Source organism: Microcaecilia unicolor, chromosome 3 (assembly GCF_901765095.1).
Source record: "Microcaecilia unicolor chromosome 3, aMicUni1.1, whole genome shotgun sequence".
Lineage (NCBI taxonomy): Eukaryota > Metazoa > Chordata > Amphibia > Gymnophiona > Siphonopidae > Microcaecilia > Microcaecilia unicolor.
In genome coordinates, this window is record NC_044033.1 from 445,166,509 (window position 1) to 445,238,597 (window position 72,089).

The following is a 72,089-nucleotide window of genomic DNA, read 5'->3' on the forward strand; positions in this document are numbered from 1 at the left end:
TTAAATAAACTGGCTGGCTTTGTGCATTAAGAATCAGAATCCTAAAATCATTTCACAGACATGGAATAATACATTGGAGGACAACTCGCCACAACATTAACAGTCAAATGCAATCAACAGATTTCCAGATGCTGAGCATGGTGCTGAATAGGAATAATTTAGATAAATAGATTTAAAAATAGTAAGTTGCTCATCTAGCTGGAAGAAAAAAATCTTCAGCAAGATCTTTTGTTCAATTCCCCCTTCTCATAGTGTATCAGAGTCAGTCATAATAACATTTATACCGTCAAATATCCTAAACAGTCTGTACCCCCTGGATGTTTGTTTTTAGCAATGGCAACCATCAGCTAAAGTTCTGTTTCTGAAATCAGTTGTTAAAGTCACAAAACCTTGAACCAAAACAGTTTAAGTCCTAGAAAAATGTATGAATTATATCAATATTGCAGATAAAGGTTTGTTAAGCTAGGGAGAACAGGCTGTCTTTTCAGTTCTAAGTCTGTTCTTATGTTCTTATGAAAATGAATGTTCTACAAACAAATTTGTTATGATGACAATAAATCAAATGATAATGTGGGATTCCTAAACAAACATGACTGTTAGACAAAAGATTGAGGAGAATGCTCGGGAAAGGTCACTAAATGGAATTAATAAAAGAATAATACTCTCTAAGGCATCAACAAACAAACCTTTAGCTTTATTTTGGTGGCATTCTAAGCATGGATGATTTATCGATATCCAGCTATGAATCACAAAAATCCTTTGCAGTGCCAAGAAGAAAATATTAATTTGCAAAGAAAATTAAATACTATTCACTCATCAACTGGTGATACAGCAACACTGAAGGCTTCTCACATGCAAGCCTCATTGGTAGTTCTGTTGTGTTTCACTATTGATACACAGACTACACCAATGTTCAAACATTACATTATGCTGGTGCATTTTGAAACAATTTTGGATCTTTGTCTGAGCCTAAAATCCTGACAACAGTGATTGTTTTACACATCTGAAGAGGGGCTCTATGTGGGAATATACTTATATAGTTTCAAAAGGTTACATAAAACAATAGGCTTCTTCTTTGTACTTGCTAGAACAGCCCAGATGAATGGGGTTTATCCCTCCTTCCAGCAGATGGAAACAGAGCAAAACTGCTTACCGTCTGAATATATAAGCTGGGGTGTCACAGAAATGCAGCCAACAAGAAGGACACAGCTACAGTAAACTGGTGGTGCAAGGAACTTCTCTGTTGAGACTGACCTGTGTGTCTCTTTCACTATTGAGTGAGGCTGGGCTAGAGGTGCTAAAAGAATCTATAGAGACCTTCCCCCTCCAGTTGCTTTGCAGATACCTTTGCTTTTGGACTGGCCTGCTACATAAATATTTCTTTTATTGAGAAACAGAAATATGGGAAGATCAGTACATACTTGGGCCCCAACAGCATTCATTCACCAATATTGTGTACCAGTTCTGCAGAAACCCCAGCTGTAGTGGCAGAATATTTTGAGCACTGCTGGTTGGGATTTTATAATTTGCCATATCACTAAAATAAATACATAACAGTTGCAAGGAGAACCCTAGCATTCTTTCTGGCATGGCACAGATCTCAGGAAGAGGATGTCAGTTTGGTTATAGACGCAAGAGATGCATAATAAGCGAGAACATGACACATGTGGCAGGATCTTTCTAAATCCAATGTGATGCCTCCCCTCAAAAGCAGAGTACACATAGCCCAAAACTTTCCCTGGCTTAGCAATGAAAGCACCACAAAAAGGAAAGTAAAGCTGGGCTGGACAGTATGAAGGAAGAGGAGGAGCCAGTACTTATCTGTGTTGTAAGGGGTTCCCTGTAAAACTGACGCATCTAGGGCTCATCTCCTACCATTTGAGCTGCCTCGAGTCTCATCTTGGGAAAGAGCCTGGAGAATGTCCAGCACAGTTTATCCTGGAGTTTATCATTAATATGTATAAGGCCTATCAGGCCTTGGAACAGCATATAGACCTTCACTCTATAGCACCAATAACTAAAAATCTAAAAGCCGCTGTGCTGGGGAGGCAGCCATTGACTCACTTGACCTCACGTATCTCCAGCCATAGGAGCAAACTTTTCAGAATGATTGGAGTGCTAAATATATTACATATAATTCCTGTTTTTAATAAAGTGAAGGCATTCTGCTCAATTTTTGGGGTGCTCAAGCACCCATAGCACCCACAGATCTGGTACCTATGGTTCCAGCAATGGGTCTCTGATGGAGGTCTTCAGTGATACCAATGGAAGTAAAAGGGAATAAAGAGAATGAGGGATGGGAGACAGAAGAACGGGAATAGGAAAAAGACTGTCATCAAATTGTTTAGAAAGGAAGAGATAGCCTTAATCTTTCATGTGATGAAGACACTGAAAATTTCAGTAGAATTGGAAGAGAAGTCTAAAGTGGTAAGAGATTTGATATTAGGATTTGGAGATGGTCTAAGAATTTTCCCATTTACCGGGCAACAAAAAAGATGGTAGGGGAAGAATGGCAGATGCCTAAAGCAAGGATAAAGATAGTGAATGCTTTAATTATGCTCTATCCTTTATCCAATTTGAAATGTCCACATGTAATGCTGCAGGGTTATGGATACTCAGATTGTAAGCTCTTTGAGCAGGGACTGTCTTTCTTCTATGTTTGTGCAGCGCTGCGTATGCCTTGTAGCGCTATAGAAATGCTAAATAGTAGTAGTAGTAGCAGTCAACCAGATATACCCAGCAGTTTAAATTACTTTTATAAATTCTTAATTCATACACTCTAGTCATCAAAAAGTTGATAGCTTCTCAATTCAGTAATATCATGTTATAATTGATAGGAGACCCTCTAAAATGGCAAATTTCAATTGAGTGGCGGTATTTTAACTTAGGTATTTTAACTCACTACTGTTTGTATCATCAACAGTCTCCCCAATTTCATTTTCAATTTTTTCAAAAATCATTCTAATATTTTTTATTTGAAATACTCATAAGTGATAACTATATCTGTGCCAAATCTGTTATCAAAGTGAATCACTTAACTTAGGAAAATATTCAATTCAACATTCATCAGACCAGCCGCCAACGTGGCCAATGTTTTGTAATCTGCATCAGGGAGTTGGTCCATTCTTAACTCCAAACTTTTTCTCGAAAGTTTGATTCTGACTGCAGCTCCTTGTGACCATGAACAAGTCACTTAACCCTACATTGCCCCAGGTAGAAAATAAATGCCTGTATATAATATGTAAACTGCTTTGATTGCAATGACAGAAAGGCAGTATATCAAATTCCATCCCGTTAATAACTTCTTTAAAAGGAGAAATATGTATCTTGGTACATCTTTAACCTACATCTCAGAGATGACAGGGCTAAAATTTGCAACATATGTATGATTATTCTAATTCATTTGTTAATCTGAGAAAATATGTGTATCATATTTTCCATAAAAAATATATTTGTAAAATAACATATGCTAACCTATTTAAATATTGACTATTGCAAATTAACACCCATAGATAAAACCAATTGTTTTTGTTAGACTTGATGCATTCAAATCCAGGAACTATAACATTCTAGTAAAGAAATATTCACATAGCATGTTAAATGAGGTTCATGCATATTGTATCGAAGCAGATATGTCTTATATGACTCAGAGTGGGACTGTAAAAAAAAACTCAACTGAAAGACACAAAACATTTTGAGAAGTTGTGAGAACACCATTTAACTGTCTTCTTTAGAATGACTCTTGCTCCAGATTGCATAATACTATTACTACCTTTGCAAGACTTACCAGGTTGGTATAAAATTTTGAACAACAAATTATTCTCAGATGTTACAAATGGATAAGTCATTACACTGCAAGTCGGACACATGTTAGTCCTATGTTGGGGTGTGAGCGTTTGTTTCATAGGGAACAATTTTTAAAGCATGCATAGATATGCCAATTTTAAGGGAAAGTTACACACATGCTATTTGTTTGGGTATTTTTCTGTTTAACCTAGCAGCCAAATTAGCCAGTTTCAGGGAAGAGACTTTATGGCTAGTCCTGATTTTGGTGGTATTCGTGTAGGTCCCATAATGCATCAAGATTGGGTTGCATGAAATCCAGGAATGGCTAAAAAATATTTTCATAGAACTGATGCTAACCACACCTTCCATATCATCAAGCTGATCAATCCATAGACTGGTGGGTTGTGTCCATCTACCAGCAGGTGGAGATAGAGAGCAAACTTTTGCCTCCCTATATGTGGTCATGTGCTGCCGGAAACTCCTCAGTATGTTCTCTATCTCAGCAGGTGGTGGTCACACACAGCAGCAGCTCTGGCTAGGCCTCCAAGCCTAATCCTTAGGTTTTGTTGAGGCCTGGGGTTGAGGGCTCTTTTGAGCAAGTGCAAACCTGGTGGTGCCAGGTCCCTCCTTTTCTCCCCCCTCCCGCTGGCTCCGTTTAAAAAAAAAAAAAAAAAATTTTAAACGTCTTTAAAGGCGTTTAATTCGACGTTTCTTTAAACGTTCATTGCAGCTACTCACTGGGACACCAGTTCGTTACAGCTCGGAGCGGCAAGCAGGTAATTTTACCTTTTTATAGCGGGCAGGGGGTTCCCCGATTCTTCTCCTCGTGGCATATGGCGTCGGAGGGCGAGGGCGCAAAGGGTCGCTCCCCAGATCGCTGGAGCGCTTCTAGAGGGGATGCGGGGGTTTTACAACCTGATTCGCCCTTGATGGGTGACAGTTTAGTGACCGATGAATGTCCCGGTCGTTCCTCCGGCGTGGCGGTTTTTTCCCGCCATAAACGCCCATCCCCCGCTCCTCGCCTCCGCCATCTTGGCCGGCCACGCGGCTCGGACGGCTTCTTCGTGGGCCGCCCTTGAGGTTGGAGACATTAATGCCATGAACGCCCTTAATTTGGGCGACGGCACAAGCGGCTAAAGTTAAGCGCCGTTCTTCCCGCGCGGCTCCTTCGCGGAGTTTCGCGCCGGACGCCATTTTGGATGCGCAGCATGTCTCTCCCCCGCTATTGCGAGCGCCGGTTGAGAGTGCGTCTAGGGCTGTTGCCCAGGCTGCGGAAGTGCACAGTCTGGGGGGTTTCTCCCCCGAGTTTGTTTTGCTGCTGCATCAGGCTTTCCTCATGCAAAACGCTGCCCCTGCTCCCTCTTCTGATAAAGAGGTTGAGGTTCCCAGAGGTAAACGCCCTCGGGTTGATTTCCAGGCCTTGGAGGACTTTGTCTCCTCCGATGTAGATGAGGGCAGCGTGTCTGAGGTCTCCCAACGGTCCTTTGCGGATTCCTTGGAGGAGATAGATCCCCGCTCGGATGGAGCGGATGACCCCTCTGCAGCGCGGCTTTTTAGCCCAGAGGATTTGCCCAACCTGTTTTTACAGGCCATGGACACTTTGAAGATTTCCTCTCCGGAGGACGTCTCTCCCTCAGCCCCTGTTGGCTCTGCCATTATGCTGGGGACGAAGCGCCCGCCTAGATCCTTCCACGTGCTGATGCCATGCACACCTTAATTGCGGCTCAATGGGATGTCCCGGAAACGAGCCTTAAAGTGGCTAGGGCTATGTCCCGCCTCTATCCTTTGGCTGTGAGTGAACGTGAGGCCTATCTGTGGCCTACCGTGGATTCTTTAATCACTGCGGTGACTAAGAAAACGGCGTTGCCGGTGGAAGGTGGCACGGCCCTAAAGGACGCCCAAGACAGAAGATTGGAGGCGGCCTTAAGGTCGTCCTTTGAGGCAGCTGCTTTAAGTTTGCAGGCCTCAGTTTGCGGCTCCTATGTGGCCAGGGCGTGCCTGACTATGGTGCAGCGGGCTTCCCCCTCGGATCTTTCCTTGAGGGCTGATTGGCCGGCCCTGGAATCGGGCTTAGCCTATTTGGCAGACTTGCTGTATGATGTCTTGAGAGCCTCAGCTAAAGGCATGGCTCAGACAGTCTCTGCGCGGCGGTGGCTTTGGCTGAAACATTGGTCTGCTGACCACGCCTCTAAATCCCGCCTGGCTAGATTGCCTTTTAAAGGCAAGCTGCTCTTTGGGGTCGAGCTGGACAAAATCGTGACCGATCTCGGCACGTCTAAGGGCAAGAAATTACCAGAGGTCAGGGCTCGGGCTAGTACTCGTCCCGGTACCTCCAGAGGACGGTTGCTGGAAGCCCGTCGGTACCGCCCGGGCAAGTCGGGTTCCTCTGCCCCCTCTTCCTTCAAGAGGAATTTCTCCCCCAAGCAGCATTCCTTTCGCAGAGACCGCCGTCCCGGAGGTGCTCCCTCCGGTCCTCCCCCAGGGTCTCGTACCCAATGACGGGGCCTTGGTCCACGCCCCAGTGCAGATTGGAGGACGGCTGTCCTCGTTTCTGGGCGAGTGGACCACTATAACTTCAGACGCGTGGGTGCTGGAAGTCATCAGAGACGGCTACAAGCTAGAGTTCTGCCAACCCTTAAGAGACTGGTTTGTACTCTCTCCCTGCAAGTCTCCGGTCAAGCTGTGGCAGTGCAGCAGACCTTGGACAACCTGATCCGCCTGGGTGCGGTCGTTCCGGTGCCAAAAAATCAGATTGGCAAGGGACGTTACTCCATTTACTTTGTGGTTCCAAAGAAAGGAGGTTCTGTCCGGCCTATCCTCGACCTCAAAGGGGTCAATCGGGCCTGGAAAGTGAGGCACTTTCGCATGGAGACTCTCCGCTCTGTTATAGCGGCAGTGAAGGCAGGAGAGTTCTTGGCTTCCTTGGACATCAAGGAAGCGTACCTGCATATTCCCATCTGGCCTCCTCTCCAACGCTTTCTGCGTTTTACAGTCCTGAGACGACACTTCCAGTTCAGAGCCCTCCCTTTCGGGTTGGCTACTGCTCCGCGGACCTTTTCCAAAGTAATGGGGGTCATAGCGGCCTTCCTGCTAAAGGAAGGAGTACAAGTCCATCCTTATCTGGACGACTGGTTGATCCGAGCCCCCTCTTATGCAGAGTGCAGCAAAGCTAGGGACCGGGTAGTTGCTCTTGTGAGCTCCCTGGGATGGATCATCAACTGGAAGAAGAGCCAGCTGCGCCCGACTCAGTCCCTGGAGTATCTGGGAGTTCGATTCGACACCCAAGTGGGCAGAGTGTTCCTGCCAGACAATCGGATTGTCAAGCTTCAGGCTCAGGTGGACTAGTTCCTAGTAGCCTCTCCTATTCGGGCTTGGGACTACGTGCAGCTGTTGGGCTCTATGACGGCCACGATGGAAGTAGTGCCCTGGGCCAGGGCTCATATGAGACCACTACAGCTATCTCTGCTGCTGCGCTGGACTCCGATGTCGGAGGATTATGCTGTGCGCCTTCCCGTGGACCCAGCAGTGCGCAAGGCGCTGAGCTGGTGGACGCAGACAGACAAGTTGTCTGCAGGATTGCCTCTGGTGACCCCGGAGTGGATTGTCGTCACGACAGACGCCTCTTTGATGGGCTGGGGAGCCCACTGCTTGGGAAGGACAGCGCAGGGGCTCTAGTCTCCTGCAGAGGCAAGTGGTCTATCAACCTCCTGGAACTCAGAGCCATTCGGTTGGTGTTATTGGAGTTCATCCCGGTACTGGTGTTGTAGCCTGTACGGGTCCTGTCGGACAATGCCACGGCTGTGGCCTATATCAACCGCCAGGGAGGTACCAAGAGCGCCCCTCTAGCCAAGGAGGCTATGAGTCTTTGCCAGTGGGCGGAAGCGAACCTGGAGCAGCTTTCAGCGGCCCACATTGCCGGAGTCATGAATGTCAAGGCGGACTTTCTCAGTCGCCATACCTTGGAGCCCGGAGAGTGGCAACTATCTGCTCAGGCGTTCTTGGACATCACGAAGCGCTGGGGCCAGCCGAGCCTAGATCTGATGGCGTCATCGGCCAATTGCCAAGTGCCGCGCTTTTTCAGCAGAGGACGGGACCCTCGATCCCTGGGAGTAGATGCTCTTCTCCAACAGTGGCCGACACAAGAGCTCCTCTATGTGTTCCCGCCCTGGCCCATGTTGGGCAGGGTGCTAGACCGGGTGGCAAAGCATCCCGGCAGGGTAATCCTGGTGGGTCCGGATTGGCCCAGACGTCCCTGGTATGCGGACTTGATCAGGCTCTCAGTCGACGATCCTCTGCGGCTGTCAGTGGAGCAGGGCCGGTTACATCAGGGTCCCGTGGTGATGGAGGATCCCTCTCCCTTTGGTCTTACGGCCTGGCTATTGAGCGGCAGCGTCTGAGGAAGAAGGGCTTCTCAGACAAGGTCATCGCCACTATGCTGAGAGCGAGGAAACGCTCTACTTCTACTGCTTATGCCAGGGTTTGGCGTATCTTTGCAGCATGGTGTGAAGCAGGCTCACTTTCTCCCTTCACTGCTCCAATTTCTTCAGTGTTGGCGTTCCTGCAAGAAGGTCTGGAGAAAGGCCTGTCGCTCAGTTCCCTTAAAGTCCAGGTAGCGGCTCTGGCTTGCTTCAGGGGCCGCCTGAAGGGTGCTTCCCTGGCTTCGCAGTCAGATGTGGTGCGCTTTCTCAAGGGAGTTAATCACCTGCGCCCTCCTCTGCACTCAGTGGTGCCTGCGTGGAATCTCAACCTGGTGCTAAGAGCATTGCAGAAGCCGCCTTTTGAACCCTTGTCGAGGGCATCTCTGAAAGACCTGACGTTGAAAGCAGTCTTTTTGGTGGCTATCACTTCAGCCAGAAGAGTTTCCGAGCTCCAGGCGCTCTCATGTCGAGAGCCTTTTCTGCAGTTCACTGAGGCAGGAGTGACTATTCGCACAGTGCCTTCCTTCCTGCCCAAGATTGTTTCTCGCTTCCATGTGAATCAGCAGCTCTGTCTCCCTTCCTTTCGTAGGGAGGACTACCCAGAGGAGTACTCTGCTCTTAAATATCTGGATGTGAGACGAGTCATCTTCAGATACTTGGAAGTGACCAATGATTTCCGGAAATCGGATCATCTGTTTGTCCTGTTTGCAGGTCCTCGTAAGGGTCTGCAGGCTGCTAAGCCTACAGTGGCAAGATGGGTCAAGGAAGCCATTGCAGCGGCTTATGTGGCCGCGGGGAAGGTGCCGCCTATCCAGCTGAAGGCTCACTCCACGAGAGCTCAGGCGGCCTCGATGGCAGAGGCCGGATCCGTCTCCTTGGAAGAGATATGCAAGGCGGCAACTTGGGCTTCGGCTCATACATTCTCCAAGCATTACCGTTTGACTGTGGCTGCACAGGCGGAGGCCCGGTTTGGAGCTTCAGTGTTGAGGTCAGGGATTTCAATGTCCCGCCCTGGGTGAGTACTGCTTCGGTACATCCCACCAGTCTATGGATTGATCAGCTTGATGATATGGAAGGTAAAATTATGTATAATCATACCTGATAATTTTCTTTCCATTAATCATAGCTGATCAATCCATAGCCCCTCCCAGATATCTGTTCTGTTTTTATTCTGGTTGCATTTCAGGTTCAAGTTTAGTCTTCAGTTATTTCAGAAAGACTTCGTGTTCAAGTTCTTTCACTTGGATTCTTCAAGAGTTGAGACGAGTTTGTGTTACAGTGAGCTGCTGCATTCCTCTCCCCTCCGTTTTACGGGGCTGGATTGAGACATAAATTCTGCCGGCACTCCCTCCCGCTTCGTGCGGCTGTAGGGCAGCTTTGTACCCCTCCCGCTTCGGCGGTGTTAGGGTCAGTCAGCTCCTCCCACGGTTGCGGTTGCAGGATAAGCCAGATCCCCCCGCATCGGCGGGTGTGGTGTCCCTCCCCCGCTCCGCGGGGATGAGCTGGACGGATTCCCCTCCCCCACTTGTGTGGGGATGAGCTGGGTTAATTCCCCTCCCCCGTTTCGGCGGTGGTGAGCTGGGCAGAGTGTCCCTTCGTGGGTGTAATTCTCTAAGTGCTGAGTCCTGCGGATGGAGCTTTGATATCGACATACTGAGGAGTTTCCGGCAGCACATGACCACATATAGGGAGGCAAAAGTTTGCTCTCTATCTCCACCTGCTGGTAGATGGACACAACCCACCAGTCTATGGATTGATCAGCTATGATTAATGGAAAGAAAATTATCAGGTATGATTATACATAATTTTACCATAGGTCTAACCCTCCTGGAAAACCTCATCTGTTTGCATGTAAATTGTGCATGTGGTGGTGTTATGCTTATAGTTTTATATGCAGATGGGGTAGGAGATTTTCAGAAAACCCATTTCCTTGCATAAACTCCTCTTTTACACATGGAAATGCATTTGAAAATTGCTTGTAAAATGTGTTAATCAGTCAAATGTTCAAGATGTTAACTCTCTCAGACACTCTAATACATAGGGCACAGTATTAAAATAAAATGAGCTCTTAAATTTATGTTCCTAACTTAAGGTTCCTTTTACAAAACTTCAGTACACCCAAGAAGGTTTGATAACAGAAGATGGCGTGAGCCGATCCCACCCATTATATGGGCTGAAGCCAATAGGCGGAGCTTGTCACCCTATCAATTTCATTGTTTTGGGTGTACTGAGTTGACAGTGGCTGCATTGGAGAGAGTTAAAACTCCTTGGGTGAAGTGGGTGGAGACCAGCTTGAGCCTTGCGACATCATTCCATCTCCTGTTTATCAAACCTCCTTGGCACACCCTTACACGGGTCTTTCCCATGTGCTGACATTTTTACACCAGCCATAAAAATGCATTTTTTCTATTTTTTGTACTCATTGCCATGCATTAATATTGCCATTACCATGTGGCCATTTTTTTTTTAATTGCCACTTGAGCACTTACCATTATCCATTTTGTAGGCAGTAAGGGCTCACATGGAGGGGCATAATCGAATGCGAATGCCCATCTCCATGGGTGTCTATGTCCGAGAACGGGTACGTTAAGGGGCAGGACAGACCGTATTTTCAAAAAAATAGCCACCCATCTTTTTTTTCGATAATACGGTTTGTGCCCGGCAAATGCATCGGATTTGTGCGGATTTGAGCTGGGCGGTTTAGTTTTTCAGCGATAATGGCAACCGAAGGCACCCAGCTCAAAAATGAACAAATCCAAGGCATTTGGTCATGGGAGGGACCAGGATTCGTAGTGCGCTGGTCCCCCTCACATGCTAGGACACCAACCGGGCACCCTAGGGGACACTTGTAACAATTTTAAAAAAAGTTAAATACCTCGCAAGTCCATAGCTCCCATCCCTTGTGTGCTGAGCCCCTCAAATCCCTCCCAAAACTCACTGCCCACAACTCTACACCATTACCATAGCCCTTATGGCTGTAGGGGGGCACCTACATGTGGGTACAGTGGGTTTTGGGGGCGGTTTGGAGGGCTCCCATTTACCACCACAAGTGTAACAGGTAGGAGGGGGATGGGCCTGGGTCCACCTGCCTGAAGTCCACTGCACCCACTAACAACTGCTCCAGGGACCTGTATACTGCTGTGATGGAGCTGGGTATGGCATTTGAGGCTGGCATACAGGCTGGAAAAAAAAGTTCTTAAAGTTCTTTTTTTTTGGTAGGAGGAGGTTAGTGACCACTGGGGGAGTCAGGGGTGGTCATCCCTGATTCCCTCCGGTAGTCATTTGGTCATTTAGGGCACTTTTTTGGGACTTGTTCGTGAAAAAAAGGGTTCAACAATGACCCAAATTCACGCTAAAAATGCATTTCTGTTTTCGATTATCGACCGAAGGCACCCATCTCTCCTCGGCCGATAAACACTCCCCAGTCCCGCCTTCACCACGCCTCCGACATGCCCCGTCAACTTTGACCGTTTCCGCGACAGATTGCAGTTGAAGACGCCCAAAATCGGCTTTCGATTATACCGATTTGGGTGTCTTTGCGAGATGGGCGCCCATCTCCCGATTTGGGTCGAAATATGGGCGCCCAACACTTTCGAAAATAAGGCTGATGGTATCCCTACAGTAACCAGTTAGCACAAAGCAATGTAGATGCACCAACTGGTTAGCTCAGACATACCCACTCTCCATGCACACATTTTGAAGTTACCACAGGATGCCTGAGCACATAATGCAGTACTGCATTTTTAGCTGTGTTAGGCATGTATTAGCTCCTAACTCAGTTTACTAAAAGAATCCATTAGGTCCCTAAATGTGCAACCCATTTTCAACCAAACTTAGGAGCCTAAGTTTTCAGCTCAAAGTCATCTTAATTTAGGAGCTTCTGCTTCTGCTTATAAATTTAGGCCTGCCATTCATTTGAGGTACTCAAGCTCTGCTGACTGAAGTAGGAGACCCACATGGCAGGCAGAGGAAATGACAGTGCTGGTGGGGTTTCTAGGCCTTGTCAGTTAGATTAGGAAACCTGTGTGGTGGTCAGAGGGGTTCCTAACTCTACTGGATAAAGCAGGAGATCTATAGAGAGGGTAGCAAAGGAGGAGAGTAGATAATGGTATTCCGTATGTACGGAAGGGTGTGCATGGTATTTGGCTATATAAACCATACTCTCTCTACCCCTTCTTCTTCTCCCTCTCCCTGGCCCTTATTTTTCCCCAAAACCTACTATCTACTCTCCTCCTTTCCCACCCTCTCTATAGATCTCCTGCTTTATCCAGCAGAGTTAGGAACCCCTCTGACCACCACACAGGTTTCCTAATTTAACTGACAAGGCCCGGGAACCCCACCAGCATAGTCATTTCCTCTGCCTGCCATGTGGGTCTACTTAGGAACATTTACCCCTGGATTTTATATATGGCACTCAGATTTTGGTGCCCAAATTTGGACGTGGTCCCTGGATGTGCACACAACTACCATCAATAATTGGTTGCTAACAACTAAATATTGATGTTAATTGGCACTGGTTAGGATTTGTATGCGCATCTGGCTGTGTGCTATTCTAAGTCCAATAGCGTGCAATTCAAAAGGGGTGTGGTCATAGGAAGGGCATGGGCGGTACAGGGGAGTTCCAAAAATTTGTGCATGGTGTTACAGGATAATGGGTCAATGTGCCCAACCTGGGCACCATGATTTATACCAGGTTTCTGTGGCGCAAAGAGAATCGGTGCTAACTGTTGTTCTATAAAGAGCACATATATTTTCTAGAACAGCGTTTAGCCTCGATTTTTTCTGGTACCCATCGTTGAGCACCATTGATAGAATTCCCCCCCCCCCCCCCCTTAAAGACAGATGTCACACTTTATCGTAAGTATCCTTTTGTTATTATTGATATATGGCTTGAAAACAGTGGTGTATTGTTTATATCACTCAAACATCAATTTGTTAAAGCAGTTCTTTTCCTCTTTGGCATTAATTCAAACCTAAGAAGGGCTATTGATTCATCAAAGGTTTATTAAAACAGGAATGTACTCTATTGAAGAGTGAATGGGCTCTATATAAATGTTTTCAAAATAGGTTTCAAACTACAAGTGTAGTAAACTGTTGAATTTGCAGTCTCATAAGTGGGGGCCTAGCTTTCTTTTCGTGCCACAGCTGACTATGTTTTGTAGAGCTTGTGTTATGATAGGTAATGTGATAGCAAAAGATAGAGAGATGATAAGGTGCATAGGGAGAGGAATTTCCAGCAGGTAAAAGGAGGTGATAATAACTCTGTATAACTCTCTGGTGAGACCTCATTTAGGGGCACTTTTATAACGCCATGGTAGAGCTACTGTGGCATTGGCATGCACATATCCAGCACTACCACCAGCCCACCACGGGAGCCAGTGGTAGTACCGCCCCACCATATTCCATTTCCAGCATGACCGGAAATATTTATTTTTACCACCAGGTAACCACGGGAGACCCCAGGAAATGGCCATGCAGCAACTTTGTACTTACCACACAGCCATTTCCTTTTATTTTAAAAAAACCCTTTGCAGTAAAAGGGGCCTCGACACATGACAAATCCATACGCTGATGCCATCACAGGACTCCTTTTACTGTCAAAAAGATATAAACAGGATGGAGTCAATCCAGAAGGTGGCTATTAAAATAATCAAGTCTTCATCATGCAGTATAAAATGTATACTTTAAAATGATATACAATACATAAACTCACTCACAAAGCCAAAAATGAAGAGCCGAACTTATGGATCCTTGTATTAAAGGCCATTAAACCTATTTCCAGTTTTTTGCCTGGTTTTGTTCATTAAGGGCCCGATTCTATATATGGCACCTAAAATTAACACATGCTAGGTAATTATGCCTAAGCGTATTCTAAATACCTTATGTAAATCTATGCACGGTATTTAGAAAACGCATGTCCAATTACATCAACGAAAAGCAGGTGTGAATCCCTGCAAGTAGATTTACACACACAGGCCCATATTTTATAACAACGCATGTAGATTTTGGAACGCCCATAAAACACTCATTTCCATGCCCCTAACCATGTCCATTTTTGCCTGCAAGTGTTAGAATTTAGGCACAGTACATTATGGAATACGTTTAGCATTGTGCCCATGTAAGTTCTAATTTTTGCCAATTAGTGCTTGTTATTGCTTGTTAAGAGCTGTTAACAACGCTTAACAGCTTGTTAAAATAATCTATGCATGTAGTTATAAAATATACTTAGATTTATGCGCAGAATCACATGTAACTCTAGGGGCATTATATAGAATCCAGGGGTAAGCACACGTTAACTATTTTTCCAATATTTTTGTAAGGGGCTGTGTGGAGTGTGGCATTCCTGTGCTATCTGGTTAGCATGTTCTGATTAGTGTACACTAACTGCATAACGTAGACTTGATGTGGGAGTACTTAGTACCTCCTAAATAGGAGGCGATGAGTGCTCCCGTGTTAATCTTTTGTAGGTATCGCATGCTGATGGTAACTTTAGTGAATGACCTATAAATAAAAAACAAGTTAAAAACCTTAAAAAATGATGTGGTAAATCTGGGATTAGCGTGTGAGGAAGTCCCACATTAGAACATATTAAGCCCAGATTTAAATGCACTTTAGTAAAAGGGCCCCTTAATCTCAGAAAACCTAAGAACAAAATCAGGGTCTATCCAACCCATAGCCATAAATGGCTTACTACAGCTTAAAAGGGCTTACCATGGGGGTGTTAAGGCATCCTGTGGCAAAATCCTAAAATGCACGTGCTACCGACGAGCTAAAAAATACATTTTATTTTTTGGACTAAGGGGTGCGTCTGGGAGGTGGAGAGTGGGTGTGTCTGCATTAATCAGTTAACACAGCCACATTGCCACATACTGATTAGCATGTAATCCTTACCGCCTGCAAAATGGGTGGCTGTAACAGCCCACGCACTAATAGCCATGCACTATTAAAGCCAAAAATAGAAAATCGGCCATTTTATGGCCGCAGATAAAAGTGGCCTTACCTTACAGGAAAGATCCATGTAAGGGCGCATTAAGGCTATGTTTTACAGCAGCTTTGTAAAAGGACACCTAAGCAATCCATTCCACAAAAGAGGGGCAGTAAAAAGTACATGCTGTATTTCTAGTCTCTCTAAATCAATAAGTCCTAGCAGATAGAATATCTAATAATAGTTGTATTCCATGGCACAGGGATCAGAGGGGTAATGAATAGGCAAAGCTGAACAAATGCCAAAAGGAACTTTTTTTCTGCAGTGCTTTAAACACCAGGAATATAATTTTAAACTTCACCCACATAATAACTGTTAACCAATGAAGAGAAATAAATGGGAGAAATGTGGTCTTAACAACTAGCCCTAGGCAAGCAGAGAAGGATCACAAGTTTGTGGGCCCCTGGGCCAACTAGCATATAGCATCCCCCCTCTCCCTTCCTGGCCACAACTGTCATTTAATATAAATAGTTAATGTCAGAGTTTCAGCAGAGTTTATAAATAGATTTATCAAATTCATGAAAAACACAACCACCAAATTGTACAGGCAGGCTTCTATGTAAAGCCCACCTTGATAATGAGAAGGCCCCCTCCCCCAGACCTTTCAGCCCAGCAGGCCTATGCAGGGATCCGTCCCTGCCAGTAAGAGCCTGTACCACCATGTTCTGTACAGATTGCAAGGCAAGCAAAGATGACTGAGGCAATCCCAAATATAAGCCATTGCAGTAATCAAGGTGTGATAACACCAAGGGTTATATAATAAACGTTTTCAAGAGATAATTTTAGATGCAATTGATGAGCAAGTCAAAGTTTTAAAAAAGATTTCTTCAATACAGCAGAGATTTTTGGCTTAATAGACAATTTTGTATCCGACCAAGCTCCTAATATCTGGTTGAAGGATAGGAAACAGAGAGTGGGGTTAAATGGGCAGTATTCACAATGGAGAAGGGTAGTTAGTGGGGTTCCTCAGGGGTCTGTGCTGGGACCGCTGCTTTTTAATATATTTATAAATGATTTAGAGGTGGGAGTAACTAGCGAGGTAATTAAATTTGCTGATGACACAAAGTTATTCAAAGTTGTTAACTCGCGACAGGATTGTGAAAAATTACAGAAGGACCTTACGAGTGTCTTGTCTGGGAAGAAGGTGAGCCCTTAGGTCCCGCAAGGCCCCGAAGGACCTCAGAGGACAGCTGTGCAACCCCAAGTCATCACCCGCGGCGACCGCCATTCACCGGGGATTGAGCCCCCAGCTGCAGGCGGCCAACGGGACTTCCAGAACCGTGGGGTTGACGGACTGACCCAGCACTGGAACCGGGAGCGGGGAGGGCAGGTGGAAAATCAGAGAAGTCCAGGAACAGGCAACAAGTCAGGGCAGGCAGCTATCAGGGTAGTCCAGTAACAGTCCAAAGGTCAAACCAGGAGAACAAGGGAACGCACAGAGAACAGGAGCACACGAAGACTGGCCTCGGGAAACAGAACCTGAAGCAACGTCCTGTTTCAGCCCCGCTCCTTAAATACTGTCAGCATTCAACCACCCAACCCCAGCCGACATGGCCAGCTAATCGAAACCCGGCTACTGAAGAAATCCCTCTGGTTGGTTCCGTCCGGCTTCCCAGGCGGGGCGACAGCACCGGCATCCCAATCGGGTTCCTCTGAGGTGGAGCTTCGAGTTCCCGCGCCTGAATGTGGAGAAGACGCCGGCCATCGCGTCTCGGCGCCATCCTCCCCACTGGTGCAAGCACGGATCCCATAGCCGGCGACCGAGAGCCCGGAAGCCGCGATTGCCGGCCCACTGGCTCGGCCCGGACAGAGCGGCCATCGCCGCAGCGAGCCCCAGCTTTCGGCCGCGGCCTCAAAAAGGCCGGCCATTGCCGCACCGGACACCGGCTCAGCCCCGACTGTGCCCGGAACAGGCGCCCATCCGGGAAACCACCGGGTAAGCCCTCTCTGTCTGCGGGTCTGCCGGAGAGAGCGACGGATGTGACAACGAGACTGGGAGACTGGGCGGCTAGATGGCGGATGACATTTAATATGAGCAAGTGCAAGGTGATGCATGTGGGAAAAAAGAACCCGAAATATAGCTACGTCATGCAAGGTTCCGCGTTAGGAGTTACGGACCAAGAAAGGGATCTAGGTGTCGTCGTTGATAATACACTGAAACCTTCTGCTCAGTGTGCTGCTGCAGCTCGGAAAGCGAATAGAATGTTGGGTATTATAAGGAAAGGTATGGAAAACAGGTGTGAGGATGTTATAATGCTGTTATATCGCTCCATGGTGCGACCGCACCTTGAGTATTGTGTTCAATTCTGGTCGCCGCATCTCAAGAAAGATATAGTAGAATTGGAAAAGGTGCAGCAAAGGGCGACTAAAATGATAGCGGGGATGGGACGACTTCCCTATGAAGAAAGACTAAAGAGGCTAGGGCTTTTCAGCTTGGAGAAGAGACGGGTGAGGGGAGACATGATAGAGGTATACAAAATAATGAGTGGAGTGGAACAGGTGGATGTGAAGTGTCTGTTCACACTTTCTAAAAATACTAGGACTAGGGGGCATGCGATGAAACTACAATGTAGTAAATTTAAAACAAATCAGAGAAACGTTTTCTTCACCCAACATGTAATTAAACTCTGGAATTCGTTGCCAGAGAACGTGGTGAAGGCGGTTAGCTTGGCAGAGTTTAAAAAGGGGTTAGACGGTTTCCTAAAGGACAAGTCCATAAACCACTACTAAATGGACTTGGGAAAAATCCACAATTTCGGGAATAACATGTAGTATAAAATGTTTGTACGTTTGGGAAGCTTGCCAGGTGCCCTTGGCCTGGATTGGCTGCTGTCGTGGACAGGATGCTGGGCTCGATGGATCCTTGGTCTTTTCCCAGTGTGGCATTACTTATGTACTTATGTACTTAATGTAAGGACTGGATCCACTGGCTGACTGCAAAAAATGATGTCATGTCAGATGGAAGAAATCTGGCCATTTTATTAATATTTAAATATAGTTTGTGTTGCCATATCCATGAATTCACTATATTAGCACACGGTGGAGTGGATATTGTGTATCTGGATTTTCAAAAGTCATTTGACAAAGTGCCTCATGAAAGACTCCTGAGGAAACTGGAGAGTCATGGGATCGGAGGTAGGGTATTACTATGGATTAAGAGCTGGTTGAAAGATAGGAAGCAAAGAGTAGGGTTGAATGGTCAGTATTCTCAGCGGAGAAGGGTAGTTAGTGGGGTCACGCAGGGGTCTGTGTTGGGACCGCTGCTTTTTAACATATTTATAAATGACCTAGAGATGGGAGTAACTAGTGAGGTAATTAAATTCGCAGATGACACAAAATTATTCAGGGTCGTCAAGTCGCAGGAAGAGTGTGAAAGATTACAGGAGGACTTCGCGAGACTGGGGGATTGGGCGTCCAAGTGGCAGATGAAGTTCAATGTTGACAAGTGCAAAGTGATGCATGTGGGTAAGAGGAACCCAAATTACAGCTATGTCATGCAAGGTTCCGCTTTAGGAGTTACGGACCTAGAAAGGGATCTTGGAGTCATCGTTGATAAGACGTTAAAAACGTCTGCCCAGTGTGCTGCGGTGGCCAAGAAAGCGCACAGAATGTTGAGTATTATTAGGAAAGGGATGGAAAACAAACATGAGGATGTTATAATGCTGTTGTATCGCTCCATGGTGTGACTGCTCCTCGAGTATTGTGTCCAATTCTGGTCACAGCATCTCAAAAAAGATATAAAGGAATTAGAAAAGGTGCAGAGAAGGGCAACAAAAATGATAAAGGGAATGGAACGACTTCCCTATGAAGAAAGGCTAAGAAGGTTAGGGCTCTTCAGCTTGGAGAAAAGGCAGCTGAAGGGTGATATCATAGAAGTCTACAAGATAATAAGCGGAGTAGAGTGGACAGATGTGAAGCGTTTGTTTACACTTTCAAAAACAACAAAACCAAGGGACACAAGATGAAGCTAGAATATGGTAGATTTAAAACAAATAGGAGAAAGGTTTTCTTTACTCAGTGTGTAGTTAGACTCTGGAACTCGTTGCCGGAGAATGTAGTGACAGCAGCTGGCCTTACGGAATTTAAAAGGGGTTTGGTCAGATTCCTGAGGGAAAAGTCCATTGAACATTATTAATTTTTTTTTTTTGGGGGGGGTTGCCGGGTTCTTGAAGCCTGGATTGGCCACTGTCGGAGACAGGATGCTGGGCTTGATGGACCGCTTTCCTGTTGCTTCGCCGGCGAATGTTCAAGGGGGTGTGTCGGTAGATTAGCGAAGGCGAGACATGGGCAGGCATGGGCGTGGCTACCAGATGGCCGGCTTTCGCCGATAATGGAAAAAAAAAAGCGGCGTTAAGCAGTATTTCGCCGGCTTTACTTGGTCCTTTTATTTTCACGACCAAGCCTCAAAAAGGTGCCCCAACTGACCAGATGACCACTGGAGGGAATGGGGGATGACCTCCCCATACTCCCCCAGTGGTCAGCAATCCCCTTCCAAACTAAAAAAATAAAACTAAAGACTTTTTTTGCCAGCCTGTATGCCAGCCTCAAATGCCGTACCCACCTCCATGACAACAGAATGTGTTGTATCCTCCGACAGCCTTTCCCTGTTGCGATGTGGCTCTTGGGTGAGTGTGACACCTTTTCTGTTAGGTGCCCTGCAGAGTCACATTACCAATGCATTGTGTTGGGTGTAGGGTACTGGGCTCTACTCCCATGGTGCTTTTCCCCCCTGCTAACTGGGTCAGAGTGTGCCCTGTTTTGTTTCCTGTTGTAGTCCATGGGTAGTGGCTATTTTTGTAAGCCAGTTTTAGTTCCCTTTCCTGTGTTACCCAAGTTAGAGAACGTAGTTCTTACCTTGAATGGTGCTGAAAGAGGGCATTGTACACCATTGTGCCAGCTCTGACCTACTGCTAATCTTAGTACCAGGGGACTCTTTGCCAGTGGGGCACAACCTCTGATCTGCAGTTAACTGTGAGTAAACGTGGTTATTTCAAGAAAGGACGTTTTCAGAGAGATTAGTCTTCAGGTGTGAACTGGTGTGCCAATGTTATACAGCAGCAATAAGTCCTAGAGGCTGTATGGAGGTCCCTGGAGCAATTTTAGTGGGTGCAGTACATTTGTGGGTAGTGGGTTTGGGGGGGGGGGGTTGGGGGGCTCAGCTCCCAAAGTAAGGTAGCTCTGCATGAGGGAGCTTTTCTGAAGTCCACCGCAGTGACCCCTAGGGTGGCTGGTTGGGGCCAGTGCACTAAAAATGCTGGCTCCTCCCACGGCCAAATGCCTTGGATTTGGCCGGGGTTTGAGTTGGCCGACATAACTTTCCATTATCGCTAAACAATGAAGCCGGCCATCTCAAACCCCGGCCAGATCCAAGGCATTTGGCTGACCGGAACCGTATTGTCGAAACAAAAGATGGCCGGCCATCTTTTTTGAAAATACGAGTCTGGCTAGCTGTTTGCGGCGCCGCCAAAATACATCGCCGGCCATGTATTTCGCCGGCACCATTCGATTATGCCCCTCATAGTAACATAGTAGATGACGGCAGAAAAAGACCTGCACGGTCCATCCAGTCTGCCCAACAAGATAACTCATATGTGCTACTTTTTGTTTATACCCTACTTTGATTTGTACCTGTGCTCTTCAAGGCACAGACCGTATAAGTCTGCCCAGCACTATCCCCGCCTCCCAACCACCAGCCCCACCTCCCGATCTCGACTAAGCTCCTGAGGATCCATTCCTTCTGCACAGGATTCCTTTATGCTTATCCCACGCATGTTTGAATTCCGTTACCGTTTTCATTTCCACCACCTCCCGCGGGAGGGCATTCCAAGCATCCACTACTCTCTCCATGAAAAAATACTTCCTAACATTTGTCTTGAGTCTGCCCCCCTTCAATCTCATTTCATGTCCTCTCGTTCTACGACCTTCCCATCTCCGGAAAAGGTTCGTTTGCGGATTAATACCTTTCAAATATTTGAACGTCTGTATCATATCACCCCTATTTCTCCTTTCCTCCAGAGTATACATGTTTAGTTCAGCAAGTCTCTCCTCATACGTATTGTAACGCAAATCCAATACCATTCTTGTAGCTTTTCTTTGCACCGCTTCGATTCTTTTTACATCCTTAGCAAGATACGGCCTCCAAAACTGAACACAATACTCCAGATGGGGCCTCACCAACGACTTATACAGGGGCATCAACACTTCCTTTCTTCTGCTGGTCACACCTCTCTCTATACAGCCTAACAACCTTCTAGCTACGGCCACCGCCTTGTCACACTGTTTCGTCGCCTTCAAATCCTCAGATACTATCACCCTAAGATCCCTCTCTCCGCCCGTACCTATCAGACTCTCCCCGCCTAACACATACGTCTCCCGTGGATTTCTGCTCCCTAAGTGCATCACTTTGCATTTCTTCGCATTGAATGTTAATTGCCAAACCTTAGACCATTCTTCTAGCTTCGTCTTTGGTAGAAAAAGAACCACTTTGGAGTATTCTTCATAAGTAGGCCTCCCTCAAAGAGGATGATGCTTTCTTAAACCACTTTTTGATTTATATGCTATCTTTAGAACACAAAAAATGTTATTAAAACATTCTTTCAATGGTTTATTTACTTTTATGTTCTCTGAAGTAAGGATAGGGAGGAGAAATGAGGGAGATTAATAGAGAGCACAGCGAAGTGGGAGTGAGAGTCAGCAGGGAGCAAGATTTATAGAAATAGAGGGAATGAAGTGAAAGTTATGAAAAGGCTAAGATATAAAGGAAGAGGAGAGAGACAGAAATAAATGAAAGATGTCTCATGCTGCTGGCTGTCCAATCTCCAATACTTGTCCTTGCAAGCAAGAAAATATTTTTGGTAAAGGGAGACAGTTTGTTTTAAAATCTGCAGTGAGGAAATGTGATATTCTTATGCATAGGAGAAGAGAGATTGCGAGGCATCAGCAGTGAATGACGCCTTCTCCCTCCCAATATTGATTACTCACACCCTCTCCAGTGCAGCAGATTTATTGATTTGTGTTGTGAACCGCTTTGATGGTTCTCTCTAAAGTGGTATATCAAGCCTAATAATAACTTGAAAACTTAAACTTGTGTTTTTTCATGCAACACTCTATCATGGACTGCCATGCTACTTCTTCAGCATATGTGCAATATGGCAATATCCCATCCTCCTGCCACACAAGCATGATTCAGCTATAACAAAGCAAAGTAACTTTGCCTTTTTCTGGTTCTCTCTACGTAGAGGTTCTTCTCTCCTTTTGATTGGTACCATGATCCGGCCATGCCTTGCTGCATGCTTTAAGTAGCAAAGAGGAGGATATGGGACAGCGCTGAGGCCAAATTGTTTCACTAGTATGTGAACTGCTAAATTTGAATTGGCTTATCTGCATCTGTCCTTTCTCCATAATAACTTAAATGAAACACAGGCAAACAAATGTAGAAGTAAATAGTGTTTCCCCCTATTGCTCTGAACTGTAATACAGTAGGTTGAAATGGACAAACTTAAAAATAACTTGTCTGCACTGAAATCTCAGGATGTCGCAGCAAAATATGGGGTCCTTTTACTAAGACACACTTTTGGATTTAGCACTCACTGAATGCTGCACAGTCCACTGTATACCTATGGGCTATATGGCACTCTCAAAGGAAGAGGGTGAACAGTGGAGTGCCACAGGGATCTGTACTGGGACTGGTAGTATTTAACATATTTACAAATGATATGGAAATAGGAATGACGAGTGAGGTGATCAAATTTGCAGATGATACAAAACTATTCAAGGTTGTTAAAACACGTGCAGACTGTGAAATATTGCAGGAAGACTGGACGTCCAAAAGGAAGATGAAATTTAATGTGGACAAGGTGATGCACATTGGAAAGAATAATCCAAATCCTAGTTACCTGATGCTGTGGTCCGCCCTGGGGGTCAGTGCTCAAGAAAAAGATCTGGGTGTCGTTGTAGATAATACGCTAAAATCTTCTGCTCAGTGTGCGGTAGCGGCCAAAAAAGCAAATAGGATGCTAGGAAATGTTAGGAAAGGGATGGTGAATAAGACCAAAAACACTATAATGCCTTTGTATCGCTCCATGGTGCATCCGCACCTTGAGCATTGCATTCAATTCTGGTTGCCGTATCTCAAAAAAGATATAGTGAAATTAGAAAAGGTTCAAAGAAGAGTGACCAAAATGATAAAGTGGATGGAGCTCCTCTCCTTTGAGGAAAGGCTCAAGAGGTTAGGGCTTTTCAGCTTGGAAAAGAGACAGATGAGGGGAGATATGATTAAGGTCTACAAAATCCTGAGTGGTGTAGAACAAGTAGAAGTAAATCGATTTTTTACTCATTCCAAAAGTACAAAGACTAGTGGACACTCCAGGAAGTTACATGGAAAAACTTTTAAAACAAATAGGAGGAAATACTTTTTCACTCAACAAATAGTTAAGTTCTTGAACTCTTTGCCGGAGGATGTGGTAACAGCGGTTAGATTATCTGGGTTTAAAAAAGGGTTGGACAAATTCCAGGAGGAAAAGTCCATAGTCGGCTATTGAGACAGACATGGGAAGCAACTGCTTGCCCTGGGATTTGTAGTATGGAGTGTTGCCACGATTTGGGTTTCTGCCAGGTACTTGTGACCTGGCTTGTCCACTGTTTGGAAAACAGGATACTGAGGTAGATGGATCATTGATCTGACCCAGTATGGCTACTCTTATGTTCTTAAGACACAGTAATTTGTTAGCGTACCTTAGTAAACAGGCCCTTCCATAAGCTATGCTTCCAGGCTTTTAGCTTTAACTATAGAAAAGTAGGGCTGACTAAACAGGAAGAGCATTTAAAAAAAAATCCTCCACAGTTGTTCTAAAATGAGAAATAATAATGGGTGTGTTTATTCTTAAATCTAAAAGAACTGTGGGAAAAGGAAGTGAGAACAATATGCATTTTTAAATGCTTTCTTCTTAGCCCATCTCCCCTCCCCAACAAAAGCCTTTTAAAATGCATATATTTTATAGTGAATTTAGTGATCCTGAAGGATACCAGACTAATAGCACTTGAAATAAAAGTCCTTCATCTATTAATAGAACAGATGCAACATGGGAAATGGTAGTGCAAGTTTTCCCAGCTCTGCTCTGCAGAGTGGCTCTACATACCCTGTAAAGGATAATGAGGATTTCACACACTGTACTGAAACTGGTAATGTACTGTGTGTTTCAGCATGTGTAAAGGAGGTTTACATGAAAGTTATTTCAGCCTTCACACTTACCTTGCACAGTTGCTGAAACTCCCCTTGGAGTTTCACCTTCCAAAATCCACTGGTTGGTGGTGTCATAGAAATTTTGTATCGTTCATACTGTATTCTTTGTATTTTGCAGCTGCAAAGTGCATGGGATAAAAAAAAACCACCCAAGATATAAAAGTGCATGCAAATCTGCCTCATATACAGTGGGGGAAATAAGTATTTGATCCCTTGCTGATTTTGTAAGTTTGCCCACTGACAAAGACATGAGCAGCCCATAATTGAAGGGTAGGTTATTGGTAACAGTGAGAGATAGCACATCACAAATTAAATCCGGAAAATCACATTGTGGAAAGTATATGAATTTATTTGCATTCTGCAGAGGGAAATAAGTATTTGATCCCTCTGGCAAACAAGACCTAATACTTGGTGGCAAAACCCTTGTTGGCAAGCACAGCGGTCAGACGTCTTCTGTAGTTGATGATGAGGTTTGCACACATGTCAGGAGGAATTTTGGTCCACTCCTCTTTGCAGATCATCTCTAAATCATTAAGAGTTCTGGGCTGTTGCTTGGCAACTCGCAGCTTCAGCTCCCTCCATAAGTTTTCAATGGGATTAAGGTCTGGTGACTGGCTAGGCCACTCCATGACCCTAATGTGCTTCTTCCTGAGCCACTCCTTTGTTGCCTTGGCTGTATGTTTTGGGTCATTGTCGTGCTGGAAGACCCAGCCACGACCCATTTTTAAGGCCCTGGCGGAGGGAAGGAGGTTGTCACTCAGAATTGTACGGTACATGGCCCCATCCATTCTCCCATTGATGCGGTGAAGTAGTCCTGTGCCCTTAGCAGAGAAACACCCCCAAAACATAACATTTCCGCCTCCATGCTTGACAGTGGGGACGGTGTTCTTTGGGTCATAGGCAGCATTTCTCTTCCTCCAAACACGACGAGTTGAGTTCATGCCAAAGAGCTCAATTTTTGTCTCATCTGACCACAGCACCTTCTCCCAATCACTCTCGGCATCATCCAGGTGTTCACTGGCAAACTTCAGACGGGCCGTCACATGTGCCTTCCGGAGCAGGGGGACCTTGCGGGCACTGCAGGATTGCAATCCGTTATGTCGTAATGTGTTACCAATGGTTTTCGTGGTGACAGTGGTCCCAGCTGCCTTGAGATCATTGACAAGTTCCCCCCTTGTAGTTGTAGGCTGATTTCTAACCTTCCTCATGATCAAGGATACCCCACGAGGTGAGATTTTGCGTGGAGCCCCAGATCTTTGTCGATTGACAGTCATTTTGTACTTCTTCCATTTTCTTACTATGGCACCAACAGTTGTCTCCTTCTTGCCCAGCGTCTTACTGATGGTTTTGTAGCCCATTCCAGCCTTGTGCAGGTGTATGATCTTGTCCCTGACATCCTTAGACAGCTCCTTGCTCTTGGCCATTTTGTAGAGGTTAGAGTCTGACTGATTCACTGAGTCTGTGGACAGGTGTCTTTCATACAGGTGACCATTGCCGACAGCTGTCTGTCATGCAGGTAACGAGTTGATTTGGAGCATCTACCTGGTCTGTAGGGGCCAGATCTCTTACTGGTTGGTGGGGGATCAAATACTTATTTCCCTCTGCAGAATGCAAATAAATTCATATACTTTCCACAATGTGATTTTCCGGATTTAATTTGTGATGTGCTATCTCTCACTGTTACCAATAACCTACCCTTCAATTATGGGCTGCTCATGTCTTTGTCAGTGGGCAAACTTACAAAATCAGCAAGGGATCAAATACTTATTTCCCCCACTGTATATTCATTCTATCTTGATGTCCTGAAAACCTGGCTGGCTGGACACCCTCTAGAACAGATTTGGGAACCACTGATCTAAGGTCTTTTTCTTTTCAAATTAAGGAGTAAAAGAAAAATGGGCAGATAAAGAGACAGGACAGGTATACCAGAAACAGCGGGGGGGGGGGGGGGGGGGGTTAAGAGATATTAAATAGGAAAGTGTTAAGGGGGTGCATTTTAGCTGTAACCTTTAGTATTAGGTCAATTGGCCAAATTCTAGAATATTTGTAAGGAATTGTCATAGCTCATGGACTGCAAGAACCGTGGGTACTCAGGCACTAAAATTATAGAGGTGCAATGGTATGTCCACCATTGATCAAGCCCAGCAAAAAGTTGTGCTGTTTTGCCAGATGAGTGTGGCAGGCGCTCTACTTATTTTAGATAGATTTGCAATGCTCCTTTTAATCATCTCCCTCCTCCTATCTCCTCTTCCCAAGTGGATCCAGGTAGTAGCGTATGCATATCCTCCATCTTGCTGCCATAGAGTTATATTTCCTGATAAAATTAACAAGACCTTACAGCTTCTATCTTAAGACTTTGCTCCATGCAGCAGAGAGAGGAAGGATGCATTTAAGTTACTGCCTAGCTCCACTGGTAGAGACAGAAGGAGGGAAAGGATAAGAGGCAGCATTGCAACACTTCTCGAGTAGAGTACACTGTCTGCTGCACTGACCTGCCAGCACACCATAATGGGTTTATCTGCTGAACCTCCCCCAATTTTGAGTCAGACCCCCCCTCAAAAAAAAAATTGATGGTCTGTCCACTGGTTTAGCTAGAAGGGGTTCCCAAGCCCCACCAGTAGAAGCCCTCCTCCAGCTTATGCTTGATTGATGCTTGATTTCCTGAGCCGCCATGCTGCCTGCCATGCCCTCCCTCTCCCTCATATACATGCTTGGTTTTAGTGACATTGAGCATGCATGAAGGAGGCTTGCCTCCTGTGCATGCATGAAAACTGAGCATGTACAAAGGACGGACCTCCCTCATGCGTAGTGCTGGGCAGACTTATACAGTCTGTGCCCTGAAAAGGACAGGTACAAATCAAGGTAAGGTATACACAAAAAGTGGCACATATGAGTTTATCTTGTTGGGCAGACTGGATGGACTGTGCAGGTCTTTTTCTGCCGTCATCTACTATGTTACTATGTTACTATGCTCAGTTTCACTAAAATCAAGCATGCACTGGGGGGGGGGGGGAGCAGGACAGGCAGTGCAGTGGCTCAGGAAAACAAACATTGGCTGAAGGAGGGCTTCTGGTGGGGCTTGGGGACCCCCACCAGCCCAAATATATTGGGTTGTGGTAGGGCGGAGAGTGAAGGGGAGGCAGGGCAAAATTGTGTCATCCCCCCCCCCCCCCCCCCCACACACACACTTTGGGCTCAGCCTCCCCTAAAACCTGAGGTCTGGCTATGCGCCTGTATCCACTGATAAGAGGAGGGCAGTTATCCCTCTTAAGCTGAGTTGAAGCCCTCAAACTGCATTGCTGCCAGTGGGAGGTGATGCTTCAATATCATATTTTCAATTGTAGGGTCAGACAGATTCCTTCAATTTTATGTTTGTTTATTAAGATGCTTATATACTGCCTTTCAGGGTACAGTCAAAGCAGTTTACAATAAAATAGAGGTAGAAAGGAACTACAAATAGCACAGAGGGAAAAACAGTACAGTAAGAATAAAAGAAACTTAAAGACCATAAAAAAACACAAGGTCCACAAAGTGCCACAGCTGCCAACAATGACCCGAAACCCAGGAGTCCACAAGTCCAGTATACATAATTAGGGAATGCTTTACAAGATTCCAGAACTGGAGATAAGAAGATTCTGAGCAAGTATCAGGGGAAGGTAATTCCAGCAAAAAGGTACAACAGAGAAGAAAGCTGAGTGACACATAGATTCAAGTCTACTTATATACAGGTGGGGGTGACATCTTGGTGGCCCGATGAATATCAGAGAACATGTGAATGTCTATAAGGAGTAATAAAACAAGCAAAATAATGGGGAGGGGGTACCATGATGGAGGATCTTGAAAGCCTATGTAAGCATCTTATGGTCTATGTGGAACTTAATAGGAAGCTAATGATGTTGTTTCAGAAGAGGGGATATTTGGTTGTAGTGATGAGCATGGGTAAGCAAGTGTACCACAGTATTCTGGACCATTTGGAGTTTAAGAATAATTGATGGAAGACTTGCATATACATCATTACAATAGTCTAATTTATGTTAGATTTATCCACTGCCTTCACTACAGTGAATTATGACATTTTATTACAAAGATTGAGGGCATGTGGTATTGTTCTTAATTGGTTTGTGTCCTTTTTGAGTAATCAAAATTTAGAGACAAGAAGAGTGGGGGATCAATTTTCACAAAAACGGAATTTAGTGACAGGGGTTCCACAAGGGTCATCTCTCTTCCCAGTACTGTTAACATTTATTTGATTCTGCTTTGTGATTTAATGAGCTCTCTTAATATTCACTACAGAGTTTATGCGGATGATATCCAGTTTTTCTTTCCTTTCAATACACCAATTGAATAAGCAGTGGTTAGATTACAATTGTTCTTTAATACAATTGCAAAGTAGCTAAAAGAGAGAGCAAATTGGCTTTAAACAGATAAAACTGAAGTGGTGGTTTTTTTTTTTTTTGGTAATTGTGATAAAGAGCAGGTTTCTGAGTCGATTAAATTGGGTGAAAATCATATACAATTGACATCAGATGCTCGGAATTTAGGAGTCATCTTAAATATCTCATTGAATTTTAAACCACATATTAGAAAATTGGTGCAGAGTTCCTTTTTAAACTTGGGATGTTATCCAGGTTGAAGGGCTGTATTCCAGTGGAAGATTTTAGATTGATTGTCCAGAGTTTGGTGATGAGTGGTCTGGACTACTGCAATGCCCTATACGTGGGTCTAGCAAAGTCTATTATTAGGACATTGCAAGTCATTCAGAATATAGCAGCCAGGTTGACATTGAGTCAGTCATGTTTTTAGCATATTTCCCCAATTTTGAGAGATTTCCACTGGATCCATTGGAAATGACAATTCAGTTTTATTGTTAATTCAGAAAGCATTGAAGTTGGAATCTGACTAGTACCTGAGAACAGTTCTCAAGATTTATCAACTAGTTACATCTTTGAGATTGATGGATGCTAGTTTACTATCTATTCCAGCACTGTGAAAAGTTCATTTTGAAGAAACAAGGCAAAAAACATCTTCTATTGCTGGTCCATGGTTGTGAAACTCTTTGCCAGAGCAGATTAGGCTGGTGACAGATATTAAACAATTTTTTAAAATTACTTGAAACACATTTATTCTGTTTAGCAATTTGGAATTGAGTATTAGCAGTTTATGAATTCAATTTATTTTGAAGAAGATGGAAGGTATTTATTGTTTTAATTCAAGTCCAAGTTTATTAATATTTGATATACCACCGACTCAAAATAGCTGCTGAGAGTTCAAGGAGTGACCTTGCAAGAATTCTGCGAAAGTCTCACGAGGCCACCACTTGAACTCTCAGCAGCCATTTTGAATTGGCACCGGGAGAAAGACAGTCTGCAGACGTGCCGGGCAGGAAAGAGGGAGCTCTTTCCTGCCCCGAAGAGGTCACTAGACCACAGGGCACCACAGTAAGGTAAAGGAAGGGAGAGGAGGATAGGATGCCCACCTGCCCAACCACCCGCCAGCCTAGTAGCAATATTATATACATTAGGAAATGTTATAATCTATACATGTGAGGGGTCATTTTACCAAGTTTGTGGTAAAAAGGGCCCTGTGCTAGTAGTAGGGCTGTTTTTGCCGCACACTGAGGCCCTTTTTTACTGCAGTGGGTAAAAAAGGCTGAAAATAGCCATGGCCATGTGGTAAGATTGCTCTTACCGCATGGCCATGCGAGGGGGAGCATATACCGCCATCCACTGAGGTGGTGGTAAGGGCTTCCATGTCAGCCTGGTGGTAACTGGGTAGTGCATGGTGCTGCCAAATTACCGCCAGGTTAACGCCATGCTAAAAAATACAGCCCTATTTTCCCCAGCATGAGAAATGAAGCACACTGGGGCTTGAACTACTGCCAGTGCCCACATTGGGCCAGCAGTAGGTCCAGATTAGCATGCGGTAAGCCCGCGTTGGGCTTACCGCCACTTTGTAAAAGGGCCCCCTAGGGGCAGACTCTGTCTTTACTCAAACTCCACCCCTGTGCACATCTACAGTGATACTTACATGCATACTTTCACGCTAGTCAGTGTTTTATAAGAAGTTATTTAATATGTAAATGACTAAAATACCAGCATTTCCATGCATTCTTACTTCCTAAATCTAGGCAGCTCTTAATAAAGAGGTCCATTTACTAAGCCGTGGTAAAATGTGGCCTGCAGTAGTACGAGCATGTCCTTTGGGCGCACGCTGGGCCATTTTATACTGAATCTAGGAAAAGGGGCCGTTTTTTAAGGGGCCGGAAAATAGACATGCACTAAAATTGAAATCAGCGCACATCCATTTTGGCCTGAGACCTTACTGCCACCCATTCACCTAGTGGTAAGGTATCACATGCTACCTGCATGGTAAGCATGCAGCGCACTCCAACTGCTGTTTACCGCCAGGTAGAAAATTATTTTCTACCATGGGATTCAATGTGCGCTAAATTTGGAATTACCATCCGGCTCATGCTGTAGCCGGGCAGTAGTGCTGATTTGGCGCATGCTGTACAGGTGTAGGCCTTCATGCAGCTTAGTGAAAGGGCCCCCAAATCCCCCTCATGGTATACCCATGTTATGATAACCTCTAATAGTAGTAATATAGATGAGTCTGCTTGCTGCTGAAGGGAAAGGTGCATATGTATTATAGGGAATCAATAGGGCATTTTTGGTGGCTTCTCCTGCCCTTCTGAATATGTCTTTTCAGATTGTGACAAATCTTTGTCTATTATTTCCAAAACGTTTGCTTTTAAGGCCACATCAGAGGACTCAGAAGCAGTTTGATTCAGCCAAAGAATGCAATTCACTATCGGCCCTCCAAGTTCCAATTCTGCAACACCATGCCATGGTTCTCTGTTGCCATAAGAGCTGGGGATAGGATCTTAAAGAAATAGTATCACATTTTCTTTTATGAAGATTACCTCTTCTTATACAAAGGCAGATATGGAATAGCCTGCTACTAAGGACATTAGTTCCACAGAAATCTACCCTTGTAAACATACATAGAAATAGAAAAAGCATGCTAACATATGAGGTCATATGGCTTCATACGGCTAGCTAGCATTTTGACTTTTGAAGGCTTTTTTTTTAACTTTATTTTTAATTATAAATTTTTTGTTTATCTAACAAAAAAACCTCTAATTAAGCAGGTTCCAAAAATATAGTTGGTAGACCTCACATGCAGGGGTGGGGCACAATCTCATGGCAGTTCCCCTCACTGAGGCACGAGATTCCAGGCAGCTGCTCTCCTCGCTACCTTCTGGTGGGGAAACAGCTCTTATCCCTGGCAGGCCACTGACCTCATTTGCAGGGACGGGCCACAACAATTTTTTTAAAGCTAACCTTAAAGATTAGTTTAATATTTTAATTCAACACATGTGGAGGCAGATTTTAGAAAAGACATGCAAATCGGAATTAAGACAACCACATCGGAACAACTCAGGTTCTGCTAGTTTTTTGGAACAGGATCTGCTGACATAGTGCCTATTCTAAAATACATTGAGGAATGAATGTGAATGATCCACTTATATGCAGAAAGAACATCTGTTTTATAACCATAAACGTCTAAAATATCAATGGAGTCAACACAGCCACATAATCGTGTATGTGCCAGCACATACAAATGAATGTTGGTGTTTCACAGCATATATGTGTATGACAGCCATTTAAGAAGCATACATGTTTTTCAAAGCCATCATAAAGTCCAAAATCCTTTGGCAGTGCCACTTTAGGGAAGGAAAAAAACACTAGGGCATTAAGGGAGGGACTACCCCTAATCCTTCCAGTGGAGTGCTGCACAAAACAATCAACTTTCTCTAACTTAAACATCTCCAGGAGCATAAGCACATTCATCGATGATGATTGACATACACATACTTTATCCTTGTAAAATAAAGAATGCATGTGTATCTTTTTGCCTGCTCTAGTCCCACCCAAAACACCCCCAAAGCATGGCCCCCTGCCAGATGCATGTTTTTGCATTTTGGATACAGTATGTATCAGCGCTGCGTGCGTCTGGTAGCGCTATACAAATGTTAATAATAATAATATCTCAGTTTTCTAAAATCAGGATATAGATATGTATGCAATATAAATATCTAAACACATTCAAAACACAAACAGTGCTTCTAAAATATACATCTTGATCCATATGTAACCTGACTCTCAGAGAATATTGTGGAGAAATCTAGAGACAAATGTGCTCATATATCTTATCTAGTGTTACACCTGAATTCATTTCATTTTGTTGTCAGGGTGATTTAGTCCTGGTTTATACTTCCTCTCCATCCTCCGCCCCACCCCCATATAGCAAGGTCCTATATAAATCAGTGTTTCCCAAATCCAGTCCTGGAGTACCCCTTGCCAGTCAGGTTTTCAGGATGTCCACAATAAATATGTATGCATACACTGCCTCCATTATATGTAGATCTCTTTCATGTATAGCCATTGTGGATATCCTGAAAACCTGATTGGCAAGGGGTACTCCAGGACTAGACTTGGGAAACACTGCTATAAATTCAAATTTGTCAAAGAAAGCAGGACCATACACATACACAAGCAAAGTCCTTTCAAATAAAGCTGTAAATAAATGACAGCTCTTGGCCTAATGAATCAGGATTATCCTCCATGGGTGCCAAGGTAAGTAGCTCTGCAGAGATCTGTACTACTTTTCTGCAAAATAACAAATACTACATTTTCCTAATAACATACTCCTAAACCTTGTTTCAGTTCTTTCTTCTTTTTTTTAAAGGAACTCAATGTATTTTTCTGAAATTAAATATAAAGTGGAACTCTTATAATGAACTTTTTTTTCTGAAAATAATATTTGCCGCATCAGGAATTTCAGTTATTTCAAACAAGGGAAGTTAATTCACCAATTCAAAATGTCACGCACCATGTTCATGGAAGAGAGATGACATGTAAATAGTTACACTTCATATTTCTCTCACATACTGTTAGCATTTTTGTTTTCTACTTTACAAAGAAATAAAGACTTATAAAATTGTCATCTATGTCTGTGCATTTAGTTTTCCCCCAAAACGTTTGTATGTGGTATCCTTTCCAGATCAAATTTACAAGATATTTTCAGACTCCAAGAGGATCCTGACAGGCATATAAGTTCATATTGTAAAGAGTATGAAGGACAGGCCCCAAAGGAACCCTGGGATAGGCCAGAATACCCCCGTTATAGGCAGGCATTCCCCAGAAAAAAACTAGAAATAAAGAACTACAACTCCCAGCATGCCCCAAGGGAGACCGGGGATAAAAGAAACTATGTGCATTCCCAGGAGTCTCCAGAGGAGGGCCGCAGGGGAAGGAATAAGGCTGATTTTCCAACCTGGTGGAAGAGAGGGTGGAACCGGTGGGTGGAGAAAGAAGAGCCACCAAAGAGCTTTAATGAAAGAAAGGGTGAGCAGCTGGGAGAAGGGCGGGGCGAGGAGAATATGGATTGGGCTCCTGAGGAGAGAGAGGGAGAGAGTGAGCCTTGCCCTATGGAGTTGACTGAACCGGAGAACACCCTGGAAGAGCCGATGGACTTTTCAGCTCTGGCTCAGTGAAAGCCTGGCTAAATTGAGCTGTGTTTTGAAAGCTTGGCTAGAACTGAACTGCGTTTTTTTGAAAGCCTAGCTGGACTGAGCTATGTTTTTGAAGCTTGGCTAAAATTGAACTGTGTTTTGAAAGCCTGGCTAAATTGAGCTGTGTTTTGAAAGCTTGGCTAGAACTGAACTGCGTTTTTTTGAAAGCCTAGCTGGACTGAGCTATGTTTTTGAAGCTTGGCTAAAATTGAACTGTGTTTTGAAAGCCTGGCTAAATTGAGCTGTGTTTTGAAAGCTTGGCTAGAACTGAACTGCGTTTTTTTGAAAGCCTAGCTGGACTGAGCTATGTTTTTGAAGCTTGGCTAAAATTGAACTGTGTTTTGAAAGCCTGGCTAAATTGAGCTGTGGTTTGAAAGCTTGGCTAGAACTGAACTGCGTTTTTTTTTTTTGAAAGCCTGGCTAAATTGAACTGTGTTTTGGAAAGCTTGGCTACACCTGAACTGTGTTTTAAAAGCCTGGCTAAACTGAACTGTATTTTGAAAGCCTGGCTAAACTGAGCAGGGGGAGTAAAGCTTGGCTAAAAGTGAACTGTGTTTTGGCAAACCCCGCTACACTGAACAGGGTATTTTTTTTTTTTTTATTATTTGCTGCCACTCTTCCCCAGGAGGGAGGGAGAGGGAGCAGCTGTGGAAGCCTGGACTGGGAAACTAACCTGATTGAGAGAGGTGAATGATAACCGTGCTTTGTTTTGTATTTTGGTGCCACAACTGAGGGAAGGAGGTAAGCCCCTCCTAGGCAATAAAAACCTTCATTGTTCTGAGGGAGAAAGGAGCAGTACGGGAAGGTGTTCTTCAGGTGTGGAGAGCTGCAATCGCTGAGGGAAGAGGATCCACTTTACAATATACACAGTCTGAAAAATAGACTTCATGCATATCCCTGGGATTCTATATATTGCGCTGAGATTTCCATGCAGAAATTGAAGTGCATTCTATAACAATGTGCATAAGTTAAATAATATTTACTGGTGCCTTTAATTAAGAAGGTTCAAAAAAATATAGTTGGTAGCCTGATAAGAAATACAGCATCTACATGGGTTTTGGAACCTGCTTAATTAGAGGCACCAGTAAATATTATAGTAAAGGAGGAAGCAAAATAGTCCACATTACCAACAAGTCCAGCTTGTCTTTATAAACCACAGTAAATGAGAACATATACGGAGACTAATCTTGAGAAAAATATTTAGATAAAGGATCAATGACGATTACATTCTCATCTTAATTCGTGCTTGGCTAAAATAATTTAGCCTAATGGTTGAAGCATTCGTATCTGACAGATCCAACAGTAATTCTTTATTGGAGAGAAATATTGGAGAGCATAGGCGCCGACTCCGTGGGTGCTGTGGGTGCTCGAGCACCCCCAAAATTTCACCCATCGGAAGTTCCCTCCGTCCCTCCTCCAGAGCTGAGAGAGAGAGAAGGGAAGACTGAATTAAGCGCCAAGCCTGCACGCTTTTCACCGCTGCTGCCGCCGTAACCCCAACGAGGTAAGATGACTTTTAAAATTCAGAGGGAGGGGACCTGGAACTCGAAGGGAGGGAGGGAGGGAGGAGGGGGGCCTTGGAACTCGGGAGGGAGGGAGGATGGGGGCCTTGGAACTCGGAGGGACCCTGGAACTTGGAGGGAGGGGGGATGACCCTGGAATTCGGAGGAGGGACCCTGGAACTCGAAGGGAGGGGGGCCTGAACTTGAAGGGAAGGAGGGAAGGAAAGGAGAGAGAGAGGGGAGGGAGGGGGGCCTGGAACTGGGAGGGACAGAGGGAGGGACCTGGAACTCGGAGGGAGGGGGAGGGGGACGAGGGAGGGGGACAGGGGAGGGGGAGAGGGAGGGGGGAATGCACCACCTGTTAAAATAAAATCAGCACCCCCAATCATTTTGAAAAGTTGGCTCCTATGTTGGAGAGAAATATTTATTGGAGCAGGGCTTGTTGGTAATGTGGTCAATCCTGTTAGTGACATCTTCGACATATCTTTTGAATATATTTACCTACTGTGGGTATTAGTGTATTTAAGTGATAGCTTGACTTGCATCCCACTGTGCTAAGGCCATTTGTTACCACAGATTAATAAAAGGACCCCTTAAGTGCTTTCTAAAATATGGCTGTCAATTACTTTATTTGGAAATATGTCAGATAATGGATTAGAATCCATCTCTTTTTAGTTTTTCACTAAATCTGGAACCTGCCTGAAATTTACAAAAAAAATGTCATTTTATTTCATTTCAATTTACAATTTGAGGACACTAATGATTCTCATGCCTGTTTACTTCCAAGATTTTATTTCAAGTTTAGGTCTTCTCTGGATGCCTAACTGTGCCATCCATTCCACAGATCATGCTTTAGATGCTTTGTAACAGATCTGTAGATTTTAAATATATTAGTTGACAATTTAATGGCCTCAGGATTCTGGACATTCCCTAAAACCTTAGAAAGGTAAATGGGTCAGATTGAAATTTAGAAGGACCGATTTTGAGACATAAGCTGCTTTGTTATTTAGTTATTTGCTGTAAGATGATATCAATGTAATGGTGATGGACTGGAAAGAACATCTAGTAGTACTTGTTCTTTAGCTCTTTATAAATGGATCAATTCAAAAACTGTTTCATGCCCATGGTATACTTCTGATTTGTTATTAAAAAAGAGGAATGAAAAGGCTGGAGCGTGCTTGCAGGCTTATTTTCAAAAGAGACGGACGCCCATCTTTCGACACAAATCGCAAGATGGGTGTCCGTCTCACAGATTCTGGAAATTTTACAGTTCAGAAACATGCTTGTTGTCTTTAGCTTCTTAATTAAGAAACAGAATTAATAATGGTCAAGTAGCTATTATTAAAAACAAAATTACAGAGCACATCCATGGACATGGATTACTGAGACCAAGTCAGCAGCACGGCTTTAGTGTGGGGAAATCTTGCCAGACCAATTTACTTCAATTCTTTGAAGGAGTAACCAGACATGTGGACAAAGGGTAGCCGGTTGACGTGGTGTATCTGGATTTTCAAAAGGCGTTTGACAAGGTACCTCATGAAAGGCTACAGAGGAAATTGGAGGGTCATGGAATAGGAGGAAATGTCCTATTGTGGATTAAAAACCGATTGAAGGATAGGAAACAAAGAGTGGGGTTAAATGGGCAGTATTCAAAATGGAGGGTTCCTCAGGGGTCAGTGCTAGGACCGCTGTTTTTTAATATATTTATAAACGTTTTAGAGATGGGAGTAACCAGCGAGGTAATTAAATTTGCTGATGACACAAAGTTATTCAAAGTCGTTAACTCACGAGAGGATTGTGAAAAATTACAGAAGGACCTTTCGAGACTGGGAGACTGGGCGGCTAAATGGCAGATGACGTTCAATGTGAACAAGTGCAAGGTGATGCATGTGGGGAAAAAAGAACCCGAATTATAGCTACGTCATGCAAGATTCCATGTTAGAAGTTATGGACCAAGAAAGGGATCTAGGTGTCGTCTTTGATAATACACTGAAACCTTCTGCTCAGTGTGCTGCAGCGGCTAGGAAAGAAAATAGAATGCTGGGTATTATTAGGAAAGGTATGGAGAAGAGGTGTGAGGATGCTATAATGCCATTGTATCGCTCCATGGTGCGACCGCACCTTGAGTATTGTGTTCAATTCTGGTCGCTGCATCTTAAGAAAGATATAGTAGAATTGGAAAAGGTGCAGCGAAGGGCGACGAAAATGATAGCGGGGATGGGACGACTTCCCTATGAAGAAAGACTAAGGAGGCTAGGGCTTTTCAGCTTGGAGAAGAGACGGCTGAGGGGAGACATGATAGAGGTATATAAAATAATGAGTGGAGTGGAACAGGTGGATGTGAAGCGTCTGTTCACACTTTCCAAAAATACTAGGACTAGGGGGCATGCAATGAAACTACAGTGTAGTAAATTTAAAACAAATAGGAGAAACGTTTTCTTCACCCAACGCGTAATTAAACTCTGGAATTCGTTGCTGGAGAACGTAGTGAAAGCGGTTAGCTTGGCAGAGTTTAAAAAGGGGTTGCACAGTTTCCTAAAGGACAAGTCCATAGACCGCTACTAAATGAACTTGGGAAAAATCCACAATTTCGGGAATAACGTATAAAATGTTTGTACGTTTGGGTAGCTTGCCAGGTGCCCTTGACCTGGGTTGGCCGCTGTCGGGGACAGGATGCTGGGCTCGATGGACCTTTGGTCTTTTCCCAGTATGGCATTACTTATGTACTTATATACTTAGCTACTCTTATGCAATTAGATCTCTTCTCAGTGTTTGATTTAGTCGACCAGGCGAGAATATAGGTGTCATCGTTGATGATACGTTGAAACCCTCTGCACAGTGTATGGCGGTGGCTAAGAAAGCAAATAGAATGTTAGGTATTATTAGGAAAGGAATGGAAAACAAAAATGAGGATGTTATAATGTCTTTGTATAATTCCATGGTGTGACCGCATCTCAAATACTGTGTGCAATTCTGGTTACCACATCTTTCCAAAAATACTAGGACTAGGGGGGCACACAATGAAGCTACAAAGTAGTAATTTTAAAACAAATTGAAGAAAATAGTTCTTCACTCAACATGTAATTAAACTCTGGAATTCATTGCCAGAGAATGTGGTAAAAGCAGTTAGCTTAGCGGGGTTTAAATAAGGTTTGGATAGCTTCCTAAAAGAAAAGTATATAAGCCATTATTAAGATGGACTTGGGGGAAAACCCACTGCTTATTTCTAGGATAAGCAGCATAAAATGTATTGTACTATTTTGGGATGTTGCCATGTACTTGTAACCTTGATTGGCCACCGTTGGAAACAGGATGCTGGGCTTGATGGACCTTCAGTCTGTCCCAGTATGGCAACACTTATGTGCTTATATAACTTTACTCACTAATGTAGAAACTTCCAACGCTGACTTGACATCTATTGAGTCCACTCTCTGGAGAGCCTCCCAAGTGCTCTCCAAAGAAACCACCATGGGAGCCATCCTCACTGCCTCAACAGCTGAGGCTTCAACACTGACACTTTCCCCGCTGAATCTCACATCATCCTGGTCCCTGATTTGAGTATCAAGTCCTGCAAGATCCATACTGAGAAGTTTCTCTGGTGCCGTGGGGTCAAGTGCAAGTGATGAAGTGTTGAACACTGGGGGTGATAGAGTGACATCTAGCCCAAGGGAAACAGGCTCTCCTTCTCCAGAATCCACAGCAGGCTGCTCTCACCCAGTTAAAGTCACAGGGGTCCTGGCAGAGTACCTGACAATAATTTGCTAGACTGAGGACGACATCCTTACCATCAGGGGAGCAGCCTTGATCGTCTCCTTCCTCTTAGTATGGGGCATATCAAAAAAAGGCAAAGGAAGAGATCAGGTAGGATCACCAAAGAATGCCAACCAGCTCATGCCCCTTACACTTGCAATTTCTACATCAGATTCATCCATATTTTCCCTTGGATGATATGCAGAAATTCGTTCATGTTTTAATTTTCTTATGTATATATTACTACAATTCACTGTACACTGGTATTTCAAAATATTGTTTATCTTGATTACTACACTCACAAAATATGACTGGAGGGGTACTTTTGTATAAATTTAGACCTTTGTAGTGGTTTCTGGTGACTGCAAGAATTAAGGGGTCCTTTTACTAAGGTAAGCTGAAAAATGGCCTGCACTGTTATAGATGCGTTTATTGGACGCATGCAGGTCCATTTTTCAGCGCGCCTGGTCATCTGGTCATTTTGGGCACCTTTTTGTGCCTTAGTCATGATAAAAACAGGTCCAGGTGAAAACGTCCTTGTTTTTTTTCGATTATGGGTCAAGGACATCCAAGTGTTAGGCACGCCCAAGTCCCGCCTTTGCTATGCCTCTGACACGCACCCTTGAACTCTGGCTGTCCATGCAACGGAGTGCAGTTTGGGGCGTCCTAAATCATGCTTCGATTATACCAATTTGGATGTCCCTGGGAGAAGGACATCCATCTTCCAATTTATGTTGAAAGATGGATGTCCTTCTCTTTCGAAAATGAGCCCATGTGTCTCCTGTAATATTTTTTACTGATATTTTCTCTCAATGATGTATGCTTAATTGTCATTCCTTCTTCCATATCTAGATAGTTACATGTACTTTTCTGTTCAAGTTCCTTTATCTCACAGTCATCAGTCAGAGAGATATTTTCAGTTTTGCATAATTTCCAAAAAGCTTTTTTTTCCAGACAAAAAGTCATTGTGATATCAACAGAGAAGCTCAAAAATGGCTAACATGGTATACATTTGGGGCTAGGGCAAATATATGTTTCAAAGATTCTCTAAATGAAGACATTTAGAAATTGAAAAATGGCATATATTGCTTGGCATTACTATCTGAGATTTCACAGGTAGTTTCTCTACCTTTTCAACAGGGCCCGATGTCATTTAAACAACTTTGCACATCTGAATAGGGATAATAAAATTCTTGCAGAGATAAATGAGGCAGCTAATGGATTCTGCAGATCACAGAGGGCCAAGCCCAAAATGCTTACACCCATTTTAATCCTATTTGTCACTAATCAGCCTCAGGTGCTGTACAGTCTTTGCTGGCCTTCCAGAATAGTTATTAGCCTTAGCCTCTATTTCATTCTCAAAATAATAAAAACCTAATCTAAAAGTTTTGAAAGAATAGTTTTCCTTTAGACTTTGCATGGCCACATTTGTTCAGTGTTAAACAGATAAGTACTTATAATAAATGTACAAATTAAATAGTGCTTAATTTCAAATATTTTTCCCTTCATTCGCTTTCTTTCAGACCGCTAACTACACATTTCATAGCCTTTAATTCTTTCATGGAATATCTTTCATTAAGATGGTCATGATTGGTCTGCCTATTCAATATATTTGCATAAAGTATAGACCTGGCTAAGGCTATCTGTAAGAATCCTCCTTTCATTGTATACCATTTTTAGTCATTTTTTAAAAAAGTTTACACTCAATCTTGAATTTGTGTTTTCCTTTTAAATGAAAATGTTATAATGGGGAGATTCTTCTGCAATAGATCTCTGGGAAAAATTATGTTTATGTAACTATTGAACAATAAGGTTTCTAGTCATATACAAAAGCATGCCACGCGTAGGGGTGAATTCTGTATATGGCGCAAAATAAAATCGGCACTTAGCACTATTCTATAAACTTTGCCTAACGTTAGGTGCAGTTTATAGAATATGCATAATGCCCATTTTCATGACTAAAATTTAGATGTGGCCATTTATGCCAAATAAAACCTGGTGTAAATGCCCGTGCTTAACTTAGGCATAGATCAGGCATATTCTATAACAATATACGTAATTTAATATTTATAATTTTTAGGAATACCTACAACCCGCCCGTGCCCCTTCCATGACCACACTCCCTTTTGAGATCCACGTGTTAGAATTTACATGCACCACTTTACAGAATACACTTAAAAGGTTACGCACGTAAATTCTAATTGCTATTTTCTAGTGCCGAGGCCTTACCTGGTGGAAATCAGGCAGCCCCATGAGCTGCCCAGTTATCGCTGGCTGAGTGTGGGAACCCTTACCGGCTCCTCGATCGGTGGTGGTAAAGGATCCCCCAGGAAATGGCCACACTGCAAGTGGTTCACTTACTGCAGAGCCATTTCCTTTAAAAAAAAAAAAAAGCCTTTTACCTGCTGATGTAAAAAAGGGGCCTCGGCACGTGGCAAACGTGCCGACACTACTGCAAGGCCCCTTTTACCACAGCTTGGTAAAAGGGGCCTTAGACTTCTTTTGAATGTTTTCTATTTTAGGATAAGTACATAAGTATTGCCATACTGGGAAAGACCAAAGGTCCGTCAAGCCCAGCATCCTGTTTCCAACAGTAGCCAATCCAGATCACAAATACCTGTCAAAATGCCAAAAAAGTACAAAATATTTTATACTGCCTATCCCAGAAATAGTGGATTTTCCCCAAGTCCATTTAATAACAGTCTATGGACTTTTTCTTTAGGAAGCCGTCCAAACCTTTTTAAAAACTCCGCTAAGCTAACCGCCTTTACCACATTCTCTGGCAACGAATTCCAGAGTTTAATTACACGTTGAGTGAAGAAAGATTTTCTCTGATTCGTTTTAAATTTACTACATTGTAGCTTCATCGCATGCCCCCTAGTCCTAGTATTTTTGGAAAGTGTGAACAGATGCTTCACATCTATCCGTTCCACTCCACTCATTATTTTATATACCTCTATCATGTCTCCCCTCAGCCACCTTTTCTCCAAACTGAAGAATCCTAGCCGCTTTAGCCTTTCCTCATAGGGAAGTCGTCCCATCCCCTTTATCATTTTCGTCGTCCTTCTCTGCACCTTTTCTAATTCCACTATCTCTTTTTTGAGGTACGGCGGCCAGAATTGAACACAATATTCGAGGTGCAGTCACACCATGGAGCGACACAATGGCATTATAACATCCTCATTTTTGTTTTCCATTCCTTTCTTAATAATACCTAACATTCTATTTGCTTTCTTAGCCGCAGCAGGATCTTTTATAGGCCCTTGTAGGTCGACTCCTTTTTGTGAGACTAAACATTGGCTGTTTTTAATACTTTTGTAGCGATCCCTTTCTTATCAGGTTTCTCCAAGCCTGTTGGTCAACCCTTACTTTTTGGTTTTATTTTTAAAAATGTTTACAGTAACCTGTAGTCATTTCCTTTTTATTACTGTTCATATTCCCTCTGTGTCTTAGCTCCCCTAATCCTGATAAAGATAATTTGATATAATTATTTATTTATTTAAAGTTAGTTTAAATCTCCTGAAATCTAGGACCTTTTTTTTCCAGTATAGCTTGCTTTTGATTCAGTTTTTATATCTGTGATCCTGGTTCCAGAAGAGTGACTCTCAGGGTCTGTTTGGTTATGATTTTTTTACTCTACTAGAATGGATTCTTAACCTTTATCCAAACTGACAAGTAATCTCTAAACAGAGGCGATTTGATTAAAAAAAACATATTGTGCTTTCGAGCCATATTGACATAATCAATGATCTTTCATGTGTATAAAAGGTGAGACACATTCAGAGATGTGTTTCTATGTTCCTTGGTGAAAAGTGTGCACTGAGGATTTCCAAAGAAGAGGTTTGTAGTGGCTACCATGGAAGAGCATTCATATGCAAATAACCTCATCAGAGAGAGTAAATCAATTGCAGCATTCCTAGGCTGATGACTAATACTATAAAGACCCCCCCCCCCCCTCCCCGGCAGCAGTCTCCTCTAATTTTTAAGTTGGGGCTACTTTGGAACCAAATGACCTGAAGGAGAGCCACCAAATATCTTCCAGTGCTAGGCCTCGACACTGCTGATTGGTGTGTGTCAATGACATCCATCCACCAGCTTGCCTTCAAACTTTGTATTTGAGTATCCTCAAGGAGGTGAGCATTTCCAAATACATTCTCTTTCTCTACTAAGATGTGCCTTGTCCTTCAAACATAAGACTCTTCCTCCCACCCAGTTCTCCCTTTCTGCCATGAGCTTGGGAAGAGATACAGAGAGTAGCAGAAAAAAAAAACCCAGAATGAGGATCAGGGCTACCCCAGAGGTCTCCAAGTTCTGCCGTTGGCACCCGGGCCTTGCACTGAAGAACACTGCCCTAGGGGAAACATTTGGTTGCTGGATATAAAAGAGTTTCAGCATGTATTTGAACCCTCTGAGCAATGTAACAAAATGAATTATTGTAGACAATGAGAGCAAGAATTCTAAGAGTAAGGTTTCATATTTGCTACTCTAATATACCCATTTCATGACCTATTCATATTTATTTACTAATAAAACCCATAGGAAATAAAGGCAGGGCAGTGCAAAGATACAGCAAATTAATGTTACATTAGAAACATTTTCCCATATGAACAAGGACAATTGCTGGAAAGCCCTAGTAAGGGTAATTTTATGCACAGGCCACCTAGCTTATGCACCATCCCCCAGGTTCTATATATGCTGCCTAAAATTGTGCATGCAAATTTGGCAATGCGGCAACTTAATCGGTTAACAAGTCACTTGGCCACTAACAAGCAATTATCGGCACTAATTGACACTCATTAGAATTTGCATGCGCAACATTCTGAGTGAATTCTGTAAAGTGATGCATGTAAATTCTAATGTGTGGCTCTCAAAAGGAGCATGACCATAGGAAGGGCATGGGTGGGTAATGGGCATTCCTAAAATTTATGTATACTGTTATAGAATATGCCTGATCTGTGGCTGAGTTAGGCGCACACATTTACAGCAGGTTTTAGTTGGTGTAAATGGGTGCACATAAATTTTAGTCACAAGAATGGGTGCTATGTATATTCTATAAACCATGCTAACTTTAGGCAAGGTTTATAGAATAGCACTAAGCATGTTTTTTCAGCACCAACGTTTTTGGAGCCATATATAGAATTCACCCCCTATATAACCAAATGGGCTCATAAGTTACATCAATTTTCAAAAAGGAAGTACTGTGTGGTTTCTCTCCAGAAATTATCCTATAGAAAGTACTTGTACACATAGAGGGGCATAATTGAACGAAAACGTCTATCTCCATGGGGAGAACGGGTCCGTGGAGGGGCGGACCGAACCGTATTTTCGAAAAAAATAGATGTCCATGTTTTATTCGACAATTTGTGAGCTGGGCGTTTTTGTTTTTCAGCGATAATGGAAAATGAAAGCGCCCAGCACAAAAACGAATAAATCCAAGGCATTTGTTTGTGGGAGGGCCCAGGATTCGTAGTGCACTGGTCCCCCTCACATGCCAGGACACCAACCGGGCACCCTAGGGGACACTTTTACAAAAACAAAAAAAAAGGTAAAAGAGCTCCCAGGTGCATAGCACCCTTCCCTTATGTGTTGAGCCCCCCCAAATCCCCCTCAAAACCCACTGCCCACAAGTCTACACCATTACTATAGCCCTAAGGGGTGAAGGGGGGCACCTACATGTGGGTACAGTGGGTTTGGGGGGTTGGACAACTAATAAGTATTAAGCAGCACAATTGTAACAGGTAGGGGAGGGATGGGCCTGGGTCCACCTGCCTGAAGTCCACTGCACCCCCTAATAACTGCTTCAGTGACCTGCATACTGCTGCCAGGGAGGTGGGTATGACATTTGAGGGTGAAAATAAACAGTTGTGAAACGGCATATTTTGTGGTGGGAGGGGGTTTGTGACCACTGGGAGAGTCAGGGGAGGTCATCCCCGATTCCCTCCAGTGGTCATTTAGGGCACTTTTTGGGGCCTTATTCGTGGAAAAACAGGGTCCAGGAAAAGTGCCCTAAATTCTCGCTAAAAACGCATATTTTTTTTTCCATTATCGGCGAAAGGCGCCCATCTCTGATCGGCAGATAACCACGCCCCAGTTCCGCCTTCGACACGCCCCCATCAACTTTGTCCGCATCCGCGACGGAGTGCAGTTGAAAACGTCCAAATTCGGCTTTCAATTATACAGCTTTATTCGCTTTTGTGAGATAAACGTCTATCTCCCAATTTGGGTCACAATATAGGCGTTTTTCTATTTCGATTATAAGCAGGATAATCACATAAGTATATAATCTTTCCTTACTGGGGACAGACCAAAAGTCCATCAAGCCCAGTATCCTGTTTCCAACAGTGGCCAATCCAGGTCACAAGTACATGACAAGATCCCAAAAGAATAAAACTGATTTTTTTTTTTTTTTTTTTGCTGCTTATCCTAGGAATAAGCAGCAGATTTCTCCAATTCCATTTTAATAGTGGCTCATAGGAACTTTTCCAAACCTTTTTTAAACTCTGCTAAGGTAACTGCTTTTACCACATTCTCTGGCAATGAATTCCGGGGTTTAACTATTGGTTAAGTGACGAAATATTTTCTATAATGTGTTTTGAATTTACTATTTCGTAGCTTCATTGTGTGCCCCATAGTCCTTGAATTTTTAGAAAGACTAAACAAGTGTTTCATGTCTACTCATTCTATTTGCACCTGCAACTTATTATGCACAGATTTCATTATGTATATTATGCATATACATATGTATTTTATAAACTATGCATGTAAACGCTAACCCTTCCTTCTTGGTTTACCACCAACCTTCTTGTGTGAAAGTATGAATTATAATGAGCAAATTGTAATGAGCAGCTAAAATCATACTGGAAGTTAACAGAATATGTTGCCCTTACCCTTTCTTCACCTTTGCTCTAGAAACTCTTAATGCTGGCACATTAAAACCTGCAAAATTCAGCCACACAGATTAAATCTGATAACACAAAGGATGCATATGTAAAACATTTTTAATATACTTTCTGTTCATTTTCAGGCATTTTCTTTTCTTTTTGGACTTTTTACCAGTTTATTTCAAACCTTTTTGCCCATAAAATATTTTAATGTATGTTAGAACTTTTGAACATGCAGAAACTGATGTTACACTTAGGTTAATGTGCATTAAATCAATTTGGCATACACTTTTTGAACCTAATTTAATCAAATGTGCACGAATGAATGCACATTCATGGTTGTCACCACACACTGCATTTCCAAATGGAACAACATAAGATCTTCACAGCAGTTTATGGGCCTTTGGACATAATTATCAGCAAGGCTTTTATATCACAAATCATTTAAAATTGTAATTTAAGCAGGTAGATGCTTTTTAAGTCATCAATGTGCTGAAATCAGTAGTCAAAAATTAATTAGGCACCTTAGTTGATTAATGATTGGTAACATTGTGTATTTGATTGAAGCTATGGTAAAATCATGGAGTAGTTGATTTAAATGCTTCTATATATACGTATTCATATAGGCATAAGGTAAATTGCACATAGGAAAGAAAGATACCTGATCTCAATTCATTTTTAATCCCTCTGTATGTTGTCATATGACCTCTATCTTCAATTTTATTGTGACAGCAGCTTTATGATTTGCAGGAGCTCATTGGAGAGGCAGCAGGATAGCATGCCACAGACAAAATGTCAAATTAGTTTCTTGGGCAGGAATTCCCACTCATTTCCATGGAAACCTGTAACCATAGAAGAATGAAGCATTTAAGTCCATGCCATACTGAAACAGAGTGTTAGGAAGAAATCAAATATCATTGAATACTTGAATCATTGAAGCTGCGGCAAAATATGGGCTTAACACCCATTAACGTGGAACTTTTCTATGTGCTAAGCCCAGATTGAATGTGACATTTTTAAGGACATGTCCTTTTATTTTAATTGCAGGCTGTGTGCTAATGTTCCCGTTAGTGTGCGATTCCTGCAAAGAATTAATACAGGAGCACATATCGCCTCCTATTTAGGAGTCAACAGCCCCCAGATTCTATAAATGGTGCATAAATTTATGTGATCAAAATTGGACACTACCCTGAGATGTGCAAGCAACTAAACTGGTTAATGAGCTAATATGGAAACAATCAATTATTGGTGTTAATTAGCAACAATATAGGTTTGCGTGTGCATCTTGCTAAGCTCTAGTCTATAAAGGTCTGTTTGCAAATCTTATAGTGTGCAACTCAAAAAGGGGGCAAGGATGGGTCAGGGATGTTCACTAAAGATAAACACAGTATTTTATACCAGGGATCCACACCTAACACCAGGATTCGGTTAGTGTAAATCCTCACACCTAAAGTTTGGCATGGAAATCAGCTCTAAGAGCTAGTCTATAAACAGCACACAGTTCAGAATGATATTTATAGAATAGCACTCCACACGGAATTTTTAAAGTGCCATTTACTGAATCTAGTCCTAAGTAATCCTGCATTATCCGTTTTTTTTTTTTCTTTGAGCAGGGACTGTCCTTCTATGTTAAATTGTACAGCGCTGTGTAACTCTAGTAGCGCTTTAGAAATGTCGAGTAGTAGTAGTAGTAGGTTAGCATGTTGTAATCATAACATGCTAGAAAGATAATGTGGAAATGCCCACTTTCTGAGCACGATATGCCCCTTCCAAAAATATATTTTTTTAAATTGGTTCACACTGTTTTGCACATGCACAAACAGGCAGATTACTACAAAATGCTTTAACACATTCTGTAGTAGCCTGTTAGAGTGTGGTAACTGTGCATTAAGGGGGAGATTCTATATATGGTGCCTAAAAAAAATCAGTACAGTAATCAGTGCCGACTAATTGTATTCTATAAGCAGCGCCTAGATTTAGGCATGGCATATATAATACGCTTAGTTGATATGTCCGTGCCTAAAACTACATGCATCCATTTACACCAACGAAAATGTGGCGTAAATCCCAGCGCATAGATTTATGCGCATTGGGCTATATTCTAAAACTACAAGTGTAAATTTTGGAGCCCTCATTTCCACACCCATTACCATGCCCTTTTTTTGCCTGCATGCATTAGAAATACACTTAGCGAGTTGAACGTGTAAATTCTAATTAGTGCCAATTAGTGTTCATTATTGCTTGTTGAGAGCTGTTATCAGTGCTCATTAGCTTGTTAAGCTTGTTAAGTTATACGTGTTGTTATAGAATCCACTTGGATTTCAGTGTGGATATCTAGGTTCATTATAGAGAATTTTGGGGTAAGGGCTTAATACCCTTGGCCCTTGAAGGTGTTCAGGTTTAATAAATCTTTTTGGGAAAGGATAGATATTGTCATTACTAATATTATTATGCAAATTATTAAGTAGTTGTGTGATAGCAGATGTAATATGGGGTTTGTAAGAATTTTTAGGCTTTCCAACATCAAATGTTGGAGAAAGGTACATAAAAGGACTCAATATTCATTGTATATCCATTCATCTATCTGGCGTTCTTTTGCAGTCACTTGATGATTCTTAATAAAGACTTGTAACAAGTCGCTTGATGTTTTGTAATAAAGACTTGTAACTGCATATATGTCTCCCTTGGTTTTTGGAAAGAGCCAGCTTGCCATACTCCTTTTTCTGCTTGACTATTCTCACGTAGGGATCAGGTGTTCCTCTACTTTTGTGGTTCTCCCTCGTGTTCTTTTGCAGGCACAATATCTTTCCAAAAAAAAGGAATAACAATTCACCAGATTTGGCATTCAGGAAGAAAATGTGAATGTTATACACGTTTGAAAATGAGAAGTACTGAACCAATGAAAAGACATTCAAAATAAAAGGTTCACTTTCATGCTACTCTATGAATGTAGTATATATAACCCAATGCAAAAAATGTGAAGAGGGATACTATATTGGAGGAACAAGCCCAACACTGAGGACAAGTATCAGTCTTCCTAGATTGGTGGTGGAGATGAAAATGGTAACAGAATTTAAGAATGTGTGGGATAAACACAACAGATTCCAATATAAAAAGAGAATGGAATGAAAACAACTTAGCTGTACTTAAGCAGCAAATCCAGTAGTTGGGAAGTAAGGCTAGTGCCAGGCAGACTTCTGTGGTCCGTGTCCTGATTATGGCTAGATAGATCTGGTTGGAATGGAGCAGGCTTCAACGGCAACTCTAGTTGTTGAAAATTAAGTCAGTGTTGGGCAGACTTCTACAGCCTGTGCCCACAAAATGGTAGGGGCAGCTCAAGATCCAGAATGCAAATGTAATCATATCATACACTGGAAGTTTATCTTGTTGGACAGACTGAATGGACCATGCAGATCCTTATCAGACATCATCTACTGTGTTATTATGTTGTAACATAGACTATTATAAAAACAAACAAACAAAAAGCAAAAAGGAAGATCAGTAGGTTAACATTTCACAAAGATAGATCACTTCCTTAAGGACCTTACAATAAAGGTGACTGAAAGAAACTTCAGGAGCACCCAGAAACAGAAAAACTTTGAAATGAAAATAATCAAACACCTTGAAACTCACACAAAGGGATTCAATAGAGACATTGGCTTTCTCACCCATTATCAGATATGAGGCCTTGGATCTGAAAAGTGTTACTGTTATATCACTTGTGTCCATTTTCACTGAGCTATATTACCATATGCCAACAGCATGAAACCTAGATGAGATTGTTCAATTTATATGTATCTGCACTGTTTCTTCACTGACCTGATGGAGAGGTTATGTCTCAAACGTTTGATCCATTAAGGCGCTGATGCTCAAAGCCCGGATGCTAAAGCCCACAATGCAAAACCCATAGTGCAACAATAGCACAGAAAACTGTCTAACCAATGCTCAAAGCAAATGACATTCAAACTTAATGTGTGGATAATTCATGCTTATAACCTGAAAGCAAGGGAAGGAATGTGCCCAGTGCATACGCACAAAAGTTTCACGGTAAGTGCGGCTCTTGTGCGCATGCCCAGACAAAACCGCAAGTGCAAGCACACATTGACACAGTTCTTCTGCGCCTTTAAATATGAGCGCTTCAAAAAGTTGTTTGCAATTTAAATTTTTGAAATGCCTCATATTTAAGCACAGAAAAAGAGGTGCCAATATTTGCTTTCAATTTTGCTTTTGCTCAGACTCGCACATGTTTATTTCTCACTAGCAGAGTTTAGAAGCTGCACAGGCTTCCTTCTGCTTCCAAAAAAAGACAAAACTGACAGTTTAATGTGAAAAAATTGACAAAAAATCTTCTCCCCAAGTGCCTCTATGATACCCCTGAACTGGTGGTAACTTTTTGGCGTCAAAGACCGTCATTTGCTTCAGGCATTGCAGCACTGCCATATGAGCATTTTGAAGGAATATTAACTGACCTTATTTGCATCATTTAAATGCATTTCAATACAATTTGCAGCAATGTTTAGTGAACATATTTACACCTGCATTTCATCCCTTTAAGCATTCAGGAGCCCTTTTACTAAAGGTTTGCCGCATTGCAACTCGGAACTTCCGCCGGCCCAATGCAGGTGCTGGCAGTAGGTTCCACCGCCAGCGCATGCCATTTCCGGTGCTAGCAGAAATATTGAAAAAATATTTCCATAAGGGGTTACCCAGTGGTAATCACCGCCAGGTTAGCATGGGAACCCTTTCCGCCACCTCAATGGGTGGCAGAAAGTGCTCCCCCCAAAATGGCTACACGGCAAGTGCAAACTTATAACACGGCCATTTCATTTTTGGCTATTTTCACCTGCTGTGGTAAAAGAGGCCCTGGCACACAGCAAAAATGGCCTGCGACTAAACTTAGATCAGTTCCTTATATCTTGTTTAACTGTACAAAGAACTTGCCTTCAGTTTAGCCACCCATCTATTTATCCTAACTGACTCTGTACCACTCATCTTGTCCCCATCTGTATATCTGCAGTTGGCACCTCAGCTATATCGTAAGCTGTATTGTAGAAAAGCATTAGTATCATAGCCATGTTATTTGAATATTCTAATTGGATGCTCATTAGATATAGCATTAGTATTATGCTGACATCGTATTATGTCTCTGTTATTTGAATTTCAGTGCTGTTAAACATGTATATTTTTGATCCTGTTTCATGGTAGTCCTATTATTAGGTATCAATTTGCTGTTTTCAAGTTTACCCCTTTCAAGGGGTCTTTTACTAAAGCTTAGCTCGAGTTGTCTGCTGCAGGTAACTTGAGCTAAGCTTTAATAAAAGACCCCCTTGTATTTTAAATTACCCGAGACTTTGTTTAGTGAATATTTTGTCAACTGGATCTTTTCCATATATAGTAACATGGTAACATAGTAAATGACGGCAGATAAAGACCTGTACAGTCCATCCAGTCTGTCCAACAAGATAAACTCATTTTACATGGTATGTGATACTTTATATGTATACCAGAAGGTGGTAGAATTATCTTAACTCCTATTCCTAAAAATCTTAGATTAAAACTGAATGATCCTTCAAATTATCACCCTGTAGCATCCATACCACTATTGGCAAAGGTGATGGAAGGGCTAGTGGCTCAACAATTAAAGGATTACCTAGATAATAATAATATTCTTCACTCCTCTCAAACTGGTTTTAGGAAAGGGTTTTGCACTGAAACAACACTGATCGCTCTATTGTCAGATATTAAAAGAGTCATCAGTATTTATTTATTTATTTATTTATTTGACATGCCCTGCACATTTGCTTTGGTAGATCATGAACTGATGCTGAATCTATTGGATTTTTATGGGTTGACAGGGGTGGTGCTGAATTTGTTCAGAGGATTTCTGACCTACCGTTCATTATCAAGTCAAGATGAATAACTGTTTATCCAATGAATGAGAGCCTAAATGCCACAGTTGGGAATAAGGCTTTCAGTCCAGTGATATCATACATTTATACAGATATCATACAGTCAATGTTACAATATATGTTGCTTTTAGGGAGGCTATTTCTGACGTGGTTACTCAAGTAATAAAGGGCTTAACTATTCTGGAAAATGAGCTTTAGAGTTCAAATTAAAATTAAATAGTGAGAAAACAACATTTCTAGTATTGAGCAGTCCATACAAACATATCAACCAAACAACTTGAACATAAATGGAATGAACTTTAAATATGAGTCTCAACTCAAAATTTAGGGGATTATATTTGACAACCATTTAGAATTTGAAAATCAGATACAGTCTGGAAAATAAGAAGGATTAGAGCTAAATTTGATCAAATGTCTTTTAGGTTGATTCTTCAGAATATTCTACTTGCTCATATTGACTACTGTAACTCTATTTACATCAGAGTTATGGGTGCTGTAATCGAAAGCCTTCAAACCTTCCAGAGCACGATTGAATGTCCGGCATATATATCATCTAAATTCAGCAGAATTACTCTGTAAAATTGCACTTGCTGCCAGATAATGCCAGAGTCATTTTTAAAGTTTATATACACATGTTTGTAATTACTCATGGGGGGGGGGGGGGGGGGGTTGAATATATGAGTTATTTAATTAATATACCTTGGGTGAATCTCTTCATAAAGATGATTAATAAATCCCAATAAATAAATAAATAAATACTATTAAGAAAGTATGATGTTAATAAGCATTTGTACCTATTGTAATATTACCCAGACATTAAGAAGGTAGTTTATAAATTGAGTTGGTCAGGAACATTTTTATATCAAGCCACATACTGGTAGAATTCTTTACCAACTACTTTTATAGACTTTGATGTGCTATGAAAAGTTTAGAAAATCACTGAAAGCTTACCTTTTTTAAGAAGTATGTGTTAGGAGATTAAGGAGATGAAGATGTTAAAAAAAGAATCATCTGCTGAAAATTTGATTACGCCTTGTACTTTTTCTAGGTATACCTAGCCTTTTAATATTATACACCGTTATTTTATTTAATTAAAGCTCCATGAGGTGAAATATATAATCTCATAATGAATTATATTGCATTTCCCAGAGCGACACATTATCTGTCACCAGTTTCACTCCAGAAAGACATGCTTTAAGGTAGCTGCCTAGAATCTCAATTCACAGCTCGGTTCCTCATGTCTGGGCCAGGGTCATGGCCTCATAATCAATTTCAAGCAACAAACTCTATAGATATCTATGGTGGTATTTCAAGGGCACTGGAAGTTGGGCATCTAAGCACAAAGAATAAGTCAGAGTCTCTTGTACTTCTGAACTTAAAGAATATATGTCCAGAGGCTGTATATAGTGCCACAGTTATAAATAGAATATATTTCAGTTTGTTCCAAGCCATAAGTCAGAGTTCTGAAAAAGTTTTTATTTTACCATCCTCCTGTAAAATATGATATAAATAATGGATGCCCTTTTGTTCCCAGTTCTAGACCGATTTGTCACTAATGCCTGGGGTAAAATCTTTATTTGCCCTCAGAGGAAGAAATGGGGTAGTCATCTCACAATATTTATGGTGCTTAAAAACCACTTCCAAACCATTCTCAAAGGTCTAAAAATAGGATAATTTTTGAAAGTGGGAGAACGTTTAACAGGTGAGTGAAGAACTTAGCTGAAATGTTCTGGTCTCAACAAAGCAGTCTCTAAGGCTGTCACAGAAAGTGAGATTTATTTCTGTATCAATCATTGTTATGTCTCATACTATTAGCCACTGAAAAAAATTTTATGTCTAAAAGAACCACGTCTCCCTCCATTTACCTAAGCTTAATGAATTTTTGAAGGAAAGTCTAGCTTTTTTATCCTGCTACAAGTATGTAATAAGTGTTTTTTAAACTGCCTTTCATCTTTAGCAGCCAAATGCAAAGGAAAGCATTTAAATTGTGATGAAGCCTTTTGGCCAACCATCACTTCTGTTACCAAATTGTGTCAAGGGTCTAGTCAGCAGTCCTTCAGATCCACAGTGAGTGAGGAACTCAAAATAATTAGAGGCAATGTATGTCTATTATCTGTGAAACAGCAGCAGTCCTGGTTTCCAGTCTCCAATTCACTCACAGTGACTTCCAAAGCTTCTTCAACTTCACTCTCCTTACATTCAAAACCCTATCTCCTTTGGGTTAGAAACAAGTTCTCTTACTTCTGGAGGCTTCTGGCTACTCTACTCCAAAAAGGAACATATTTTGTTAGCGTTTGAGAAATATGCAAATTAGGCTCTATCTATATCTAAGCCTTATGCAAATTTGCCTTTCACTGCTGCTTGCAAGCTTTGGTCAGCCTCCTGCAACTAAGTTTCAGGGAGGGGGGGACTTTTTATCTCAACTTCCAAAACAAGTTACTAAAACATGGACTGGCCCAAAACAACTTAGTCCAACAGCCTCCACTCTCTGGACAGGACAAAGTTCCCTTGACCGTATGGACCTGTCCTCTGCCTTTGGCTGTTAGTCTCAGTTCCAAAAAGAAATACTTCAAAATCTCATGCTTTAAAGGTAAGCACCTTTTTCGGTCCTTCTCTATTCATCCTTTGGGAAACTGCCATCCTTCTGGCTATCCTTCCTCCTCAGAATTTCCTGGATTAGGCCATCTTCATGTCTCTGGATGTGAACTGTAGGTACTTCCTCTCTTCTGTCCCCCTCTCCTACTGCTTTTAAGGTGTTTCTAGGAATTAGCCTCTCCCTTTTCCTTAGGACTTATCCTGAGGGCCAATCTTATTTCTTTCCCCAATTAGGATCTTCTTGGGCTCCTCCACAACCTTTCCCAATATGGGTGCTGTTTCCTATGGAGGGTTTTCTTCTCTGCACCCACCCTTTTAAATACTTCTCCCATTCAGCTTCCAATTGGGCTAGAACTTTCCTAGTAGGCTCTCCATTTCAGGGTTCTGGAAAGCCATATGCTGTATGTAGCCCAGTCTTCCTGGGAGTTGTAGTTTCCTTTCACTTAAAGGTAAACTGCCATTTCCTTTACTACGTTTACTTCTAACCAGTAATTAGGCAGCCAAAGCCTCCCCACCCCCACCCCCATGGCATCCTGATGACAGAGCTCAAGCTATACCTATCACACCACTTAGGTATTAATATCATGTTATATAATGCTATCTTGCCCATTAAGGATAGGGAATGTGTGCCAAATGTGTAATTTGTTTCTAGTGGCATCTAATAAGGGTTAGATAAATCTGATATAGAAGTTATATAGAGAACCTCTATATCATTTTCGATATGATGTCTAAATCCAACTTTGGATGTTTTGCTGAAAACATCCCAAAATCAAGTAGTGAAAATGACCATTTTCAAACCAGAAAAAGTCTATCTTTTTTCCTTGAAAATGACCATTTCCTAGATGTTATTGTGCTTAGTTCATCTTTTCGGACAATTCCCCCCCCCCCCCCAAAAAAAAAAAAAACATCCAAATGAAAAATGCACAAAATCAAGCCATTGGGACGTAGGAAGAGCCAGATTTCCTAGCAGACTGGCCACACAGGCATCCCAGCAGAGCAACGGGGCACCCTAGGGGGAACTGCAGTGGACTTCACATAAAAGGTCCTAGGTACATATGTTACCATTACCCCCTTTTATTGTATGGTGAGCCCTTCAAAATCCATGAAAAACCTACTGTACCCAACTACACACCATTACAATAGCCCTTATGGCTGTAGATGTCACCTATATGTGAATACAGTAGGTTTTGGGTTTTTTTTTGGGGGGGGGTGACACTTTTCACCACAAGTGTAACAGTTAGAGTGGATTAAGGGCCTGGGTCACCTTCTCTACAGTGCAGTGCACTGCACTGACTACTAAGCTATTCCAGGAACGTGCTTAATGCTCTAATAGGACTGACCATCTAAAGATGTCATAGAGGCTGGTATGCATTTCTTTTACATCTTGCTGGGTGGAAGGAGGTCAGTGACCATTGAAGGAGTAAGGGAGTGTCATTCCTTTATTTCTACAGTGGTCATCTGGTCATTTAGGGAACTTTTTTTGTGGCTTAATAGTTCTAGACCAAAGTGTCCAACTTATAACACTGGATGTTTTTGTTCCATTATGGCATAAAAACGTCCAAGTATTAGGAACACCCAGATCCCACCCCTAATATGCGCCTGACACTTCCCCTTGTGATTTGAATGCACTTATGACTGACTTAATAGAAAAACATCTAAAATTGGTTTTGAAAACACCAATTTCAACATTTTTATGAGAAAAACATCCAAATACAGGTTAATGCAACTTTTTGGATGTTTTTCCCTTTTGAAAATGAGCCCCATAGTGTAGTCAAGTCTATTGATAGGTGTACAACTAGATATTTAACTGAATCCACAGCCCAGTGTAATGAAAAATTCCCTATCTACCGAGTTTTAACAGTTGCTTGTAGGGGTAATGCTAAGGATTATTCTAAATTCAATTTGAGGCTCACAAACAAGCTGAATTCTACTATTGTAAAATCTGAGAGATTGATTGCTGTGGGTTACTAAGAGTCAAGAACAAGTCATCCAAAAAAGTCAAAACTTTTACATTTGAAGATCCCACAGGTATACCCATAGCTAAGGGATCTGAATTCACAATAAAGATTCTGAATATAATTTAAAAAAGGGAATAGGGAACCATATGTCCTATCCAGTCTACCCATTGATTTCATTTATTCTCCCTTAGAGATCCTATGTACTTGTCCCAAGCTTTCTTGAATTCATATACAGTTTTTGTCTCCACCATCTCCACTGGGAGGCCATTTCACGAATTCACCACCCTTTCTGTAAAGAAATACTTCCTTGTGATACTTTTGCGTCTATCCTCTTTCACCTTCATCCTATGCCTCCTCATTCCAGAGCTTCCTTGAAATTGAGAGACACTTGCCTCCTGTGCATTTATGTGATGTAAGTATTTAAATGTCTCTGGTATATCTCTCCTCTCCCACCTTTTTTCCAAAGTATATATGTTGAGATCTTTGAAATAGTTGCCTAATGGTTAGTATAGTGGCCTGAGAACTACGGGAATTGGGTTTGATTCCACTGCAGCTCCTGATGACTCTGGGCACATCACGAAACCCTCCATTGCCCCAGGTACAAAGTAAGCACCTGTATATAATATTTAAGCTGCTTTCATTGTAGCCACAGAAACTCAGTATATCAAATCATATCTCCTTTTCCTTTATGACAAAGACCACTGACTATTTTAGAAGCCACCTTCTGGTCCAACTCCATCTTGTTTATGTTTTTTGATGGTGCAGTCTCCAGAATTGTACACAATATTCTAAATGAGGTCTCACCAGAGTCTTATACAGGGGCACATCACCTCCTTTTTCCTACTGGCCATTCCTCTTCCTATGCACTACCACACACGTAACGCAGCTTAACATGGCATATGCAGGATGCATTCAAGCATCCTATATTAACAGTCAAATCAGCACACATTAACTGTGCCCTTAATTTTTAATTTTTTCTTGGAGGGGGCATGTGCGCATTAATCAGTTAATGCAGCTACATTATTATATGCTAACAAATTAGTGCAGTAAGAGTATATGAGCCCTTACCACCTACAAAATGGGTGATGGTAATTGCTCTAGCACTAATTATTTTTAATGGTTGCGTGCTAATGGCAACATTAGTATATGGCTATTAATGCAAAAAAATGGGGAAAAAAGGCCTTTTTTACAGCTGTGGTAGAAATGGCCGTACTGGACAGGAAAAGCCTGCGCAAGGGTACATTAAGGCCACTTTATACCACAGCTTAGTAAAAGGGGCCCATAGTACCACATTTTGCCCTGGGTCTGCTCCAGAGGTACAAATACAACAAGGTGTATGTGTTCTCTGGTTTTACCACACACAGTTCTTTCTTTAAAAAGTGAGAGAGTTGCAATTGTCATGCAATTGGACTGTTCATTTAGAAAAAAAATTAGCAGCTACTTCAGTAATTTGAATTGAAATCTCTTGATATTTGTTATTTTTGATCCTGCATAAAACATACATTGGAAACACCTTGTCTCAGTTCATCTAAAAATACTCAGATCTGCGACCCCCCCCCCCCCCACACACACACAGAGTAGTTTAACTGAATGAGTGAAAGCCATTTTCAAATAAATCAATTTGCCTATGTAAATTGCCCTCTGATTGAACATTTTGAGTACAGGGAAACCAAAATTAAGTCATTTCCCAATCAATTATATTTTTATCTCTCCACTGTTGAATCTTTTGTGGTAGTAAAAATGACTTAAACGTTGCCTTGCCAATCCTACTTCTAATATTTTTGTCTGGAGAAAACAAATCCTAGCTATCCAACAAGCATTTGAAAAGGACATTCCACATCACCTAAGTCGTCTTATTCCACTCAGGCTAAATCTAACAATGGCTGCTATGATAGCTTTTAACCATTTTTGCTGCTAAAACAGACGCTTTATATGCTGCAAGTGGCAACATCCTGATACCATATTCTCATCATAAAATATATATTTTTAAAGAGCTGTTTTATTAATGCATTTTAACTTGTGCTTTAATCATCCTGCACCTGAAGGTCAGTACTCCCCCACAATAGAAATAGATTAGACTTTCCTGCTTAAGGTTTAGACTACATTAAAGATTCACTGGGTTTCTTTTGCCACCTCATCCTCATAATAATAATTGTCAATTTTATATGGTATCCCAAACAGGACATGTTATAACAAATATATCATATATGATAAATATATGATAAATTATATATGACATAGCTCCATCTTACATGCAGAATCCTATTGAGTTACCAAACCATAACACATTGAAGTCTTCTAGAAACTTCCTTGCTCTCCACTTCCCAAATTGCAGTAAAATTCAACAGAAAACAATTCATAATGACGGATTTTTCTACCAATGCACTAAGAGATGGAACTCCCTTTCCAAACGATTAAGTCATATAACTGACTATTTCATATTTCGCAAACTACTAAAATCTTACTTGGTAAGTTCACCTGTCAACAATGAAAACAATTGATTCACTGTATAATCATTAAGATGTACCATTCCTGTCAATTTCAGTGCATTGCATGCATGTTAACTACATTGGATTCACATACGTTCTGACTGTATATCTACTTTACTGTGAGCCACATTGAACCTGAACTTGCGTGGGATAATGTTGGATACAAGTGTCATAAATAAATAAATAAACATTTAGGGCCCTGTTTACTAAGGTGCGTTAGTGTTTTTAGCGTGCTAACCATGTAGGAACCTATAGGGATATTGTAAGCACGTACACAGTTAACGCACATGCATGTTAAAAATGTTAACGCACCTATAATGCTGCTTAATAAACAGGGCCCATAGGTAGATATTAAAAACCTGCTGAGTGTGTAAGAAAACAGGTGTCACGGGCTGGTTTTTTTAGGTGAGCTCTTTGAGTCAGGAACTCAGTAATATCTTCCTTTTTCCTGATGAGGCAGGGCAGTGGTATACGATTTGAATGTTTTATTTACCACTTTAGATGGCTGCTTCAGCATGAGCTTTAACTTAGCAACTTGCACAGCTAGCATACAGTCCCCCTATTTTATTTATTTGACTCATTCCTTTTTTCAGCTGTAGCTCAAATTGAGTTACATTCAGGTATAGTAGGTATATCCATGTCCTGGGGAGAGGGGAATGGGGGCTCACAATTTAAGGACTCCTTTTACTAAGTGGCAGTAAGCCCAATGCAGGCTTACAGCTCACTATACAGGAAGTACCGCTGGGCTACCGCAACAGCGGTACTTCCTACCCCTAGCACACCGTCATTTCCGGTGCTACAAAAATGTTTATTTTTGAAGCTCAGTAGTGTACCCAGCGGTAATCGGGCAGGGAACACTCATGGGCCATGTAAGCGCCTATGCATGCCCAATGCATGCCAAAATGGAGTTACCATACGGCTACTGTGTGGCCCTTGCGGTAATTTCATTTTTGGCGCGCGTCCACTTCATGTGCCTGGAAAATATTTTTTATTTTCTGGCATGCGTCAGCTATGCACGCCAAGTGGCATTTGGCGCTCATAAGTCATTACCACCCGGTTACCGTGTGAGATTTTACTGTTAGATCAATGGCTGGGGCTAAAGTTTCAGACCCAAAATGGAGGCGTGTCAATTTTCATTTTGCGTGAACCCAAAACACGCATGTACACTACCGCAGGCTATTTTTCAGCGCACCTTAGTAAAAGGACCCCTCAATAAAACAAATAGGAGGAAATATTTTTTCACTTAATGAATAGTTAAGCTCTGGAACTCGTTGCTGGAGGGTGTTGTAACAGCTGTTAGTGTACATAAGTACATAAGTATTGCCATACTGGAAAAGACCAAAGGTTCATCGAGCCCAGCATCCTGTTTCCAACAGTGGCCAATCCAGGTCACAAATACCCGGCAAGGTCCCAAAAATGTACAAAACATTTTATACTGCTTATCCCAGAAATAGTGGATTTTCCCCATTTAATAACTGTCTATGGACCTTTCCTTTAGGAAGCCATCCAAACCTTTTTAAAAATCTGCTAAGCTAACTACCTTTACCACATTCTCTGGCAACAAATTCCAGAGTTTAATTACATGTTGAGTGAAGAAAAATTTTCTCCGATTCGTTTTAAATTTACTACATTGTAGCTTCATCGCATGCCCCCTAGTCCTAGTATTTTTGGAAAGCGTGAACAGACGCCTCACATCTACCCGTTCAACTCCACTCATTATTTTATAGACCTCTATCATATCTCCCCTCAGCCACCTTTTCTCCAAGCTGAAGAGCCCTAGCCACTTTAGCCCTTCCTCATAGGGAAGTCGTCCCATCCCCTTTATCTAGGTTTAAAAAAAGTTTGGGCAAGTTCCTGGAGGAAAAGTCCATAGTCTGCTATTGAGACAGAGGAAGCCACTGCTTGCCCTGGGTTTGGTAGCATGAAATGTTGCTACTATCTGGGTTTCTGCCAGGTACTTGTGACCTGGATTGGCCACTTTTGGAAGCAGGATACTGGGCTATATGGACCATTGGACTGACCCAGTATGGCTATTCTTATGTACTTAGAGGATTAATTTGCCCTGGCCTCAAGGTCAGAAATGTTCTCAGCCACTATAAAGCCCCCAGACACAGTTTTAATCCAAGGTGTATTTTTAATTCAATAACTATTCTATTAGTTTCTTTGTCTTTTCCCAGCTCAAGACTTCTTTACCCAGGGTGGGGGTGGGGATGGGGATTTGTCAATTCAGGAAACAATGTTGAGGTGCACATTTCCTACCAAAAACAAAAGTCTTAATTATCCCGATGCAGTAACTAATGATCTGCAGATCTGAAATGTTCATGTTAACTAAGGGTAGGAGCCCCACCACATACACATATAGTTCTCTGTGCAATGACAAATGTCTCCCTTCCTATTAGTGGATGTGCACTGACAGGAAGGGAAACATTTTTTTTAAACCTGCAGACACTACAAGAACTTCTCTGGTCCCCCACCCCAATATGAGATTACTCCTCCCCAATCATCCAATCCTACCTCCCTGGCCCTGAAAATAAATAAATAAATACATTTGGTGTCTAATGTACCCTCACCTCTGACCGTCCTCCATAAAAACAGGCCTGATGTCTAGTAGCACTCATGCCCCCCAGCTCCCCCAAGACCCCTGACCCTTTCCCCACCACGAGGTGACTCCCTGATCCCTCCTGACTCACCCCCAAAATATAGCCCTGGTATCTATTTGACCCTCTCCTAACCCACCAAAAAATAGCTCTGATGTCCAGTGGCACCCCTCACTCTCCCTGTGCAATCCACCCCCCCCCCCCAATTGGGGAATCTGGCAGATGAAGCAGGAGCAATTCCCACTTTCTCCTGCCTGCACACTGACTTGTGATTTGAGGGGGAGTCCATATTTCCCAAAAGAGATTTTGATGTCAGGTATGTCTCCACTTGTGTTAGGGACCCAGAGAAGCTCAGTTTTACTTGGGTTCAGGCAAAGTTTGTTGTTTTCAGCCCATTCTTGAATTGATGTTAGACAGGTTATAAACACACTGTTGGATATACGCTTGATTTAATGTTTATGGTGAAGTAGAAATGTGTAATTGAAGGTTAGTATTCTTAATGAAGCAGTTCCATGGTCAGATCACTGTATAATCAGTTTTTGGTCTACAGATACACGTGGAGGGGCATAATCTGATGATGTCCTCACAGGGCGTCCCGTGAAGGGGCGGGGAAACCCGTATTATCGAAACAAGATGGACGTCTATCTTTTGTTTTGATAATATGGTCAGGGACACCCAAATCTGGAAATTTAGGTCGACCTTAGAGATGGTCATCCTTAGACTTGGTCGTTTCTGATTTTCGGCGATAATGGAAACCGAGGACGCCCATCTCAGAAACGACCAAATGCAAGCCATTTGGTCATGGGAGGAGCCAGCATTCGTAGTGCACTGGTCCCCCTCACATGCCAGGACACCAACCGGGCACCCTAGGGGGCACTGCAGTAGACTTCAGAAATTGCTCCCAGCAGGGCCCATTTTATTCCTATGGGCCCTGCTGCAGATAGCTCTAGCTAAGCTTTAGTAAACAACCCACTTAGCGCACACACCTATACACTCTTCCTCCAGCAGCCCAGTAATATACACACACACAAAAAAAGAAAACACCTCCCATGCACATATTTACACACATAACTGTGCACCCCACCCATGCTCCATCCCTATGCCTTCCTTCAAACTTCATGCCATTGCATTTAGGCAGCATTTTCTAAAATAGTGCATAGCTAGAATATTGTGATTTACATGCAAAGGTGCTTGTATTCTGGTCATTTATGTGCATTTTTGTACCTAAATGCCTTCTTCAAAGAATTACCCCTCCCCAAAATCACATTTGCACACACTTGCACCCTAATCCTCTCAATCAAATCCTTTACACAGTCTGAATCTGCCAATGGTGGAAGGGGAAACTGAGCTACTGTGTCACACTGTCTCTGTCCGGTTTGTCCAAGTTCAGTCCTTGAGGGCTGCAAACAGGCCAGGTTTGCAGGAAATCCCTAATGAACAGGCATGAGAAAGATTTGCATGCCCACTACATCCATTGTATGCAGATTACTGTCATGCATATTCATAAGGGATATCCTGAAAACCTGATCTGCTTGCAGCCCTCGAGGACTGAACTGGGACAAACCTGGTCTATGTGCATTTTCCAGTTTAAATTGGATGTAGCAAATATTTCACACATTCTTTATTTATGGGAAAATCTCTCAAATTTCAGGCCTTTCAATGCTATTCATAGTATGTGCTGCTTAAGAAGGTAACATTATTTGCCTGAGGGTCTTTTGAATTCCAAAAGTCTGAATATTTAGATAAGTTGAAGGTATGGCCTCTGCCCAGTCACACTGTCGTTTGTCTTTTAACTAATATTATTTCTGGCAAGCAGACATAATATTGCTTTCTATAAAAGGTAACCAGAACATTCAGCAGAACATTAGCAAGGAATTCATGTCTGAATCAGTGCTGACGAATTCTGGGAACATGCCAGGGTACTTTCCCAGATTAAATGAGAGGAAAAAGCCTCAAGAATTCTGCTTAAATGAAAGATTCTAACATTTAGGAACCTTTTTACTAACATGCAGTGAGCAGTCAATGCATGAATTAGCATGTTCTGTTAGGCCATGCCCAGGCTAACATTTCTTCCAGAGGCTTGACACATAGCAAAGGATAATTCCACATTAACTGAAAAATGTGCAATGGATCAGAGAATTGGCGGGTACTGCACTTTTCACTTTAATGAGTGAAACAGTCCTGAATCTTAATGGTTAATGCAGCAAGTAACATGAAGCAATTATCTGCAATGCAGTTTATGAAGAGTAAGCGGGCAATGCTAGAACTGGGCACCTCAATTTAGGCCCCCGAAGGCCAGGTGGTAGGTGTTGATTCTATACTAGAACCTAGGCACCTAGATTCTGTAAAAAGATACAGTACAGTTGAGATTATACTACCTTCGCTAATCTGACCATCCGGCATATCCGACAGACTCCCCCAGTGACATCATCACATTGCCATTAAGAAGTGTGCAGGTTCTCTTCCTGTGTTCTGGTGACACACGCTGGTTGCTGGTTAGTGTTAACAAACAATATTTTAAATGCAGATATCCTATGCCTGTTCTTTATGCATATAGTATGTTTTCCGTGCATATTTTAAGGGGTTACTTTTCTTTTCCATATTATCCAACAATGGCTTGATCCCATTTACGATGGATAATCAAAACTGTACTGTATTGGTGTAACCCAGTATTGGCATGCCTAACATTTAGGTGCCCACATTTTCACAAGAGACGGAGCTGGTATAAGTGTAGCTCCTAAACGCGACAGGATACACATAACTTATAGCATTCTATAAGTTAAATGCATAAGTGGGAGCCCTACCTATAAGTACATAAGTATTGCCACACTGGGACAGACCAAAGATCCATCAAGCCCAGCATCTTGTTTCCAACAGTGGCCAATCCAGATCACAAATACCTGACAAGATCCCGAAAAAGTTCAATACATTTTATGCTGCTTTTCCCAGAAATAAGCAGTGGATTTTCCCAAGTCAATTTAATAATGGTCTATGGACTTTTCCTTTAGGAAGCTGTCCAGACCTTTTTTAAACCCCGCTAAGCTAACCGCCTTTACCATATTTGCATTTATATGTGAACATCCATGTGCATATGCCTATGTCCTGCCCCTTGCAAATGCATGTTATGCAAGATAATCACATATTTCTAGAATAGCGCTTATGTGATTATCTTGCACAACACGTATTTGCAAGGGGGTGGGACATAGGCATATACACATGGATGTGCACATATAAATGCAAATGCCAATTTTCTAAACATTTACCCATAGAATGCCTGCAGAACTATTCGTATCTAATCTGTAGACTTTCCCTTTGAGCGCCTACCTTTTTTCCCCCATCCTAAATCTATGCTGGAGCTGGTATAAATGTGGCAGGTATGAATGTAACTTACAGTACTGTGTAAGTTACACATGTAAATGGGAGCCCCCTCCTCATCTATGTCCCACCCATGCTCTCTGCCTATGTGTACACTCATTTTCAAATATCCACTATGTAAGTTAAGTGGGCATTTGCAGAGAGAAGTGCTCGGGTGCCCAGCTTGCATTTACATGGGTATGTGGGCAGATATGCATGCATGTGCTTGTTTTTTAAACATTTACATATTTAAAGCATGCACAAATGTGGGAGCCTAGATTATAGAATTGCCCTTTAAAAGACCAATTTCATAAGGGGGCATCTGTTTTAAGTGAGAAAGTCAGCACCTATCTAGCAGCAGTTTTTTTAAAGACACATAGGTAAGTATTCCCCTAATTCTATAAAAGTCGCCCAACAATTGTGTGTGCAAATTTAGATGCGTACCCAATTTTCTCAGGCAATTTCATTGAACAGCAAGCTAATTAGTGCTAATGACTGTTTTTTTAACAAGCAATTATCGACACTAGTTAGGTTTAATTGGCATTTATGTTCATAAATTTATATATGATCTGAAAAATGGGAGGGTCATGGGCATAAAATGAACATGCTTTGTTATAGAATAACTGGGATTTGCACCTAATGGAGGTGTGTACATAAGCATATTTTATAAGCGGCACCTAGATTTAAGTACGGTATATAGAATATGCTTAGTTAATATCCCAGTGCCTAGAACTACTCGCATCCATTCACTCCAAGGAAAACATGCCATACGTACCGGCTCATAGATTTAGGCACAGAGGCAAATATTCAATGCATGTAAATTTTGGAACTCCCACAAAACTCTCATTTCCCCACCTATAACCATGCCCCTTTTTGGCTCCGCATATTAGAATTTAGGCGCTGTGCATTACAGAATATGTTTAATGAGTTGTGCATGTAAATTCTAATTATTGCTCATTATTGCTTGTTAAGTGCTGTTAAAAATGCTGATTGGCTTGTTAAGCCAATTAAATTATGCCTGTTGTTATATAATATGCTTGTATTTTGGTGCAGAATGCTAAGCGCAACATATAAAATCCCAGGGTCAATGTGCAAAAACTGCAAAAATGTTAACAGTTAACTGGAGCAGTTAATGTAGCTGCTTTTAGAAAAAGATTGGACACATTCTTGGAGATGAACTCCATCAACCATTATTAAGGTAGAGTTGGAGAAAGTCATCACTTATCAGTATGGTATAAAAACATAAGAACATAAAAATAGCCATACTGGATCAGACCAATGGTTCATCTAGCCCAGTATCCTGTTTCCAGAGTGGCCAATCCAGGTCATCAGTACTAGGCAGAAACCCAAATAGTAGCAACATTCCATGCTACCAATCCCAGGGCAAGCAGTGGCTTCATTATGTCTGTCTCAAAAGCAGACTGTTTACTTTTCCTCCAGGAACTGATCCAAACCTTTTTTGTAAAACCCAGATACGGTAACTGCTGTTACCACATCCACCAGAAATGAGTTCCATTGCTTAACTATTCGTTGAGTGAAAAAAATATTTCCTCCTATTTGTTTTTAAAGTGTTGCCATGTAATTTTTGAAAGAGTAACACATCAATTCACTTCTACTTGTTCTACACCACTCAGGATTTTGTAGACCTCAATTACTACTACTACTACTACATATTTCCTCTCAACCTTCTCTTTTCCAAGCTGAAGAGCCCTACCAGAACTGAACACAATAATCAAGTGAGGTCACACCAGTTTGCTAAGGTCTTCCTGCAATATTTCACAACCTGCATGTGTTTTCTGCCCAATAAACAATTCCTAATCTACAACAGAACATTGCCTCCTACCCCATGAGTCTTTAATTTTCTCAGGAGTCCCTTAAGGAACTTTGTCAAAAGCTTTCTGAAAATCTAGATACACTACATCAATTGGCTCACCTTTATCATCATGTTTATTCACGCCTTCAAAGAAATGAAGGTAATCAATAGAAATAAAACAAAACATGGAAAAGAAAATAAGATGATACCTTTTTTATTGGACATAACTTAATACATTTCTTGATTAGCTTTCGAAGGCTGCCCTTCTTCGTCAGATCGGAAATAAGCAAATGTTGGTGGATGACAGTATATATAAGTGAAACATCAAAGCAAAAAAATGAAGGAAATTGGTGAGGCAAGACTTCCCTTGGCTGAACCCATGCTGACTCTTTCCAATTAAACCATGCTTGTCTATGTGTTCCATATTCTTCATAATAGTTTCCACTTTTTTGCCTGGCGCTAAGGTCAGGCTTATTGGTCTTTAATTTCCCACATCACCCTTGGTACCCTTTATAAAAATCAAGTTTCAAGTTTTGTTTAAAATTTGATATACCGCCCATGGGAATAACCTTCTCAGTGGTTTTCAATACAAAATTACAAAACATAAAAGAAAAGAAAAAGAACTCCAGACAAAAATAGTAAAGATTAAAAAACAAAGATAAAAGAAAGCTAAGCATACAATATAGTTCTAACCACAACATAGCATCATAACTAATCATATCACATATCATATCGGCATTACATTGGTCACCCTCCAATCTTCAGTTATTATGGCGATACTTATGTAATTTAACAAAAATGGCGCATAATTTTCAAGTTGAAGACCACTATTAAATAGTTTACTCTAGTTACGTTTTTGCCATTACTTGTTCAAAATTTATTTTTTTAAAATTTAGGATGATAACTTTGGATCTTTGGAATACAAATGCTTTTCAAAATATGACCTGTGCTCTCTATTATGACTGAGATATATTTTCAAGTTTCTAAGCAACATGGGCATGATAAGCTGTTTCAGGTTGATTGATTTTGCTGCCAGGTATTAATGATTATTTATACGGTAGTTGTCCAGATTTGGGTTTCTTGGCAAGATTCTGATTTTGTTTGTTTAATTCTTGTGAAGCATATTTATACTGCAGGCTAATGAACAACAACCCTGTAGAATTTGAAAGGTTCTTTTACTAAAGATTAACTCGAGTTATCTGCAGCAGGGCCCATTTTATTCCTATGGGCCCTGCTGCAGATAACTTGAGCTAAGCTTTAGTAAGAGACCCCCTGAAAGACTAAGCAAGCCTTAAACCTGTTTCTTTCTGATATGGAAAGCCAGTGCAGTTTGATAAGATAGGATGAAACACTAGTATATCTGTTCAATTCGAATATTAATCTGGCAGCTGGTTTCTATATGATTTGCGGGTTTTTTCTGATATCGGCACTTAATACCAAGAACTAAAACATCACAGTAATCCAGGTGTGGTAGGACTAATATTTGAACTAACTGTGCAAAAGCTCTTTGATCGAAGAATGATCTTACTAGATGTATCTGTCTCATTTTGAATAGAGTTTTCTTCCAGAGCAGGTTAATATGGGAGGAGAAAGTGAGGGAGGAGTCAAGCAAGACCCCTAACACTCTGGTTTCAGATTATATAGGAAAAAAGATTGCCAGCAGGATTGATACACAGAGACCACAAAGCCAGGCATTTTCAAGATAAAGGTCTGGATACCCAGTTAAATCAAAAGCCAAGATCCCCTTTCTCCTGAGGAGATTTGACAAGTGAGCTACAGTATATAACTGGGAGGTGGGGATTGATAGAGACCATAAAGGACCAGGTATGAGGGTTGATAATGCAGACAGGGATGGTTTAACCATTATACAAGCTAGGTAGTCACTTGGGCACCTAGGGCAGCAAGGGGGTTAAGTGGCAGAAAACAGCTTCAGTGAAAGCTAACCTATAGGTCCTGACTGGCACACAAAGAACCATCAGCGTGTACTTTTACTCACAGGGAGGGTGATTAGTTTTTAAATAGGCCATTTTCTTAAGAATATGACTTTTGGAAATCACCCTTAATATCTATCTATCTATCTATCTATCTATCTATCTATCTATCTATCTATCTATCTATCTATCTATCTATCTATCTATCTATCTATCTATCTATCTATCTATCTATCTATCTATCTATCTATCTATCTATCTATATTTATCTGTATATGTATAACTCATTTTAATACCTAAAGAGGGGCATTTTCAAAAGGAAGCCAAAGTCAAAATAGGGATACGTCTTGCCCCATCCTTGACCATCTTTAAATCTAGATTGAAAGCCCACCTCTTTAACATTGCTTTTGACTCGTAACCACTTGTATCCACTCACCTCCACCTACCCTCCTCTCCTCTTTCCTCTACACATTAATTGATTTGTTTGCTTTATTTTTTGTCTACTAGATTGTAAGCTCTTTGAGCAGGGACTGTCTTTCTTCTATGTTTGTGCAGCGCTGCATATGCCTTGTAGCGCTATAGAAATGCTAAATAGTAGTAGTAGTAGGATATCCAAGTCACAACATCCCAAACAGACTGCGATTATGTGCATCAAGCTGGTTCAGGAGGCCTTTATAAAATACTGCCAGAAAAGGGGAAAATGAAAACAAAACTCCTTTTATTAAAGAAATCCTAAACCTTGTTACTTCACAGGGACAGTAAGATGAAGAATAAGGCACAAACTCCACACAGGCCTGTAGCTGGCAGGTCACAAGCCCACAGTACATACAGCTCTATGCAGGGTTTTCCAATAGTAATCAGTAGGATTCTTATAAAGCTAGCATCTTATCGTATCTTATCCAGGTTACAAATGGGTAGTGGAGACATATACTCCAGGGCAGCTCCCCTCCTCCCAAGGCCCCTGTTCTGCTTTTTACTTCCTGCTCACTGTTGAGCCATGCCCCCCTGGCCAGGAAGCCTAACATTAACTCTGCTACATTGGCTCTGTAATTCAGCCTCTGATATTTATTTGGATTTTGCTCACACCTTTTTCAGTAGTAGCTCAAGGTGAGTTACATTCAGGTACTTTGGATATTTCTCTGTCCAAGAAGGGCTCACAATCTAAGTTTGTACCTGAGGCAATGGAGGGATATGTGACTTGCCCAAAATCACAAGGAGCAGCAGTGTGATTTGAACTGGCCACCTCTGGATTGCAAGACTGGTGCTCTAACCACTAGGCCACTCCTCCACTCCAGGTTTAGTGCCTCCTGAACTGCAACCTCAGTGAAAGAGCATGCCTATCTTTGGCTGGTTTAAACTTAACCTGATAGTGCTGAATATTGGCTTGGCCATTTAAACTTAAACTGGCCAAAAATAAACTAGATATTCAATGACTGTCACCGGAAATGACCCGGAATTGAATATCCACGTTCACTGTTGACCACGGGAGTTAGCCAGGCTGCCTTCTGTGGTCTGAATATCGGCCCTCTATGAATGAGTGGTTGCTATGCTTTGTTTAAGATGAGTCCTTTATCTTTATTGAGCTTGTGTGAGTGTCTTCTTGCCACAAAAGGTCTTCTTTTTCAAGAATCTTTGTGTCATCAAATCTAGTTGTATGACCAGTTTTTCTTTTCTTTTACTTTTTTTTTATGTGGAGGTCTACAGCTAAATTTTCTGTTACTGAGTTTGTGGTGTCTAATATGCTTTTGTAAACTTTCTTCCATGATGCAACCAGTTTCACATATGTATGATTGACCATAGCTGCACAAATGGGTGCATTATTTTGCTGGATATAATTTATCAAAAAAGCAGACAGATGGAAGCCTGGGTCACACTGAATACAGGATACCCACTCATACTGTTATCTATATGCAAAGTCCTACCATACCTGACTACACACAAAAAAAAGGAAGCATCCTACACACACTAGTAAACAGAGCACTAAGAATTTGCAACCCAGAAAATCTTCAGGAAGAAAATAACACACTCCAGGACACTTTCAAAGCTAGCTATAGTACAATGATAACCCAATCAATGAAAGCAAAAATAATCAATTACCTCTGGACAACATCTCCACTATAGAACAAAGATTAATAGTGCTCCCCTATGTCCAAGGAGTGACAGCCGCATAGGAAGTTTAGCACAAAGTCAACTGGCACCAAAGACAAATGTCTTTTGCTCTCCCTCTAGAATTTTAAGAATGTGACCAACAGAATTTCCCTCCTTCAGAGACTGAAATTGTTCCAATGAATTTTCGCACCTCAGTTTTCACTCAAAATTTAAACTTGTGGCCAATGAATTTTCCCACCTCACACTTCTCCCAAAATTTGGATTTGTATATAATGAATGTTCCCACCTCAATTTCTTGTCTCCTAGAGTTTAAAGCCTTATCAACGAATCTTCCCACCTTTCAGAATCTAAATTGTTCCAATGAAATCACCTACTTCAAATCAGTATGCCAGTTTGAATAAGAGCGGAGCATTTGTAGCATATAAGGACACCGCAGTAATCAGTACTGCCCCTGAAGAAGTTTGGAACGGGAGTGAAACGATGGCCCCATCAAGCTCTTTAAAAGATAAGTGCTGCACTGTCCTGGCATTGTTTTACTGCACGAATTGAACTTGAATGAAATAAATAAAATTTGAATAGAGCAAAGAAAAAAAAACATTGAGGAGATTTTATGGCAAATGAGTGAAAGCTAACTGCTTATGGGACTACAGCTGTGTTGCTAGTACGCAGCCTGACCTTGTATGTTTTCTGAGGCCTTTTCTCCTCTGTAAAGTCATGAGTTGAGCCTTCTTATAATGTATAGTTTATCTGGCAACACTTTTGCAATATTAACTGTATAGTTGATCCTTGAAATTATTGACAGGTCTAGATTTGATTTAATCCTGGGCATCAATTCAAACTAAAATTAAATAGCTAAAAAACAAAATTCCATCACTCTGACTATAACAGCTTTACAATAGATCAAACCACATATCCTCTGGAACCCACATTAAAAATATTAGGTTTGACTTTAGACTGCCACCTAACTTTTGAACCACAAGCATCAGTTGTTACAGCCAAATTCATTAAAACCCCTTGGAAAATAAAATGAATTAGGTCCTTCTTCTCATTAAAAATCTTCATCACTACTGAAAATTGACCTAATAATCTTTACTGGGCAATTAAAATGTTCTCTGCACAGACCAACAAAAAATAAGAAAATAAATAAGTAGACAGTTGCAAATTCTTTAGGTGGTCTTCCTCTATTTTTGGACA